Consider the following 72,089-nt stretch of genomic DNA (forward strand, 5'->3'; position numbering starts at 1 on the left):
TCACGTTAGTAGTGTTTCTAGAGAAAAAACTTCAATCGTAATTTCCCTAGTAAGAGTTTTTTTGTGTGTACCTTATTCCCAAGTCGTCATCCTATTTATCATCGTTTCCCTTATTCTCAATAAGGGAATTTCATCATCCTTATCCCATGGAACTTATCATTTGAAAATCTTATCCTTGATAAGATTTGTCATCATCCCCATGGAAATCTTATCCAGGGTAAGATTTGTCATCATTCTTATTCATAGAAATTGTTACCCCTAATGACAAAATATTATCGTTGATCACCGAATAGGTCTAGCGGCTGGTCAACATTTAGTTGTCTCTATCGTTAGGTCAAGGTAGGTTAGATTTATTTTTCCCTATCATAAAGTATGTAATTATGTGTTAAATGATATATGTTGTTGAAGCATGCCTATTTGAAGACAAACCTATGCTTGTTGTGCCTTTAGTGTTAAATCTTGTAATTTGAAAGCACGAGAAATACTTGGAAATTTTTATGGAACATGTGTGGTGTTGAATGTTGTTTTGAAAGACATGGAATCTTATTTTTGCACAACTTTGAAATACATGAGGCATCTTTGCATGACATTAGATAATGAAATGGGGAAATTTGATTGAAATGAAAAGTAAAAGGTTTTAAGAAAAAGTTTTGAAACAAAGGTTTGCAAAAACCCAGTCGCCTAGGAGTTGCCTAGGGTCCGTGGTGTTAGTGCGACCTAGAGGGGACTAGGGAGACTGCCCTAGTGTGGTTGAGTTACCTTGCCCCAAATGACGTTATGGAGTTGCCATGGGTCAGGGATAGTTAGCCAATCCTCCTCTCGTGCCGCCATAAAGTTGCCATGGGATGGGTTTCACTAATGGTTTAGAAATGATGATGGAAATATTTTGGAAATGGAGAGCGACATTGTATGACATTGCATCCCATTACATGGCATGGTCCATTACGATTTTGATTCGTAGTTGTTGATTTTATAGCTAAGTTTTTCCCCAGCATGGCATGATCCTATTTTCCCTTATTCATATTCATTGTTTAGATTCACGGGGTCACAAGAGGTGTGTCTTAGGCACCACCTATTGAGCAAATTGCTTACCTCTTTATTATTTACATTTTTCAGGAAACGGAAAGGAAGTGGCGGACGACAATCCACCACAAGTTTAGCCGGGTAAACGGACTTAGACTCTTTTGTGCTCGATGTGTATATTACCCCCTTTTGTTGTAAATAGAATTAGGGGTCATTTTGTATCTATTACATGGTTGGAAATGGTCTTGAGACAATCCACTTGTAATTTGTGATCTTATTATGATTTCAATATCCATGTAAAGTCTTAAGGCCATATTTTGATGTACGACGGACGTATTTAACCATAAATGGTGTAATGGACTCATGTATGGCTTTAATTGAATGTAACATTACCCAATTGTATTAATTTTACCATCAAATGAAAGATTTGGGATAGGTTTAGACATTGAGTAAGGTCACCAAGGGACCAAAGAAGTGCCTAGGTGCACAAGTTCATAATTTTACGCTTTCTGGGGCATTTTCAGGATTCCTTGAACCGGTTTAGCCCCATTGAACCGTTTAGCCTAATTTAACCTGTTCAAGGGGGGAATTTGGTTCACAAATGAGAACATTACCCATCTTAAACCAGTTCAGCCCCTTTGAACCGGTTCAAGTCTCCCAGTGCACCCTTTTGGCTTCCTCAGTTTGACAGCTAGGATTGCTGACTTCGGGCAATCATAACTTCTTCATTAGGAATCTAAATAGGGTCATTCTTAAGTCCATTTTAAGGGATTTTGAGTTAGCTTTCCAATGAGACCAACCTCATCCTAAAACTCCATTCATGTTGAGAGTTATAGTTGTTCTAGTGGAACGGTGTCAGAATTTCCCTTGAACCGAGTAAGGGTACTTTTGGGAATTCATAACCGATGACCGTAGAACGTCTTTGTTCATCATGGAATGACTAGAATGATTGTTTTAAACTTCATTTGACTAGTTTAAGGTCTCATTATCCTCTTATATTGTAAAATGACCATTTCACCTCTAGTGTGTCATCGAGTTTAGTTAAGGACCCAATTAGCGATTCGGACCCCCAGTTCGGGTAGTTACAAATTTGGTATCAGAGCGATGGTTAGAAAACCATTAAGAAGACGGGTAGAGGCCTACCTAGGGTTGCGTGGAAAGTCACTTGCATTGTCTATATGGTTATTTGCTAAAGTGTGTTATTATTTGACGAAGCATGCTTAATTGTTTACTTGCTTACATGTTTATATGCTTATGTTAATATATTTATTGCATAGTCGTGTGTGCTAAGTGTTAGTATAGTATCATTTTATGTTGAGTTGTTCTCGGTTGGACCTTAGTGCCATTGTTGTTGAACAGTTTTCTTGTTTTATAGCACGATGCCACCGCGAAAGGAACCAAGGGGAGTTGGCCTTAGGCCGACAAGGGGTGATGTTGGTGAAAGCTCTAGCTCCAATCCCGCAGAGCCAGTTGAAGAGTCTCCACTAGAAGTGTCTCTACTAGAGGTTAGGGACTTGATTCCCCCGAGAGGTGTCTCCACTAGAAGGGGCGATGTTGAGATGTCCATTGAAAAGGGCAAAGGTTCGGCTGAACTGACACTAAATTGCTTGTTACAAAGTACCTTGAGGGTTACGATTGCTTCTCTTCCGCAACTGGTAGTTCAAACAGAGGAGACGGAAGCGCAGAAACGTCTCAAGTTGATTTCAATGTTTGTGAAGCTTATACCAATAATGTTTGAGGGTGGTGCAGATCCATTGATAGCAGATGATTATTTCGACCAAGTGGAAAACCACTTGACTTCCATAAATGTATCGGATGATTGTTTGAAAATCACTTTGGTCACTTATAGATTTTCCAAGGACGCTAAGCTTTGGTGGAAGTCAGTCACTAACCAGCATAAGATAGAGGACATAAGTTAGGATATGTTTAAGGAGTTGTTCTATGAAAAGTATTTTTTGATTACCAGGAGGTGGGAGTTAAAGAAACAGTTTGATGATCTCATACAAGGTAGTATGACGATGACCGAGTATGAAAACAAGTTCACCTCTCTTTCTTGCTTTGCTCTTGAGTTAGTGAGAAATAAGGCTGAAAAAACTCAGAAGTTTGTCTCTGGCTTTCATTACCAAATGAGGCCATTGATAACGGCTCAGTACTTCAAAGTTTATATAGAGACAGTGGAAAGAGCATTAATGCTAGAAGTAGAAGCTAATGATAGAAATGCAGAAAGGGAACGGTGGAAGCAAAAGAGGAATGCAGGATCATCATCAGAGGGGCAATCATGGAAGACGAACAAGGGTGGTTCATCTTAGTTTTAGGGGTAGCAGTCTGCACCATCCGCTCCTACTACCCCTATGCTAGCAGGATCTGTTAGGAGTGGTGTCGTCTGTTATTGCTGTAATTAGCCGGGTCACTATAAGGCAGAGTGTCCATATACATCGGTTAATTCTGGGGTATGCTTCGGTTGTGGCCAACAGGGCTATAGGGTTAAGGATTGTCCGAATTGGGGAGCAGGCACTGGTAGTGGCAGAGGGTCACAGTAGAGGCTGTCACAGTTAGCTACAACTCAGTCATGTTTCAGACCACCGCCACCACCACAACCTGCCATGTCTTCTTAGAGTTCATAACCAGCTAAGAGAGATACTCCTACTATGTCAGCACAGCAGTCAGGTGTTCAAGTTGGCAGTTCACAGGCACAGGCACCACAGGGACGTGTCTATGTAGTTGTTTAGGCCGACACTTCTTCTGGTCCATCAGTTCTCTGAGGTATATTCCTAGTGTTTGGCTCTTGGGCCAGTGTTTTATTTGACTTTGGTGCATCTTATTCTTTCATATCATCATCATTAGCACTTGCATCAGGGTTAGAGGTCAGTTGCATATGTGTCGATATGCCAGTTGGGGTTTCAGTGTCCTTGAGTAAAGTTGTGAGAGATTGTTCCATCGTGATTGCTGGACGGACTTTTGTGTTTGACCTTATCCTCATTGAATGACTAGCTTTGATGTCATTCTCGGGATGGATTGGTTAGCTTCATTTTGTGTTACGATTGATTGTTTCAGAGGAAGAGTCACAGTTTGTACTCCCGAGGGAGATTACTTCTTTTTTGTGGGAGATCAGAGTGATTCCCATTCTCTATTGTTTTATGGGGTTCGGGGACGAGGTCGTGGTGACTACTTCTTGGCTGGTTTATTAGCTGAAGAAGATGATGTTTTGGAAAAGGATTATCCGGTAGTTGTTCGTGACTTTTTGAATGTTTTTCTGAATGACTTGACATAGTTGCCTCCACATTGAGAGGTGGAGTATACTACTGATTTGATGCCCGGTACTGCGCCAATTTCTAGGTACTACGCCAATTTCTTTGGCACCGTATCGTATGGCACCGGTGGAGTTGAAAGAATTAAAGAAACAGCTTAATGATTTAAAGACGAAGGGTTTTATCTAACCAAGTGTGTCACCGGGGGGCGCACCGGTCTTGTTTGCAAAGAAAAAATATGGTTCTTTGAGGTTGTGCATTGATTATCGGAAGTTGAATCATGCCACCATCAAGAATAAGTATCCTTTACCAAGGATAGACGATTTATTTGACCAGTTGAGGGGAGCTTACTGTTTTTTAAAGATAGACTTGAGGTCAAGTTACTATCAATTGTGAGTTAAGGATGGGGATATCCCAAAAACAGCATTTTGTACTCGGTATGGACATTACGAGTTCCATGTCATGCCTTTTGGTTTGACTAATGTGCCAGCGGCATTGATGGATTTAATGAACCGTGTCTTCCACGATTATCTGGACCAATTTGTGGTAGTGTTCGTGGATGACAATCTTGTATATTCACGATATCGAGAGGAGCACGAGATCTATTTAAGCACAGTGTTGCGAATTTTACGAGAGCACCGCTTATATGCCAAAAATAAGAAGTCTAAATTCTGGCTACAAGAGGTGAAGTTTTGGGGGTACATTGTCTCGGAAGGTGGAATGTCAGTGGATCTATCAAAGATTAAAGCGGTTTTGAATTGGGAGAAACCCAAGAATGTTTTTAAGATCTAAAATTTCCTTGGCCTAGCGGGTTATTACTGTAGATTTGTGAAGGATTTTTCCCGTTTAGCAGTTCCTATGACTAGATTGACTCGAAAGGGAATCAAGTTTGTGTGGAATGAGGCCTGTGAGTCTTCTTTTCAGGAGTTGAAGACAAGGTTGACTACGGCTCCAGTGTTGGTGATACTTGAACGTGGCTTAGGTTATGTGATTTATTGTGATGCTTCAAGTGATAGTTTGGGTTGTGTGCTGATGTAGAATGGTAGAGCAGTGGCTTATGGGTTTCGACAGTTGAAGACACACAAGTACAACTACCCTACTCATGACTTGGAGTTGGCGGCAGTTGTATTTGCCTTGAAATGTTGGAGACACTATTTGTATGGTGAGAGATTTGAGGTGTTCTCAGATCACAAGAGTCTCAAGTACCTTTTTTCCAAAAGGACTTGAACAACAGACAGAGTTGATGGGTTAAGTTTTTAGAAGATTATAATTTTGATTTGTAGTATCATTCGGGCAAGGCAAATGTTGTAGCTGATGCCTTAAGCCAAAAATCTCATAGGACTTTAGCTGGATTAGCCATCCAGAAGTGGAAGATGCTTGAGCATTTAGCAGAAATGCGATTGTATTGCTTTGACGACGATGTTTGTAGTGAGCCGGTATTCTTGTTTAGTTTTGTGGCTCAGCCTACTCTTATCGGACGAGTAATTGAGTCATAGAGACAGGATCCGAATTTGGATGCCATTTACACTTTAATCTTTAGTGGTGAGACAATGAAGGATTGGACCTTATATGCAGATGGAGATCTTCGGTTCAAGGGTTTGTTGGTTGTTCCCACAGTTTGTCATGAGGACATTTTATAGGAGTTTCACCCTTCCCGCTTTGCATTTCATCCAAGTGGTAGTAAGATGTATCACAACTTGAAACGTCAGTATTGGTGGAATGGGATGAAGAATGATGTTGCATAATTTGTGACTAGGTGCCTTACCTGTCAGCAGGTGAAGGCCGAGCACCAGAGACATGCTAGTTTGTTACAGCCATTGCCTGTAGTGTATTGGAAATGGGAACATATTATTATGAATTTTGTGATAGGTCTTCCTAGGTCACGGAGAAAAAATAAGGCCGTATGGGTCATCATTGATAGATTGACCAAGACAGATCACTTCTTGCCTATTAAGATAACGGATGACGCGGAAACACTTGGTGTGCTGTTTGTGAAAGAGATTATGAGGTTGTACGGAGTTCCAGTGTCTATTGTTTCAAATAGGGATGCCGAGTTCACTTTGAAGTTCTGGGAAGGACTTCAAGCAGCGATTGGTTCATTGTTGCACTTTAATACGACATTCCATTCACAGACAAACGGCCAGTCAGAGTGTACCATCCAGATATTGGAGGATATGCTTCGGGCATGTGTACTTAATTTGGGAGGTAGTTGGGAGGATCACCTTCCACTTATTGAGTTTGCTTACAACAACAGTTATCAGGCGAACATTGATATGGCTCCATTTGAGGCGTTGTATGGTAGACCTTGTTGGTCTCCAGTCTGTTGGACTGAGGTATGCGAGACAGCCTCTTTGGGACCTGACATTGTACTCGAGACCACTGAGAAGATTAAGTTGATTAGACAGAGGTTGCTCACAGCTCAGAGCCGACGGAAGAGTTATACAGATAGGTGGAGATGACCGTTATCCTTTGAGGTGGGAGACCACGTCTTTCTACAGGTTTCTCCATGGAAGGGTTTGATGAGGTTCGGGAAGAGTGGCAAGTTGTTGCCACGATTCATTGGACCATTTGAAATGTTGCCTACAGACTTGCATTGCCACCACAGATAGACAGAGTCCACAATATTTTCCATGTGTAGATGCTACAGAAGTATGAATCGGATCTGTCCCACATTTTGAGCTGGGTTGATGTAGATATTGATGAGGATGTCTCCTATGAAGAGGGACCAGTCGAGATCCTTGACACATAACAGAAAGTGTTGAGGGACAAGACGATACTGCTAGTGAAGGTTCTTTGGAGGCATCACGGAGTTGAGGAGGCTACTTGAGAGCTTGAACAGGAGGTTCGCTCTAAGTACCTGGCGTTGTTTTCTCCTTTAGGTATGGCTTGATTTTAGGAATGAAATCCTTTTAAGTTGGCGAGATTGTAATATTTCTGTTTTCCACCATTTTTCATTTTTCAGAATTTTCTTTTTTTGCGAGGGTATTTTTAACTTTTCTCGTTTTACGTACCGAACATCGCGGGGTGTGCTGGGTGTGTCCGAGAGTTGGTTGGGGCATTTCTTTGAGTTCAGGACTCTTGGAAATGCAATGGTTGCCATTTCGGCATTTTTTTGTTTTTCGGGCCGAACAGTCCCAGGTGGACGCGCTACCGGAATTGTTATGTACGGGAGTTGCGTCATGGGTCCATTGCATACCATGCTTAATTATTTAGTGCATATTTATATGGTTGTGTGTTATTTTATGTAATTTTGATTTAATTGGAATAAACATATATATATGTCTATTTTTCAAAAAAAAAGTTAGAATTTTTTTAGTGGTGGGACCCACCACTTCAACCTTTAGTGGCCACGTCTCTCTCCCCGGCACTCTTTTTCTCTCCCTCTTTATTTTCCTTTTTCTTTTTCTTTTTAATCAAATTTTAATCCTTAATTACTCTTCAACAGTTAGGAGTTTGTTGGTGTCGTTTGCGGCAAGTCGGAAAGCTCATTGAGATTTTCGTTTTGATAGAAGTAATTCACCATTTTAGCCAACTTTGGGAATTTTGAATTAGGGCTTGGATTTAGGCATTTTTAGGGCTTTTCATCTAGCTTTGAGGTAAGGGTCTCTAATCCACAATCTCTTGGGTTTTTGTGAGTCAATTCCTTTAAATTTTTGATTTACCATGCTCAATTTGTGAATACTTCATGCACGATTACTTATGTGTTATATGGTATATGTTGTTGAAGCATGCCTATTTGAAGACAAACCTACGCTTGTTGTGCCTTTAGTGTTAAATCTTGTAATTTGAAGGCATAAGAGATACTTGGAAATTTTTTTGGAACATGTGTGGTGTTGAATGTTGTTTTGAAAGGCATGGAATCTTATTTTTGCACAACATTGAAATACATGAGGCATCTTTGCATGACATTGGGCAATGAAATAGGGAAATTTGATTGAAATGAAAAATAAAAGGTTTTGGGAAAAAGTTTTGGATCAAAGGTTTGCGAAAACCCGGTCACCTAGGAGTTGCCTAGGGTTCGTGGCGTTAATACGACCTAGAGGAGACTAGGGAGAATGCCTTAGCGTGGTTGAGTTACCTGGGCCCCAAATGACACAATGTAGTTGTGATGGGTCAAAGACAGTTAACCAATCCTCCTCTCGTGCCACCATGGAGTTGACATGGGACGGGTTTCACTAACGGTTTAGAAATGATGATGAAAATATTTTAGAAATGGGGAGCGACATTACATGACATTGTATCCCATTGCATGGCATGGTCCATTACGATTTTGATTTGTGGTTGTTGATTTCATTGCTAAGTTTTTCCCCAGCATAGCATGATTCCATTTTCCCTTATTCTTATTCATTGTTTGGATTCACGGGGTCACAAGAGGTGTGTCTTAGGCACCACCTACTGAGGAAATTGCTCACCCCTTTATTATTAACATTTTTCAGGATACGGAAAGGAAGTGGTAGACGACAATCCATTACAAGTTTAGCCAAGTTGACAGAGTTAGACTCTTTTGTGCTCGATGTGTATATTACCCCCTTTGTTGTAAATAGAATTATGGGTCATTTTGTATCTATTACATGGTTGGAAATGGTCTTGAGACCATCCTCTTGTATTTTGTGGTCTCATTATGATTTCAATGTCCATGTAAGGCCTGAAGGCCATATTTTGATGTATGACGGACGTATGGTTTTAATTGAATGTAATATTACCCAATTGTATTAATTTTACCATCAAATAAAAGATTAGGGATAGGTTTGGACATTGAGTAAGGTCACCAAGGGACCAAAGAAGTGCCTAGGTGCACAAGTTCATAATTTTAAGCTTTCTGGGGCATTTTCAGGATTCTGGGCATCTTGAACCGGTTCACCCCCATTGAACCGGTTCAAGTCCCCCAGTGCACCCTTTTGGTTTCCTCAGTTTGATAGCTTGGATTGCTTGACTTCGGACTGTTATAACTTCTTCAATCCCAACCCAAATAGTCATTCTTGAGTCCATTACCAAGCCACTACCTTTGAGTCGCCGGTTCATTCTTCAACAGGCACGCGGTCAGAGCCCCGAGCTCCTCCCACTGCTTGGGAGCTTAGCTTCCAATGAGACCAACCTCATTCTCAAACGCCATTCATGTTGAGAGTTATGGTTGTTTTAGTGGAACAATGTCAGAATTTTCCTTAAACCGAGTAAGGGTACTTTTGGGAATTCATAACCGATGACCGTAGAACTTCTTCGATTATCATGGAACGACTAGAATGACTGTTTTAAACTTTATTTGACTAGTTTAAGGTCTTATTATCCTCTTATATTGTAAAATGATCATTTTGCCCCTAGTGTGTCCTCGGGTTTGGTTAAGGACTCGGTTAGCAATTCGGATCTCAGGTTTGGGTCGTTACAGTCTCCTCTAGTGGCAGAGTCCATCTTCCAAGATTGACATGACGCTCATCTTCAATGATCATGTTGTGAAGGATGATGCACTTTTTCATTATAAGGCACAAGTCCCTTTTATCCCAAAAATGCACTGGTCGTTGCGTTATTGCCCACTTACTCTGCAAGACCCCAAAAGCTCGTTCCATATCTTTCCTACAGGCCTCTTGTCTCTGAGCAAAAAGTTTTTTTTTTTTTTTTTTTTTTACTATAGTTGGGTGCGGGATGGTCTACATCAAAGTTGCCCACTTAGGGTATATACCATCAGATAGGTAATACCCCATTGTATGGTAATGGCCATTCACAACGAAATTAACTGGAGGAATTTGGCTAGTAACGATACTGTCGAATACTAGAGAATGTTCTAGCACATTAATATCAGTGTGTAAACCCGGCATTCCAAAGAATGCATGCTAGACCCATAAATCTTTTGAGGCAACCGCCTCCAATATGAGCATAAGCATATGAGAGTATCCTTTGTGCGTGCCATGCCACGCCATCGGATAATTCTTCCACTCCCAGTGCATATAGTTGATAGAACCAAGCATTCCTGGGAATCCTTTCTCCTCCTCTTCTTGAAGTAGTCATGCTATGTCAGCTTTGTTGGGTGGGCGTATGTACTCTTCCGTATACACACCAATAACAGCCTTACAAAATGTCATTAGGGTTTCAATGGCAGTGCTCTCGCCGATTTTAATATACTCGTCACAATGATCGGCTGCACAACCATATGCTAGTATACGTATTGCAGTTGTCATCTTTTGTATAGAAGACAACCCCAAACGACCTGTTGTATCCCTTTTTTGGATGAAGTAGTTGTCATAAGCGTTAACATCATTCAGGATATGAAGAAATAGTTCTCGTCGCATCCTGAATCGTCTGTGAAAGTACTCCGGTGGATATGTGCAATTCTCATCAAAGTAGTCTTTCATTAATTGAGGGTGGCTTCGCTCTCGATCACGATGAATGTACCGCCTCTTAAGCGGTTTAAAAACTTGCTCTACTATCTTTGGGTTCATTGAATTCAAAATCTCACGAAAGGCATCTTGATTACGTTTAATTATCGAGTCAATAACGTTATCTGATGAAGAGGATGATGAAGAAGATGATGAATTAGAGCCTGACAAAGGAAAAAATCGTGATGAGAAAGCCATTGGAATTTTTAGATTGAAAGAGATGTGAATTGATATTTTGCTAGAATAAGTTGAGATGAATGTAATAATGACGAGATGAACAAATGGTTGTTTATATAATATGAAAAATATAGCCGTTAGGAAAAAGTTAAAAAATAAATTTTGTTTTAAATTTTAAAAATATTAAAATATTAATATTTTTGGAGAGCGAAAATGCACCATTGGAGTACATGTGATAATTAGAATTTGGAGACTCTAAAATGTTGACGTGGTTATGAGAAATGCTGACGTGGCTATTAAAAAATGCTAATGTAGCAAATTCGGAGAGCCTAATTTTAGAGAGTCTATTGGAGATTGTAATACCCCTAATTTTAAAAAGGATATTCCTGGTATTTAATGGTATTTAATTTATTATTTAAGTGCATTTTATTTGATTATGTGTCATTATTTTTTTATTATGTGCTTAATTGTTTTCTTTTGTGGTGATTTAATTTATTTAAATGATATTTATTGGTTTAGTTATTTGATTGGAATTACTTGTTAGTGTTTTAATTATTTAATTGGCATTAATGGTTTAAGTGTAATTGGTTTAATTATTCTATGTGTGTCTTATTTTATGTGTGTCTTATTTGGTTTAATTGGGTTTACTAATTATTATTTTGTTCAATTAGATTATTTGTTAAGTATTTAATGGTGAATAGGGTAATTAGGTAAATACATCTAACTAGGGTTTTAATTACAGTATAAATTAGGGTTTTATATTATAGCCGTCGTAGGTTTTTACGTTAATTAGATGGGCCGGTTAGGATTGTGAGTTGGACTTAAATGAACCTAGGGTTTAGAAAAACTCTATAAGTATAAGGTAGACGTCTGTGTAGGGTTTTTTTTTAAACAAAGCACACGTTTTGTGGAAGTGGAGAAGGAAAAACGCAGTTTTTCACATTCTGCCAAGGTTTGATCAAAGCTTCGATCCCGCTTCGTCCGTGGTCCGATCGAGCTGAATTTTGGAGGAGAGGTTCACGACTCAGTGATGCACAATCTGAACGGTGGAGATCAGAGTTTGACCTCGGGAACAGTGATTTGTACTCATGAACAGTAACTGGGTCGCACAGGTTTTTTTCCATTCTGCCTAGATTTCATCAAACATCCGATTCTGCTTCGTCCGTGGTCCGATCGAGCTGAATTTTGGAGGAGAGGTTCACGACTCAATGATGCACAATCTGAACGGTGAAGATCAGAGTTTGACCTCAGGAACAGTGATTCGTACTCGTGAACAGTAACTGGGTTTTGGAACTCGCCGGGATTTTTTAAAAAGACGACGTTGAAACTTTGAACAAAAGTTTCTAAGGCAAGATTCTATCCTTACTCTTTCCCTTAGGCTTCATACTCTTTGCACTCTTAAATGATTCCAGGATTAATGAAGATTAAACCAAACTAAAATGATATCTGTTTTGCTATGAAACTGGTAGTTACAGTAGTGTTGTATGCTTGTTCAACCTAGACTAAACATGTTTGTGGATGCATTGTGGTTCTGTGGTGCACGTTGTTCCTTACCACTGCTAGTATAAATTATTGGAAGGATGGGTCTAGATGATAGCTATCTTAACTTCTGTAATAGCAACTGTTGGAACTTAAATACTAGGAGGATTTGAGTTTAACACTAGATCGGTTTTGTGGAACACTATAATTTGAGCATGTCTACATACATACTGTGAATATTGTTTTGATGCTTACATTATCACAGTTAGTATCAACTGTGGAGGTTAGGATTTTGTGATACATACCCTACATATCTGTATGTCATTTGTAAGGTGTTAAATGGAAGTTTTAATTAATTTTGTCTTTATATCAGACTAAAGGGAACAACTTAAATTGGGCATGTATATGTTGTTGTTGTGACCCTGTTTATCAATGCTTATTTTATCACTGCTAACATTGAATGTTGGATGTTGAAATTTAGTTGATATATACTTGATTTATTGGTATTATTGACTACTGAAGGATTGGAAAGTAGGCACCGGTATGGGACGGTGGCATACTAAGGATGGGTTTGGTTTTTAAATCAATACCATTACCCACCTACTTGGAATAAGGATGGGATTAACTAAAGGTTAAGTCCCGTGGATTTGTATTGTCATGGCAACTACTTGTTGAGCGGCAATACCAGGGATTTTGGATGGATTTTATATATGTACTGTTATGGTGCCTCGGTATGAGCTTGAGCCTCAGGACTGATGGCTAGGGAGCGTATATGCATCGGGATGTGTAGCTGGCTACGATGGTTGGAGGTGTACCCTGTTTAGGTATAGGTACATATGCCCACTTCGTGTGCGTTTTAGCATGTTACCTCTATTCAGGTTAAGACCGGCCTGTAGTCCAGTGAGAGTCCTTTAGTGTGACTATATATATATTTACGGACTATTAACTATTGTTGAATTGTTTAGGATGTACATGCGTATCGGGCCTCTGTTTGGATTGTAGTAGTATAGAACTTGCGCGTGGGCCTGACCCACTTCTATTTTTCAGGTACACGACAGTTCCAGGCTTAGACGTATTCGTGCTGAGCAGAGGTCTCTATTCACTCTTCCGACGATGTAGGGCTCTCTCTATAGTTTTATTTCTGGACGTTTATTACATTTGTTCTATCTTCCGTTTGGATGTTTAATAGGGGGTCCACTAGAGATGGATTCCCAAGTTGTAAACTGATGGTGTTTTGGAGTTTGGGTTTGATGGATTTTAATAATTATAATATTTTGCGGATTTTATTTTGTATTCCTTCCAGCTTTAATTTCATTTCTTAATTTATTTTGTATTCCGTGTTCATTATAAAATATTAATTGTTTGATATTCCCTCGGGTTTGGGCCTGGGCCTGATCAACCCGTGTCTCGGATCTGAGGGGCATCTCAGTTGGTATTAGAGCACTCCAGGTTCAAGTGTCTCTAGGATATTTCGTATTAAGTCTTCCGCGTAGCATTTTCTCTTGAATAGAGCTTAAGTTAGGATTCATTGTATTCCTTATGGTTTGTATAGAAAGGGTACTGACGTCTGTCTTTTCGTGTTAACAGATGGTTAACGCTAGAAATGGACAGAACATGCAAGGAACTAGGAAGGAAAGGAAAACGGCACGTAGGCAACAATATCTCCTACGGCGTCAGCAAATGGAGGAAGAGCAGCAAAGGCTTGGGTTTTAAGATGACATGGATCAGTTTCAGGAGGAACAGGAGAATGTTCAACAGACTCTGGACCAGGTCAGAGATCCAGAGATTCCTCCTCACCTCAATGACCTCGTTGCTCAGGCTATAGAGGCTGGGGTAACAGCTGCACTTTGGAATCAGCCTCAGGTACAGCCGGCACCTGTACCAGCACCAGTGGTTCAGACGGATTCTTGGAGAAAGGCTAGGAGCTCTTTCACAAAGGGGAGTCCACCTGTGTTCTCAGGCTCAACCGATGCGAGACCAGCTCACCAGTGGAAACAGGACATTGAGCATCATCTTCGTTTGGTTCAGTGCACGGAGGTTCAGAAGCAGATGCTTGCTACTTTCAAGCTAGTTGGGGATGCACTACAGTGGTGGGAGTCAGTTACCACCTCAGAGGAGAGGATGACATTGTCTTATGATGAGTTCAGTGCTTGCTTTGATGAGAAATATTTTCCCTATGCAGTCAGGGCAGCTATGAAGACCGAGTTTCTAAGTCTGCAGCAGGGAAACATGACAGTGGCAGAGTATGAGCAGCAGTTCGCACGCTTGTCTCTCTTTGCACCGGAGGAGGTGGATACAGAGGAGAAGAAGCGCAACAGTTTTGTCAAGGGACTGATGTGGTCTATCAAGAGAGCTATTACAGGTAGTCCAGCCTATACTACCTATGCTCAAATGGTAGACGCCGCTCTACAACAGTATCAGTTGACTGTGGACATCAGACAGGCTCGTGGTGAGAAGCGGGGAGATAAAGACTCTACTAATCAGTCAGCTGAAAAGGGGAATGGCAATGGTCACCGGCAGAATGACAAAGGCAAGTTCCAAGGACAACATCCTTGGAAGAAGTACAAAGGTGGTTCAGATGCTCACCGGAATGGGGCACCTATTCAGAGGCAACAGAATGGGGGACCACAGGCAGGACAGGGTCAGCCACAGGCTAACCGACAGAGGAGGCCATTTGGTACTTTCCAGGGTAGTTGTTACACTTGTGGAGAGTATGGTCATACCACCTGGCAGTGTCCTAAAGCAGGACAAGGACAGGGACAGAGACAGTATGTGCAGCAGGGATAGAGGGCGCCAGTGCCTCTACCAGCTCCACAGGTTCCACGGATTCAGGGACAGACACATCTGGCTTTACCTGCACCGCCGCAGACTCAGGGACAGGCACCACATTAGTTGCACTATGGCAGGGTGTATAACCCCATGCCACAGGATGTTCAGGCACCTCAGACTATTGAGGGTAAGTTTCTTATCCATGGTTTGCATGGACGTGTTTTATTTGATACGGGTGCTACACACTCATTTGTAGCTAGGACTTTTGTTGCTTTGTCTGGGATGAGGACGAGGGTATGCACTAGACCTCAGGGTATTTCTATACCATTGGGTGATACAGCTATTATACATGAGAGTGATGGGCCTGTGACACTAGATATTGGCAGACTCAGATTTCTAGCCAATCTGTTGGTCCTGGACATGCACACTTATGATGTGATACTTGGGATGGATTGGTTGTCTCACTACCATGCCCAAGTTGTTTGTTTTGATAGATCTATTATTTTTACCATACCTGGTCAGGATATGTATGTAGTAGCTATGCCATGTTCTAAAGGGGGCGGTAGCACCTATTTGTTCCATGTGGAGGAAGAAAATGAGGAGGGGATTACTGTGTCATTGGATAACATACTGATTGTACAGGATTTCCCGAATGTATTTCAGGAGATTCCAGGATTGCCACCTAGTCGCGAGATCGATTTTGTGGTAGACTTAGCTCTAGGCACTGCGCCTATTGCTAGGGCACCCTATAGGATGGCACCGGTAGAGATGAGAGAGCTGAGGGATCAGATTCAGCAGTTACTCAGCCAGGGTTTTATTCGTAGGAGTACATCACCTTGGGGAGCATCGGTTCTGTTTGTAAAGAAGAAGGATGGTTCGCTTCGTCTGTGTATAGATTACAGGGAGTTGAACAAGGTTACGATTCGTAACAAGTATCCTTTGCCCAGGATTAATGACTTATTTGATCAGTTAAGGGGAGCCACATATTTCTCCAAGATTGATCTGCGTTCTGGGTATCATCAGCTGAGGGTCAGGGAGCAGGATGTTCCTAAGACAGCATTTCTCACGCGATATGGTTCTTATGAGTTTCGAGTTATGCCGTTTGGGACAACTAATGTACCTACAGTATTCATGGACTTAATGAATAGAGTCTTCCGGGCTTATTTGGATCAGTTTGTTATTGTCTTTATTGATGACATCTTGATCTATTCTCGGTCGGAGGATGATCATGCTAGACATCTTCGCATAATCTTGTAGACGCTTCGTGAGCACCAGTTATATGCCAAGTTCGAGAAGTGTGAATTTTGGCAGCGGGAAGTGAAATTTCTGGGTCACGTGGTGTCAGAAAAGGGGATAGCAGTGGATCCGGCCAAGGTTTCAGCGGTGGTTGAGTGGGGACAGCCTACATCACCTACTGAGATTCGGAGTTTTCTCGGTCTGGCAGGATATTACAGGAGATTCATCCAGGGGTTCTCCAAGATAGCAGGACCACTCACTCATCTGACCAAGAAGGGTGTACAGTTCGTGTGGGATGAACACTGTCAGCGAGCTTTTGATGAGCTGAAAAGGAAGCTGACTTCTGCACCGGTTCTGGCTACTCCGCAGAGCGGGATAGAGTATCTTGTTTACACGGATGCTTCGTTGCAGGGTCTTGGATGTGTATTGATGCAGGAGGAGCAACCGATTTCTTATGGATCTTGGAAACTTAAGCCTCATGAGCTTAATTATCTAACACATGATTTGAAGTTGCTAGCAGTGGTCTTTGCCTTGCGTATTTGGAGGCATTATCTGTTGGGTGAGTCCTTCAGATTATTCAGTGATCACAAGAGTCTGCAGTACTTGTTCACTCAGCGGGAGCTAAATATGAGACAGCGCAGGTGGTTGGAGTTTGTAAAAGACTATCATTTTTCTATACAGTACCATCCAGGGAAAGCGAATGTAGTGGCGGATGCATTCAGTCGCCGACCTGTTAGTAGTCTTTCTGCTCTATTCACTACTGAGTGGAATGCTTTAAAGAGTGTGGATGAGTTATCGGATGCTTTTATGGCTTGCATGGTGGTTACACCTTCCATCATTCGCAAGGTTTTACAAGCACAACTCACCGATCAGCAGTGTGTCGACAAGGTCGCAGAGATAGCTTCCGGAGAGGTTCTATTCTACTGTGTTGGGGCTGATGGAGGTTTAAGGTACAAGGGACGGTTAGTGGTACCTTCTGCTGATAATTTGAGGAAGGATGTGATGACTGAGACTCATCACTCTGAGTTCTTTGTTCATCCAGGAGGCGATAAGATGTATCAAGATATGAAGCGGCAGTTTTGGTGGGCAGGTATGAAGAGGGACATTGATCTTTTTGTTTCTCAATATAGTACTTGTCAGATGGTTAAGATTGATCATCAGAGGCCGCCAGGAGCTCTACAGCCACTACCAATTTCGGAGTGGAAATGGGAGAGCATATCTATGGATTTTGTGGAAGGGTTGCCAAATTCTTTCAAGGGGCATAATTCCATATGGGTCATTGTGGATAGGTTGACCAAGTCAGCTCATTTCTTGCCTATTTGCACTGACTACACTTCGGAGCAGTTGGCGAGGCTTTACATTTCACAGATTGTGAAGCTACATGGCATTCCATTGTCTATTATATCGGACAGGGATTCGAGCTTTGTATCTGGATTTTGGAAGAGTTTTCAGCAGGCTTTAGGTACGGAGTTACACCTTAGTACTGCTTATCATCCTCAGACTGACGGACAGACTGAGAGGGTGAATCAGATAATGGAAGATATGCTTCGGTCGTGTGTTCTGGATTTCAAGGGCCACTGGGAGGAATATTTGCCACTTGTGGAGTTTGCTTATAACAATAGTTTCCAGAAGACTATTGGTATGGCACCATTTGAGGCATTGTACGGTCGACCGTGTCGGTCACCTGTTTGTTGGATGGAGGTTGGAGAGAATCGATTCTTAGGTCCTGAGTTCATCAAGGATACCTCTGAAAAGATTGCTCTTATTCGAGATCGCATGCATACTGCCCAAAGTAGGTAGAAGAGCTATGCTGATCGTCGTACTCGGGCTTTGGAGTTTCAGGTTGGGGATCAGGTTTTACTCAAAGTGTCTCCTATGAAGGGTGTTATGCGCTTTGGGAAGAAAGGGAAGTTGTCACCGCAATTTGTTGGTCCATTCATGATTACGGATCGCATTGGAGCTGTTGCTTATCGGTTGGCACTTCCGGATACTTTGGATCGCGTCCACAACGTGTTTCATGTTTCCATGTTGCGGAAATTTCTTCGAGATGAGGATTGATATCAGCATATCGATGTTGGGGAGATTGCGTTGCAGCCGGATGCAACTTATTTAGAGCCACCGTGTCGTATTGTTGACCAACGAGATCAGATTCTTCGTAATAAGGTTATTCCTTTAGTTCGTGTTCAGTGGAGTCATTACAATGAATCTGAGTCCACTTGGGAATGAGAGAATGTCATTCGCTCACGGTTTCCTAAAATATTGGAAGAAGGTAAGAGTGAATTCCGAGGACGGAATTCCTTTTGTTAGGGGGGAAGAATGTAATACCCCTAATTTTAAAAAGGATATTCCTGGTATTTAATGGTATTTAATTTATTATTTAAGTGCATTTTATTTGATTATGTGTCATTATTTTTTTATTAGGTGCTTAATTGTTTTCTTTTGTGGTGATTTAATTTATTTAAATGATATTTATTGGTTTAGTTATTTGATTGGAATTACTTGTTAGTGTTTTAATTATTTAATTGGCATTAATGGTTTAAGTGTAATTGGTTTAATTATTCTATGTGTGTCTTATTTTATGTGTGTCTTATTTGGTTTAATTGGGTTTACTAATTATTATTTTGTTCAATTAGATTATTTGTTAAGTATTTAATGGTGAATAGGGTAATTAGGTAAATACATCTAACTAGGGTTTTAATTACAGTATAAATTAGGGTTTTATATTATAGCCGTCGTAGGTTTCTACGTTAATTGGATGGGTCGGTTAGAATTGTGAGTTGGACTTAAATGAACCTAGGGTTTAGAAAAACTCTATAAGTATAAGGTAGATGTCTGTGTAGGATTTTTTTAAACAAAGCCCACGTTTTGTGGAAGTGGAGAAGGAAAAACGCAGTTTTTCACATTCTACCAAGGTTTGATCAAAGCTCCGATCCCACTTCGTCCGTGGTCCGATCGAGCTGAATTTTGGAGGAGAGGTTCACGACTCAGTGACGCACAATCTGAACGGTGGAGATCAGAGTTTGACCTTGGGAACAGTATATCGTACTCGTGAACAGTAACTGGGTCGCACAAGTCTTTTTCCATTCTGCCCAGATTTCATCAAACATCCGATTCTGCTTCGTCCGTGGTCCGATCGAGCTGAATTTTGGAGGAGAGGTTCACGACTCAGTGATCCACAATCTGAACGGTTGAGATCAGAGTTTGACCTCGGGAACAGTGATTTGTACTCGTGAACAGTAACTGGGTCGCACAAGTTTTTTTCCATTCTGCCCAAATTTCATCAAACTTCCGATCCCGCTTCGTCCGTGGTCCGATCGAGCTGAAATTTGGAGGATAAGTTCATGACTCAGTGTCGCACAATCTGAACGGTGAAGATCAGATTTTGAGTTCGAGAATAATGTTTCGTACCCGTGAATAGTAACCGGGTTTTGGAACTCGCCGGGATTTTTTAAGAAGACGACGTTGAAACTTTGAACAAAAGTTTTTGAGGCAGGATTCTATCCTTACTCTTTCCCTTAGGCTTCATACTCTTTGCACTCTTAAATGATTCCAGGATTAATGAAGATTAAACCAAACTAAAATGATATCTGTTTTGCTATGAAACTGGTAGTTACAGTAGTGTTGTATGCTTGTTCAATCTAGACTAAGCATGTTTGTGGATTCATTGTGGTTCTGTGGTGCACGTTGTTCCTTACCACTGCTAGTATAAATTATTGGAAGGATGGGTCTAGATGATAGGTATCTTAACTTCTGTAATAGCAACTATTGGAACTTAAATATTAGGAGGATTTGAGTTTAACACTAGATCGGTTTTGTGGAACACTATAATTTGAGCACGTCTACATACATACTGTGAATATTGTTTTGATGCTTACATTATCATAGTTAGTATCAACTGTGGAGGTTAGGATTTTGTGATACATACCCTACATATCTGTATGTCATTTGTAAGGTGTTAAATGGAAGTTTTAATTAATTCTGTCCTTATATCAGACTAAAGGGAACAACTTAAATTGGGCATGTATATGTTGTTGTTGTGACCCTGTTTATCATAGCTTATTTTATCACTACTAACATTGAATGTTGGATGTTGGAATTTAGTTGATATATACTTGATTTATTGGTATTATTGACTACTGAAGGATTGGAAAGTAGGCACCGGTATGGGACGGTGACATACTAAGAATGGGTTTGGTTTTTAAATCAATACCATTACCCACCTACTTGGAATAAGGATGGGATTAACTAAAGGTTAAGTCCCGTGGATTTGTATTGTCATGGCAACTACTTGTTGAGCGGCAATACCAGGGATTTTGGATGGATTTTATATATGTACTGTTATGGTGCCTCGGTATGAGCTTGAGCCTCAAGACCGATGGCTAGGGAGCGTATATGCATCGGGATGTGTAGCTGGCTACGATGGTTGGAGGTGTACCCTGTTTAGGTATAGGTACATATGCCCACTTCGTGTGCGTTTTAGCATGTTACCTCTATTCAGGTTGAGACCGGCCTGTAGTCCAGTGAGAGTCCTTTAGTGTGACTATATATATATTTACGGACTATTAGCTATTGTTGAATTGTTTAGGATGTACATGCGTATCGGGCCTCTGTTTGGATTGTAGTAGTATAGAACTTGCGCGTGGGCCTGACCCACTTCTATTTTTCAGGTACACGACAGTTACAGGCTTAGACGTGTTCGTGCTGAGCAGAGGTCTCTATTCACTCTTCCGACGATGTAGGGCTCTCTCTATAGTTTTATTTCTGGACGTTTATTACATTTGTTCTATCTTCCGTTTGGATGTTTAATAGGGGTCCACTAGAGATGGATTCCCAAGTTGTAAACTGATGGAGTTTTGGAGTTTGGGTTTGATGGATTTTAATAATTATAATATTTTGCGGATTTTATTTTTTATTCCTTCCAGCTTTAATTTCATTTCTTAATTTATTTTGTATTCTGTGTTCATTATAAAATATTAATTGGTTGATATTCCCTCGGGTTTGGGCCTGAGCCTGATCAACCCGTGTCTTAGATCTGAGGGGTATCTCAGAGATGTTCTAAACAATTGGACAAAAATTCCTACAAGGCCATCTGCACCAGCCTCTCCGGATTTTGGCTCTCCAAAAATGCCACTTCAATTTTTACAAGAGCCACATCAGCAGGTTTTGCTCTGCAAAAACATGCACTCCATCAGGCTCTCCGAATTTTCGACCTCCAAAAAAAAAAAAAAAAAATTAATTTAAATTTAAAAAATAATAATAAAAAAATTTCCGTGATTGAGGAATGATTTGATGAAAAATTTGTAGAACTGCTATGGTGATGAAGATATTTAATTTATGTTGCATTTTGTTTGCTTTTAAGATGTTATAACATTTTGTGTATTATAATTTTTATTATGTAATGGTTTTTTAAGGTTAAAAATAATGAATTGGAATAAGAAAATGAGAATTACAAAATCTTATGGGATTAAGAAAATGAATTTTTAATTTAAATTTTTTTATTAAAAAGTTTTACAAAATTAAATTTTTTAAACTTTTTTTTAAAAAAATTATAGTCATTAAGGCACTTTTTGTGTCAGCCAAACAGTGCTTTAACAGTCAAATGCTTTGTTTGTGACAGAAATTTAAAATTTAAAGCCAAAAAAATAAAAATTAAAAAACAAATTTGAAGGAAAAAAAAGGTTTTTTATTTTAATTTTGGCCCAAATAAATTTTTTCCTGTACAAACAGTGCCTAAACAATATATTTTTTATTTAATAAATTTTATTATTATTTTTTAAAAAAAAAAAAAATGAGCTCAAAATAACCTATTTTGGAGTTTTTCCAAAAAAAACCATTATGCCAAACAGTGCCTTAACCGTTTAGGCATTGTTCCTAACCGTTTAAAAAAAAAAAAAAACCTTCACGCAAAATGTTACCGTTTTCTTAAAGGAAAAAACAATAAAAAAAATTTTCCAATCGGGCTTGGGCTCGCGTAATTTTCATGAACCAACCCGCGAACTAATGTGAGCCCTGCTCATTTCCGCTAGTCCGCTGCACTTCATTTTGAACTCCAAATCGTCAAAAATGGGCTTTGGCTAGCTGCGGTGCAGATGCTGCAAGCCATGTGCTTAATAAGTGGGTGATTAAACTGGGATTCTCATTCATAAAATGATGAAATGGTTTAATTTTTGACCATTTCAACACCAATTTTCTAATTTCAAAAAATGTGAATAATAATTACAAACTAGTTTCTTATTTCATTTTTTTTTTTTTTTTTTTTTTTTTTTCTCTCTCTCTAGTTCAACGCGTAAGTTGCTAGCCACTAACTACTTGTTTATTCAAAAAATGTGAATCAATTAACTTGCCACTTGTTATATACATGGTACAGCCCACAGGGCTTGAGCCCCATTCCTGAATCATGACACTTTGACACGTGTATATATCGACTATATAAATTAGATATAATATATATATCTATATCTATATTATATATATATACACATATAATTAGAGAAGAAAATATATAAAATTAAAAATTTTATTTAATAATATAATAGTAAAAATTACTGATAATAATAATAATAATAATAATAATAATAATAATAATAATAATAATAATAATAATAGTAGTAGTAGTAGAAAATCTAATTGGAGAAGAAAATATATAATATTTTAAAACTAAATTACTTAAATTCAATAGAAGAAAATCTAATTAGAGAAGTAAATATATAATATTTCAAAAATAATTTATTTAATTCAATAAAAGAAAATCTAATTAAAGGATAAATACTAATAATAATTATATAGTAGTTGGAAAAACTAAAATTCAATAAAAAAAATTTTATTAGAAAAGAAAATTTATAATTTATTTTAATAAATACATAACAACAATTCTATATGAAAATAAACCAATAATATCCTAAATTAAGAATTCTATATAAAAAATATTTTTATATTTAATTTTATAAGTTATTTTAAATTTTTATAAATTTATTTCAATAAATAATATATTTTTATAATATTATTTATATATAATAAATAATATTGCAAAATTTTTCTTATATATATTTTTGATCTTTTCCAATTCTTTTACTTTACATTTAAAAATATTTTTACCTTACAATTTTTATACTTTATTACTGCACGTGTGTTTTACTCTAAGTCACACAATCTTTCTCAACGGGTGTCACTCTGAGCGCGCTTTGTCTCAAATTTTCACTATTTATGACTTAATTCTGCCACTTTCACGATCCCACTCTGGAATTCGTCCTCTCTCCCGCTTTATTTGACTTAGATTTTACTAGTATTATATATATCTATATCTATACTGTTATTAAATGTGCAAAGTGTTTCAGTATTTCAGTTTTTATTTATTTATATAAAAAAATATTTATTAATTGATATAAAAATAGTTTTTGTAGAAATAGTTTCTATAAAACTTTAAAAATTACCTAAGAAAATCAATCACATTCTATATAAAACTCTTATTTTTAGTTATTTTTTATTGATAATTATAATTTCTATAAAACTCTAAAAATTACCTAATAAAATCAATCACATTCTATATAAAACTCTTATTTTTAGTTATTTTTTTATAGATAATTATCACAATATAACCGGCCCGGCTCAATTATGATTATGTCATTATCAGAAAAGGACACATGTCATCAACCTAATTCCAGAATAAAATACATAAATTCTGCCAAAGAGTTTCAGTATTTATTTATTTATATAAAAAATATTTATTAATTGTGTTGAATTTCAGAGTAAAATACAAAAGCTCTGTTAAGAGTTTTCAGTACTTATTTATTTATACAAAAAAATATTTATTAATTGATATAAAAGAGTTTTTATCTATATTATTATTAGATGTGTTTAAAGAGTTTGTATAAAATTCTAACACAAATTACCAATTTATTAATTTATCATGAGTTTTTTTAATAAAAGGAAACCTAATTAGACAAGTATTATTAATATAAAAAATTATTTATTAAGGGATACAAACGGAGGTTTTTAAAGAGTTTTTAAAACACAAATTACCTATTTATTTATTTATTTAGAGTTTTTTTTTACTAAAAGTAAATCTAATTAGACAAGAATTATTAAAATAAAAAATATTTATTAATTGATATAAAAAGAGTTTATATTAAACTATAACACAAATTACCTATTTATTTATTTATTACAAGTTTTTCAATAAAAGAAAATCTAATTTACCTAAGAAAACTAATCACATTCTATATAAAACTCTTATTTTTAGTTTTTTTTTTTATGGATAATTATAATTTTTATAAAAATCTAAAAATTACCGAATAAAATCAATCATATTCTATATAAAACTCTTATTTTTAGTTTTTTTTTATGGATAATTATAATTTTTATAAAAATTTAAAAATTACCTAATAAAATCAATTATATTATATATAAAACTCTTATTTTTAGTTATTTTTTATAGATAATTATCACAATATAACCGGCCCGGCCCAGTTACGATTATGTCATTATCAGAAAATGACACATGTCATTATCCTATTCATCTAAGAAACTTATAAATAAAGGCATGGAGGAAGGATGAAGAGGTACAGAAATTGAGAATTCTAGAAATATAGATTTTTAGAATAAAATACAGAAGTTCTGCCAAAGAGTTTCAGTATTTATTTATTTATATAAAAAAATATTTATTAATTGATATAAAAATAGTTGAATTCCAGAGTAAAATACAGAAACTCTGTCAAAGAGTTTGAGTATTTCAATATTTATTTATTTATATAAAAAAATATTTATTAATTGATATAAAAAGAGTTTTTATCTATTTATTTATTTATGTAAAAAAATATTTCTTAAATAATAAGACAAAACACTAAAATCTACATAATAAAATTTAAATTAACCTATTTATCTATTTATTATTATCAATTTTTTAATAAAATAAATCTAATTAGACAAGAATTATTAATATAAATATATTAATTAATTAATATATAAAAGAAAATAATTTTTATATAACTCTACTATGAGTTTCTTAATAAAATTAAATCTAATTAGACAAGTATATATTTAAAGAAAATAAAATAATTTCTATAAAACTCTATTACTATTACCTATTTTATTTTCCATAAAACTCTATTAACAGAGTTTCTATAAAACTTTAACACAAATTACCTATTTATCTATTTATTATGAGTTTTTTAATAAAAAGAAACCTAATTAAATAAGTATTATTAATATAAAAAATTATTTATCAACTGATACAAAAAGAGGTTTTAAAAGAGTTTTTAAAAAACTCTAACACGAATGACCTATTTATCTATTTATTATTAGTTTTTTAATGAAACTAAATGTAATTAGACAACAATTATTAAAATAAAAAATATTTATTAATTGATATAAAAAGAGTTTCTAAAAGAGTTTATATTAAACTCTAACACAAATTACCTATTTATTTATTATAAGTTTTTTTAATAAAAGAAAACCTAAGTAGACAAGAATTATTAATATAAAAAATATTTTTAATTGATATAAAAAATAAAATAATTTTTCTAAAATTCTTCCACAAATTACCTTTTATTATGAATTTTTTTTTTATTTTTTATAATAAAAGCTAATTTAATTAGATAGGAATTATTAAAATATAAAAAAATTTATTAATTCATGTAAAAAGAGTTTTAAAATATTTTCTATCATACTCTAACACGTATTACAAATTAGAACTTTTTAATAAAAGAAAATCTAATTTTCAGAGTAAAGTACAGAAGTTCTACCAAACAGTTTCAGTATTTATTTAATTATATAAAAAAATATTTATTAATTCATATAAAAAAAGATTTTATCTATACTACTATTAAATGTGCAAAGAGTTTCAGTATTTAAGTATCTATTTATAAAAAAATATATTTATTAATTGATATGAAAAGTTTTTTTCTTTTTTTTTTTTTTTTTTTAGAAAAAAAAACTCTATCAAACTCCAAAATCTATCTGATAAAATTTAAATTAACATATTTATCTATTTATTATTATGAATTTTTTAATAAAAGAAAATTGAATATAAAAAATACTTATTAATTGATATATAAAATAAAATTATTTTTCTAAAATTCTACCACAAATTAACTTTTATTATGAGTTTCTTAATAAAATTAAATTTAATTAGACAAGGATATATTTGAAGAAAATAAAATATTAAATGTGTAAAGAGTTTCAGTATTTTAGTATTTATTTATTTATATAAAAATATTTATTAATTGATATGAAAAAAGTTTTTATAAAAATAAATAAATAAAAGAAAAAAAAAAACTCTATATAACTTAAAAATCTACCTAATAAAATTCAAATTAACTTATTTATCTATTTATTATTATGAATTTTTTAATAAAAGTAAATCTAAAGTTTCAGTATTTGTTTAAAAAATATTTATTAAATGTGGAAAGAGTTTCAGTATTTATTTATTTATATAAAAAAATATTTATTAATTGAAATGAAAAGAGTTTTTATAGAAAAAAAACTTCTATAAAACTCTAAAATATACTTAATAAAATTCAAATTAACCTATTTATTATTATGAATTTTTTAATAAAAGAAAACCTAATTTTCTGAGTAAAATACAGAAGTTGTGCCAGGGTGTTTAAGTATTTGTTTATTTATATAAAAAATATTTATTAATTAATATAAAAAAAGTTTTTATCAATAGTATTATTACATGTGCAAAGAGTTTCAGTATTTAACTATCTATTGTTATAAAAAAAATATTTATTAATTGATATGTAAAGAGTTTTTATTAAAAAAAAAAAAAATGTCAATCAAACTCTAAAATCTATCTAATAAAATTTAAGTCAATCTATTTATCTATTTATTATTATGAATTTTTTAATAAAAGAAAATCTAATTAGACTAAAATTATTAATATAAAAAATATTTATTAATTGATATATAATTGAAATAATTTTTCTAAAACTCTTCCACAAATTAACTTTTATTATGTGTTTCTTAATAAAATTAAATCTAATTAAACAAGGATATATTTAAAGAAAATAAAATAATTTTTATAAAACTCTATCATAAATCACAAATTTTATTTTCAATAAAACTCTATCACAGTAGACAAAGACATAATATTTAAAGAGTTTCTATCAAATTTTAACTCAAATTTTCTATTTATATATTTATTAAGTGTTTTTTTGATAAAGGAGATCTAATTAGACAAGAATTATTAATATAAATAATTATTTATTAATTGATCTAACAAGAGTTTTTAAAAGAGTTTCTATAAAACTATATCACAAATTACCTATTTAACTATTTATTATGAGTTTTTTTTTAATAAAAGAAAATCTAATTAGACAAGCATTATTAAGATAAAAAAATATTTATTAATTAATATAAAAAGAGTTTCTAGAAAACTCTAACACAAATTACCTATTTATCTATTTATTATGATTTTTTAATAAAAGAAAATCTAATTGGACAAGAATTATTAATAGAAAAAAATATTTATTAATTGATAGAAAAAATATTTTTTTAAAGAATTTCTATTAAACTGTAACACAAATTACCTATTTATTTATTATAAATAGATTTCCAAAAAATATAATAATTTCTATAAACTCTATAACAAATTATCCATTTTTTTTTTCTTTAAAACTCTATCACATATAACTTGTTTTTATCTATTTATTGTGAGTTTTTTGATGAAGGAAATCTAATTAGACAACGATATATTTAAAGAAAATAAAATATTTTTTTAAAAGAGTTTATATAAAATTCTAATAAAAATTACCTATTTATGTATTTATAATGAATTTTTTAATAAAATATAATATAACTAGACAAGAATTATTAATATAAAAAATATTTAATAATTGGTATAAAAAATAAAATAATTTTTATAAAACTCTACCACAAATTATCTTTTATTATGAGTTTTTTAATAAAAAAAATCTAATTAGACAATGATATATATATTTAAAGAAAATAAATAATTTATATAAATTTTTATCACAAATTATCTATTTTATTTGCAATAAAAATCTATCACATTAGATAAGGATATATTTAAATAGTTTTTATAAAACTCTAACACAAATTATCAAAACTTTACTACAAATTAAGTATTTTATTTTCTTTAAAATTCTATCACGTATAACCTGTATTTATCTATTTATTATGAGTTTTCTAATAAAATAAAATATAATTAAACAAGGATATATTTAAAAAAAATAAAACAATTTCTATAACTCTATCACATTAGACAATGATATATTTAAAGAAAATATATAATAATATAATAATAGATATAAATAAAATATAAATGTTAAAGAATTTGAACATTTCAGTATTTATTTTTTAATATAAAAAATATTTATTAATTAATACAAAAAGAGAACTCTATCACATATAAGTATATAACCCTTGTATTTATTTATTTTTTATGAGTTTTTTAATAAAAGAAAATCTAATTTTACAAAGATATATCTAAATAAAATAAAATAATTTCTATAAAATTCTACCACAAATTACATATTTAAAGAAAATAAAATATAACCTAGGGTCTTCCAAAAACCACAAACTCCATATAATAAATTTTTATATCAATTTCAATCTAATGTATAATTAGTATAATTGAATTTCTATTTTAAAATTTATTTAAAAATTAATATAATTGAATTTTTATTGTAAATTAAAAATTATACTAAATTTCAAATTATCTAATAAAATTCAAATTACCTAAAAAAATTTGTTACTTTGCAAAACTTAAATATTTCACTATTAAAATAAAAAATTATTATTTAATAAAAAATAAAATATACATATTTCAGTATTAATATAAAAACATAAAAAATTTATTAATTTATGAAACTTAAACTCTGTCACCAATTTCAAAATATTTCAGTATTTATTTATTAATATAAAATAAATTTGAAGAAATTTTTTTTATAAGTTACAAAATATTCACCACGTGCATTGCACGTGCCTTTTCCTAGTATTCTTAAAAGTATAAAGTGTTTTTGTATTTCAATTGTTTCAGTAAATCAACATTAACATATAATATTAAAAAATATTATTTAATTTGTTCATCTAATCAAACCATACCATTGTAGTACTGTTCATGAATCATGATAAAGCAAGGAATTGCTCAATTTTATGTTTCAATTTTGTTATGACTTAATTATATTTAATAAAAGCGTGTATAAACCTAAGTAAAATTTGGAGAGATAAATATTGCAATAACAATTGAAACAAATTGATATTATTATTCAACGTGAAAATTCAATAAAGAATCAAAGAATCTGTTATACTCCTATGAATACATTTGTTACACACACACACACACACAGGTGTGAAACATTGTGATCTCAGACCAGAGTTGAGCACGACGAAGTTGAAGGGTCAATTAGCGCAGGAACCAAATACTTCCTCCCATTGACGCCGTGCGCATTGTAGCTAGCCCCAGTAGTGGGGTCCACCAACAGGTCCCCAGCATAGCCCGGGTAGGCCCCTTTAGCATAAACCCCAGGACAGGCTGACGCAGCCTCTAGTGGTGCACCCGCCGGGCCCTGATAGTAGCCATTTCCAAATGGGTTCGTAACCGTCCCAGCCAACAGGCTAGCCAGGTTCATGACCATACCGTCCAGACCCACATCGTTGTTGGGTGCAACCAAGGGCGGGCTCTGTGGTCCGTAGATGGGTTGGTGGAACGGCCAAGCGCATTGACCCGGGCACTGAGTCTCCGAGTTACCAACCCAGATGTAGGCAAACTTGTAATTCTTGCCCTCAACCTGGGCACTGCTCTTGGCAGACCCATGGGTCCCACACCTACTGGAGCAAAACCCATCAACGATCACATCAGACGAGGTCAACACAACGTTGATGGCGTTGTGCTGATCACCCTTCGCTGCCAGCCGTTTGATCTGCTGACCAGTGAGTGATTTACCCAATGAGTAATTCTCATCCAGGATTTGATTACCCATTGATAGGAGCGCCAGAGAAGAGTACTTCTTGGAGTTGATCTGATGGTAGTATTTCTCTGTGGCCTTCCACCACGTGGCGACAGATGGTTGGGCCATTGTGGGTTTTGAAGAAGAAGAAGAAGAGAGAGAGGTAATGAAATCTGAAATAATGGCACGTTGGGAAGGCTTGAAATTGCCGTACCAAATGAGATTGATGGAGATTTTGCCGCTAAGAAGGGGACCATTGTGGTACTGAAACAGAAGGTTTTCCTGATCCTGAGTTGACTCAGTGAGTCTCCTCGCTGCCGAGGTGAAATGGAGCAGAGACAATAAAAGAACAATTTTTGTAAATAAATGACTACAACCGAAAGAAGCCATTGTTGAACTTCAGAAGATATATAATGGGTAGTGAAGTAATGGTTTTTGTGGTACTAGTTTGAGTGAATAAGAAATGGGGGGGCATGGTATTTATAGAGAGAGAAAGGTAGAGAAAGAGAGAGAGAAGCTACTAGGAAGGAAGCAGGGTGAGTGAAATGCAGCTTGATATCTCAGAAAAAGAGAGATACAGCTTGATAACGCGTTGTTTTTTTTTAAATTAAATTGTGAGGGGACTTTAATTTCAAACGAATCTATCTACTACACAGCTGGGCTAAGACAATTGAGACACGACCCAGTGACTAGGAAAGGACAAATTTTGGTTATGTCTGGGTATTGAATATTTGAGGGAGGCCTAGAAAGAGACAACAGCTGATTCTCATTGTTTGTTGAATGCCTATAAGTTGCTAGCCACTAACTATTTGTTTAATTACCTAATTAAAACACTCACTCACTATTTTAGTTGGTTGCAAGCCTTTCTTTGACTTGTTGCACGTAGGGCATGTGTTACCAAGGATATCGTTTCAATTGTTTAAGGGCTTAATAATTCTCGCAATACACCATGGCAATACAAGGTTCTATATTATCTTACAAATTTTCTTATGTAGATGAGGTAGAACCAAAATATTCCTTTCCTCTCTCAACATCATATATTAAAGTTCGGATACACTTGTTAATCCTATGTTTTTTAATTTTATGAGAGTCAATTCAGGAATGTCGTTTTTGACCCTTTGAAACCCTTTTAATAACTGGGTCACTTGTGTGAGTTGTAATATATTAAAATTGATTATTGGATAAACTATTCTGACCTCATTTGAAATTTTAATAAATTATACAAATAAAATATTTAACATTTATTATTTTGACTTTCCCTTAAACATATAAATTTATTAGGGTTAATTCCACCTACACCCCCTGAGGTTTGCCAATATTCCATTTACACTCCCTCTACGTTTCATAATTCCACCTACCACCCCTGTCAGTGACGATCGTCCACTTTATTAACGAAAATGTGCAATGTTACAGTATTGGCCATGAATTATATATTAATATTTATATAAAGATATACCTGAGAGTAAAATTACCGAACTGACCTTAGTTGTGTGTTACTAAAGTGATCCAACACTTCGTTTTTTTTGTTCCATATACAGAAACCCAAATACGATAAAAAGAGAAAGGGCTACAATGAGAGAGAGAGATACAGCCCTATTTTGTGTGATTTCTTTGCTTCGAATCATGTAATCAAACCAAACGAAGAACGTAATCGGAGCGAAACATGGTTTGATTTGAAGAATGATCGCTATTAGGGTTTGGTGAGTGCGAATGATTGCGATTAGGGCTTTCTGAGCACGAGGTATGTATAAAACATTGTTTGCCTGTTTAGATTTTAGGGTTTGTTGTTATGATTTTGTATGTGAGGGTTTTTCTGTTTTGATTATATTAATTGCAAATTAGGTTTTCTGACTATGATGTTGACTTGCAATTAGGGTTTGTTGTTAAGTTTTTAAGCTTTACTATTATAAACCATCAATATATGACTTGCATTGCTTTCATAATTATTGTTATGAAATTTAGGTTTTTTTTTTTTCATTTTATTTTTTATAATTATTTGAATTTATATATTTTCCGTGCCTTTTTTTTTCTTTTTCCTGAGTTATGTTTTCTGTGCTTTCTTTTTCTTTTTCTTTTTCTTTCAATTTTTATTATTTTATTTTATTTTATTTTTCCCCTTATCTAATGCACAAACTTACACTACTTTCTCATTTTCTGTATGGTGGGTTTGCTTTCTAGTTTATCAATATTATTGTGTCAATGTTCGGATTGCCATATATGAATGACTTCTTTAGATTTTCTATATTTTAATGGCTGGGATTTATAAATTAAGAGAACTCGTCTCTATCATTGAATGATGTTTAAACTTATCATTTCGTTTCAGATAATTACTGTATTATAAAATCTGTAGAGTTTTCCAGAGCTATATTTAGGTTTTTTTTTTTTCATAATTATTTGAATTTATATGTTTTCTGTGCCTTCTTTTTTCTTTTTCCTGAGTTATGTTTTCTGTGCTTTCTTTTTTCTTTTTCTTTCAAAAATTGTTTTTTTTTTTTTGGTTAAAAGGTAAGCTTTTTTTTTTTTTTTTTTTTTTTTTTTTTTATTTTTTTTTTTTATCTAATGCACACACTTACACTACTTCCTCATTTTGTGTATGGTGGGTTTGCTTTCTAGTTTATCAATATTATTTTGTCAATATTCAGATTGCCATATATGAATGACTTATTTAAATTTTCTATATTTTAAGGACTGGATTTATAAATTAAGAGAAGTTGTGTCTATCATTGAATGATGTTTAAACTTATCATTTAGTTTCACTTAATTACTGTGTTATGAAATCTGTAGAGTTTTCTAGAGCTATATTTTGGGGTATTTGTAGTCGTTTCTCATGCTCTGGCACATCAATGAAGCAGTTGAGACATTTTGCTAGCTTATCACAGATATCCATCATCACAAATAATTTTTTATGCTAATGAATTTTTGCATAACTCCATTAAGACTTTGCTTTTGGATCTAAAGTGCTTACTCGATGTATTTTGCAAATGTTTTAGTTATATTATTTCAAAAATTGTTGGGAACTGGTTTCTTGCCTAAATTTTTGTGAAGACTCAACAGGGAATGTAATAGGAAATATAATATTCAAGCATATATGTATTGCATAAGTTGTTGTTGTTGTTTCTTTTTTTTTTTTTTTTTTTTTTTGGGAAAGAAGTAGCATTTCCACGCATAATATAGAGTAATACTTGTTGTTGTTGATTGTCTATAATTTTTTTTCCCAGTTCAGTTCATAAAATGTGCAATTGTTAAATAATTGTTGTTGTTGGTTTTTTTTTTTTAGTCCAGTAACTGTTATAAACTTGAGCCTTGCTTGAATTTCATATGCAAAATAAATTTTCTATTATGATGTATTATGATTATAAGTTTTTTATTTTTTGTTTTTATATTGCTTTATTTGTAAATGCAGGGCTTGTCTTTTTGTCGAAGTCATGGAGATACGTCATAAATTATTAGTCCATCATTTGGATAAAGTGTTTACATTATGAAATGTGGATGCTGATAGATACACTCTTATATGGAATTGCATGATGATTGTAATAAGTATTGCTGTTGTCCATTGTTTAGTGATGTGGCGGTTGAACTTAGAATTGAATACGAATTATATTATAGTAAACTCAGAATGTTGGTTGTTGATGACAATGATGTGCTGGAGATGTTTAGTTTTCACAATTGTAGGAGTGACATAAACATATTTGTCGATATAATTCCAGCTATCAATGTTGAGATTCCAAACAATGGACCATAACCTGTACCTGTATCAATTGAAACTTCTTCTGTCCATGTTAGTGCTTCATCATACTGTGGTGTGAATGAAGAGGTGGATTATAGTGGTGTGGGTCTTGACAGTGATCAGGTAAATGTTGAGTTTGACAATGAACAGGCATATGATGAAGAGGTTGGTCAAAATAATGAAAGGGAAAATGTTGAGGGTGTTCAAAACAATGAAGAAGAATCTGATGAGGATGGGGATGAGGATTATGTGTATGTTTTTAGCACTGAAGATGAAAATTGGAATGAAAATAAGAGTGATGATGGGTTAGTAGATGAAACAATATTGGGGAATAAGTATTGCAATAGAAGTGATGATGGTTTAAGTGACTACTCATCTAATGATGACTGTAGCTACTCATCAAGTGATTATGATGAAGATGGAGAGGGAGATAATGCAGAAGAACATGATGATGATGATGATGATGAAGGCTATTATGGTCAGATATGACCAAAAGGAAAAAGAAAGAGAAGGTCAAAGATGGTGATTGACTATAGCAAGTTTAGAAAAGTGTTTGAAAGAGTTGAATGGCAAAAAATTAAATTGGAAAGATATCATATCTTTCCAAATATAGAAGAATTTAGAGATACATTGAAGGATTATGCAATTCAGGAGGGATTTAAATTGAAAAGGGTAAAAAAATGAAAGGTTGAGAGTGGCTTGCAGGTGTGCAACATAAGGCTGTCCATGGGGGATACATACATCCCCTATCCGAGAAGAGGAGACATATTGTGTTAAGACATATAATGATAATCATGATTGTGTTAGGTTCTCCCACAATGGAGAAGCAGATTCTAGGTAGTTAGCTAAGAAGTTTGGTAAAATTTTTAAAGAAAATCCAGAATTGAGTGTAAAGGGGTTCAAAGGGGCTCTTGGACTTGAGCAAAAAAGGTCATAGTTGTACATGGCAAGGGGGAAGGCAATGGTTGAAATTGAGGGCAATCATGCTACCTTATATGAGTTATTGCCACAATATGCAAATGAAATCAGAAAATATAATCCAGGCAGTATAGTTAAGTTTGACCTTTGGAGACCTAATTATTCTTTGAACCCAATATTTAGAAGAGTATTCATTTCATTTGAAGCAATGAGAATTGGATTCAAGTTGAGATGTAGACCATTTCTGGGGTTGGATGGCTACCATTTGAAGGGACCATATGGTGGTGTGCTATTATCAGCCATTGCTTTGGATGCCAATAATGAGTTATTTCCTGTGGCATTTGGTGTAGTGGAGAGTGACAGGAAAGAAAGTTGGGCATTTTTTTTTTTTGCAGCATTTGAGCACTGTTATTGAGATAGATGTACTTGCTAAGCCTTGGACCTTCACGTCAGACATACAAAAGGTTAGCATTTTATTGTTTTTTTACATTTTAATATTTTTTTATTCACTTTACTGTTTTTTAAATTCATTTACTGTTTTTTTCTTCACCCTATAATAATTTTATTTTAATTCATGTACTATTTTTATATAATTTGTGATAGGGTCTTGACTAAGCATTAATTGAAACTATTCCTTAAGCTACTCATAGATTGTGTTGTAGGCATTTATATAATTCATTTAAGAGAAAATATTCTGGTCTACTGTTAAGACAAAAATTTTGGAAGGCTGTTAGGGCCTATAATGCAGTAGATTTTCAGAAGGCTATGGACTAAATACAGAACTTAAATAGAGCAGCCCATAACTGGCTCATGAATAATTTTGAGTTGTCATCATGGGCTAGGCATGCATTCAATCCAAATTTGAAGAATGATCATATGACAACAACATAAGTGAGAGCTTTAACAATTGGGTGGGTGATCTTAGGATGTTGCCTCTACTTTCATGCTTAGATGGGATTAGGGCAAAACTGATAGAAAGAATTCACAAAAGGTACTAACAAGGTTGCACTTGGCAAGGATTGGTTACACCAAACATAAAGAAGAAGTTAAACAAGGTTATTGATGAAGGAAGGGCATTTGCTGTGTTGGTTGCTGGTAGGGGAGAGTTTGAAGTCATAAATGACACAATTAGGCATATTGTTAATCTTAATACAAGAACATGTGACTGTATGGGTTGGCAAATCTCAGGCTTACCTTGTAAGCACGCAGCAGCTGCAATATGTTTCAACAAAGAAAAGATTGAGACTTTTTGTGATTCCTCTTACACTATTGACACATATATGAAGATACATGAAGGGATTATACATCCTATACCTGACAAACAATTGTGGGAGCCATATACTGGAATACTATTAGAGCCTCCTCCTCCTAGAAGATTACCTGGCAGGCCTAGGAAGAATAGAAAGAGAGATGCCAATGAACCCTGCAAAACTACTAGTGTGGTCAGAAGGACTTCCAAACTAAGGTGCATGCTTTGCCAAAGGACAGGGCACAACAAAAGGACTTGTCAAAGGGTTCCAACTAGAAGAGAACTGGTATTCAATTTACTTTATTTTTGTCGTGACCTAGATTTTTGTTCAACCCGGTGGGTTAGCATGAACCGAAGATTGACCCGATAACGGATCCAGATGCAGAAGCAAGAAACAAAACAATGGTCTCTTAAGGCATAACACACCTCTAAGACTCTAAAACGACCTTCCATGAGGTCATGGAATCCAAAGGAATAGAATGCAAAGGCAAGAGATTGGAAAAATGATAGTTAAGTCCCTAGGGGCAACGTAGTCATTTATGAAGATATGGATTCAAGTGCCACCAAGCACACCAATGGAAAGACAACGAAAAACAAATCATGATGGACTCAAGAATCGCATGATTCGGAATCCGAACGAAGGAAAAACGACGAGATGAAGGAAAACGAGCAAAACCCGTAAATCAAGGGCAAAATGGTCAATTCATAATGAAGAGGAGAAACTTGACTCAAAACAAGTCAAATAAGGTGAAAACAACTCAATCTAATCATTTCACAATATTCCAAGACGTTCCAAGAACATTGGACAAGAATCCCACAAAACGCCTCTTCCCAGTTTAAGCGAAAATTGACACCCTCTCACTAAAACATTGATAACTCTTACTGTGATTGGATTTTTAATGTATGGTTGGTGTAATTGGAAAGCTGACTTCAAGCTCATGAATTTAGGCTCAAGAATCACCCTATTTGGGTTAGAAACAAAGAAGTTATGGCCATTCGAAGTTGGAAGTTCAGTGCTGAAACTCAACAGAAGCTAGTCTCGGGATCTAGCTATTTTGGTCGACCGAAATGACCCATCAGATGACCGAAATGGACAAAATTTGTGCTGAAATCATGTTTTCAAGGCTTGGTTGTATCGGTAGACCAAAACGAACCATCGGTCGACCGAAATAAGCCATCGGTCGACCGAAATGGCCCTGAACTGTGAAAATGGCTACTGGACATGCATGTTTGGAAGTTCAATCAAAAACCAAAAGGCTTCGGTCGACCGAAATGCCATTTCGGTCAACTGAAATGACTCGAGAAAGTGCAAAAATTTCATGTTATGCACTCAAGGCTGAAAGTCTACTTGGAATCCCCCATGGCATGTTCAATTCACATAATATGCTAGTGTGTGATAATGTGAACATGAACGCAAGTGTAATATGGATATTTAAACATGTTACAATGGTCTATGTCCTCATTACACTCCATTTACAAGATTTTACATACCAAACCTCAAAGTTGGAAAGTTTACATTTCAAAGGCAAAACTTGGAATTTAAATACATATACTTGATTTTAAAGGTTTATGGCCCTTGGCCTCATGTCATACATGTCAAATACATTGAAAAGAGTGTACTTATGTACACTTTACATACATAGAATCAAGAATACAAGTTTTGTCATGTGAAGCCACAAATCATCCTAGTAATGAAATCTTCAAGTCTTGAGTCCTGAACCTGAAATATGCTCCAGTAACGTAGGGGTGAGCAACATAAAGCTACTCGTAGGAGATGAGCATGCATCGACCTAACATTTTACAATTTTATCACCTTAAGGTGAAACATGTCAAAGGGGCTCATGCCACCTAACGTCTATGTCACAATGAGACTCAGGGAGCATCCTAAGCTATCATGGAGCATAAGCAACAAGAATCATGTTACATATACACATATGAATGATTCAAGATTTGGGATAATCCAATGGACAGGACAAGAAAATGGTGGAATATAAGGATTATATTATTAATGCAATTTACATGATTGGAACATACCGATTTAACACGAAAAGAAGAATACACGAAGTCAAGGAAAATGCATAAAATCTATGCAATGCAGCAAGGTAGAGATATTCCATAAAGCACGACAAGAAGAATACTCAGATATAAATTAATGAGGATTGCATTATCGATGCAATTAACATGATTGGAATTAAACCAATTAACACGATGAGAATTATACACGGAATCAAGAACAAGGCATAATATCTATGCAAGTATACAAGGATGGAGCATTCCATATAACATGACAATAAGTATGCTCGGACATATGTTAACAAGAATTACATTATCGATGCAATTAACATGACAAGGAGTATACTTGAAATCACGAATGAGGCATAATATCTATGCAATGAAACAAGATTGGAGCATTTCACATAACACGACAAGTTTAAATCTTCAAGGAATAGCAACTTAAAATTTAAAGAGTGAAATCAACCAATGTGGAAACTCGGATATTGCCCGGATTGAAACCGTACTCTTGAGATTACTTTAGGGCTACTAACCCATGGGTACCTTTCCCCTAGTGCGCATTATAGTGTAGGAGGACATTCCCCCGTACTAGAACTACGTCCTAGACATGACAATTCTTGATTGATATCCCAAGTCCCAAAATCAACAAGTTGTGCAACCAAGATAGTATCAAAATACAAGAAATGTATTAACCACGTTTCATGCACAACCAAGATTTTGGAACATACAAGTCATGTCCTAAGTTTATCAACTATATTGGCATGTGAAATGTCAAGAAATCATAGTATGCATCTATATATATTATAACCAAGATATATATAGCATAAGAATTCCATTGAAGTAGATATACCATAAGTATAAGATACATGATTCAAGTAATTACTAAGCAATACATGAGTAATTAAAATCATTTTAAGACAACCATGCTAGTTCATTAAACACATTAATGAAGTCATGATACTAGGGGTCATGGTTAAACCGATGGAAGTATAAAAATGAAACTTAATCTACTCAAGGGATCAAGTTATCAAGATTACAAGGTAAGTCCAAGTGTTCTACAACAAGGCATGTCAAGGACAAGTCTAAGAGCAAGTTACTAGTTCATTTCATACAAGATTCAACTATGTGAATTAAGTTCCATACAAAGGAAATAATTAAGTATAAGTTTCAAAACTTATCCGATTATTCTTGAGTTGATACACGTGAAGGAATTTATCAAGAAAAACATGAGTACAAGGTTATAAACTTAACCTAGCTCATGTAACTATAGCATAGATTTTAATTAATCATTTTAATTAAAAACTCTAGATTTTGAAATTCATTCAAATGCTCTCAAATTAATGTATGTTATACAACATGTCAAGACTTGATTTAAGAGCATGCTAGAAGTGAATTACATGCAAGATATGGCCATGAGTATTAAACTTTAATACTAGAAAAATAATAAATGAAAAACTTCAAAACTTAATCAAATATTCTAGGTTTAATATATGTGAAACTATATGACATATACATCATGAATATCAAGTCGGAATTTCATTGGAGTGAGTAGTGCACTCGGAATACATTAATTAATCAATTAATTAAATTTTCTCTAGATTTTTTAAACAACTCCGATTACTCCTAATTTAATCTATGTTGATGAGTATGCTAGGGTCTAATATAATATGCTAACACATATTGATTTCAAGCTAGTTAAGGCCATGTGAATTAATCTTTCACCTAAGATAAATATTAAATAAAAGTTTTAATACTTATTTAAATACTCTAAATTTAATACATGCTACATGTTTAAACCAAGTCATGAGCAACTGGGAAAATCAGATCCCGTACAAGAAAAATAAATAATAAAATCTCTAGATTTTATATTTAATAATGCAAACAAGTTGTATAAGCATCACAAGCATGTTATATACCAAGAATTAAACATAGAACATCCCCTACCTCAATTTGAGATGAAAACCTCAAAAGCCCACCGAAAAAAAAGTGCTCCGAATCCGACGATACCAAAGGGTTTTGTCGGGGACAACACGATGAACAAGAATCCGCAAGAAGCCCCATGAAAATCTCAACTTGACCTTAAACCCAAACTCAAAAAATCATAATAAATGAGTTCTAATAATGGCATAAGGTAGAACATGTCAAGGGAAACAATAAACGTTAAGGTCGAAGGATTTCTACCAAGGAAAAGTGGACTAAAAGAAGAGAGAGAAGGTGGAAGCCATGGCTGCTATGGATTCTGGCTAGAAGAGAGGAGAGAGAGAGAGAAAAATCTAACTTTTTCTCTTAAGGCCTCTTATTGATAGAAAATCTCAAAAAGTGCCCCGAAAGGGCCTTGCCGGGTTTGGAAAAGTGGAATTTGAGAAGACGTGCTCAAAGACGTGCTCAAACGGCAAAACTCTGTGAACAAAAAAGATTCACAATGAGAAAATATGAACAACGGAAGAAATGGCGTCAAAAATTGAGTCCCGAGTAGAGAGATATGCCCCGAACAAGTTCGGCAACAACCGGGTTTAAAAACTTTGAAACTGGAGAAAAACGACTAGAACGGAATTCTATGAGTACACGACTTGAAGAAATGTGAAAATGAATCCCGTACGAGGATCCAAGCTCCAGACGAGGTATTTTGCAATAACTTTCGTTAATTGCACAATGACCCCTGCAAAAAGGGTTAACTGCAAAACTGCCCCAGAGTGAAAATATCTTCCAAAAGATATTTTCTTAGATACCCCTAAAATAAAATATCTTCAAAAGATATCTACGAAAAACACCCCAAGAAAAGTAAAAGATTCCTAAAATTTGTGCATCCATGCCCCTATGAACATCGGGAGCAACCAGAGTACTTACTTGCAAAAGTAAAGATACGTATTTCATGGAAACCACTCAGGACCGAGATATGTGAAGTCAAAAACTAACTTCGAACATGAAAAACGAGGTTGTGCCAAAAACTGACAAACGGGGATAAGACAGAATAGGAAAAAGGACGAAATAGTGCATAGTGTCCGAAAAATGAAAATGTGGAAATGACTCGGTCCTCAAAGGAAGTTGTCAATCCAAACAAAAGAGTCTCAGAAACCATTTCCGAGCACTCGAGATGACACTATGTGATGAGAAACTGAACTCAGAACAGAAAATTAAACGGAAAAAAATTATCCGTAGAATTTCAGGAAAAAGGAAAGGGAGTCAGATGACCGGGTCATTGCAATTTTTAAATTATTTTTTTATCTAATGAATCATTAATATACTTATATATTTTTCTGTTAGGAAGAAGAAGCTGCAAGAGAGAGTGGGAGCTCAGTGCTATCATAGAGTAGAAGAGGGTCAGCTCAATCAAGGTTAAGCACACAACAGAAAGGAAAAGGGATACAACAGATATTTGTAATGGTTTTGTTTTAATTGAAAACTAATTCATTTCTATGTTTTAACATATGCTTTTTGTTATGTGTGATAGTCACATAGAGGAAGTCGTTCTGTTGCTATCTTGTAATGGCTTTGTTTAATAAAACAACTAATGCAAAGAGGAAAAGGGACTGCAGGTCCAGTTGCTCCAAGTGTTGTGTGACAGTCAAGAAGAAGTGGTTCAGTTGTTATGTGTTTTTGATATGTGTGACAGTCAAGAAGAAGTGGTTCAGTTGCTCCAAGTATTGTACAGAGAGGAAAAGGGACTACAGGTCCAAGAAATGCACAAGTAAGAGGAATAGGAAGTCAAGGAGCAGCCCAATAAGAGCCAAACACACAACAGGTATCTTGTAATGGCTTTGTTTAATAAAAAAACTAATTTAGTTATATGTCTTAACATATGTGTTTTTGTTATGTGTGATAGTCAAGAAGAAGTGGTTCAATTGCTCCAAGTGTTGTATAGAGAGGAAAAGGGACTGCAGGTCCAACAAATACACAAACAATAGGAATAGGAAGTCAATGAGCAGTAGGCTAAACACACAACAGGTATCTTGTAATGGCTTTCTGTAATAGAAAACTAATTCATTTCTATGTCTTAATATATGTTTTTTGGTATGTGTAACAGTCAAAGAAAAGAAGTGGTTTTGCTGCTCCAAATGTAGAGAAAGGAAAAGGGATTGCAGGTCCATCAAATGCACAAGAAAGAGGACCCTCACTAGGACCACATAAAGGAACAGGGGCACAAATTAGTTTACCACAGAGAGGGAAATATATACCTGTATTTGCCCAATTGGGAGCCAGAGGAAGTGGGTTTGGAGGATCTCAGAATCCAAGAAGTACATAAAATGAAGACTTCATTTGGCAATATGTGTCATTATGGGACAATTGTAATGTTGAAAAATGATGTTTGTTAGTATTTTGCATTATGTTTTTGTTGGTTTGTTTTTGATACTTGAAAGAACAATATGTTTTGCAACTTGTGTTTATGGATTAGGTTGGTATGTTTTTGTAGCCATTATATGGCTTACTATACTGGCCTTTGTCTTGGATGGAATGAGATGAATTAATTGTTTTTTTGCATTAGGATTTCATCTAGTATTTGAGTTTCTTCAGCCATTAGATGAGTGTACCTTAGGTAGTATTTCATTCATTTATCTGATTCAATGTTATCTGATTCAATTGCAAAATCCTATTTTTTTTTTCATTGCAAAATTGAATTTGATGGATGAATGAAATACTACCTAACTATTTGCTTGTTTCCATTGCCTACAATATAATGTTAATTTTATCTCAAAAATGAGTCAAGTAGTATTTCATTGAGGGAGCCAAGTGTATGTCCATAAATTAATCTCAGACAATCTAAAACTCAAACAAACCAACTTCAAAACAGGAAATTGGTAAGCAGCCATCCCTTACAAACCTTCTTTTGTGAGCCTTGCTGGGAGGATCACTCTTTGACAACCATTACCAACCCTCCATTTCCAACCAAAAATAATAAACACTACTAATATATGCACACATATATACACTTGTCTAAGTGAAGGGCATTGTTGTATTTTAGAGTTAATAAGTCAATGGTAGTTTTGTAATTCTGTAATAGTTAATAAGGTTAAAAATATCATTTTAAGGATTGGAAGGGCAAAATTGACCTTCTATCCATTTTTCCTGCCGACATCAGCACAAACCGTCAGTTACTTAACGGCAGGGGGTAACTTGATACGTAAAGCCAAACTTCAAGGGAGGTAGGTGGAATTATGAAACATAGAGGGCGTGTAAATGGAATATTGGCAAACCTCAGGGAGTGTAGGTGGAACTAACCCAATTTATTATACCCTTATATAATTTAATAATAAAAAAATTGTCAAACCAAAAGACTATCCTTTTATTTTTTACCCATCTTGTAAACAATTACTGTATCTAACCTTTTTTTTTTTTTTGGGAAAAAAAGAAACTTAAAAAAACCCTAAAAAGATTAACAATTTTTTTTATTATTATAAAATTTAATAATATAATGTATAAAAATTGATACTTGCATTTTATGATTTTTATCATTTCATGTCAAAATATAATGTTATTGGTGCTTTTTAACACAATTTAGTCATTTTTAAAATTTTCATTGACGGTAGAGATTGTTGAGCACACGTTCCAAATTTGGGGTGGATAAACATTTCACATCTCAGGGAAGGATAAAATAATAAAGGTCAAACACTCTATTTGTGTATAATTTGTCTAAACCTAATGAATTTTGTGGCCCCCATATAATCTTATCTATGCTCTTGTTTACAGATAGAAAAATGTTTGGATAAGTTCTATCCATTGTGTATAATATTTTATTGGCTCACTGCTTCTGTCTCTTCACTCGGCATTAAGTATTTGTTTATCAAACGGCTCTTTTATGAAACGGCAATATTTGTTTACCAAACGGCTATTTTATTTATAAAACACACACACACACACACACACACACTCTATAAATACTAATTCAACTCTACTAATAATTCTCATCTTCAATAATTATTTGTCTCAATATTTCTTTTAACATTTATTTCCATGGATCCTCCACCTCCATTCTTTCACCCCCATCTCAACCAATCTTATAACTCCGAATTACCACCGCAATCCAATTATAATTTGGATTCTTCAAAAAAATTTCAATCCAAAAATCCATCTCAACCCCAATACTCTTATTTCTCATACCTACCACATCCCTAATTCCAACCTCATTTCCAATTCCAACCATCTTAATTCCAACCATCTCAATCCCAACTATCTTAATCCCAATCTTCTCAGTTCCAACCTTCTCAATCCCAACCTTCCAAATCCACATTAATTCAAGGCGTTCGAAACAAAATTGGCCCATTGAAGAAGATGAAGCATTATTCAAAGCATGGATTGACATTGGGAACGATCCAATAACGGATTCGGATCAACAGAAAATCACAAATTGGCAACGAATCCATGAAAACTTTATTCGGAAATCAGTGGGCACTACGTCCCGAAATGTATCGGGTTTGCAAAATTGTTTCTCACACATTAAAAAAACTATTAACTAATTTTCTGGATATTACAAACAGATCCAACATCAGACTCCTAGTGGTTGTAACGTTGAAGATGCAATAAGTTTTTTATTTTGTAAAATTTTAAAATTTTTTATTTATTTTAATTATTGTTTATTTTTTATAGCTCAATGAAGCAAGAAATGTATTTAATACGTCAGAAAATGAGCCATTTAAGTTGGATCACTGTTGGAGTATTTTAAAGAATTCGTCAAAATGGAAGTCCATTTTCAATAGCAATGATAAAGGGAAAAACAAAAGAGCAGTGGGATCAATATGAATGAGTCTAGAAATTGGACAAAAACTGTTCCACCTACTTCATCAACAGTCCTAACCAATCCATCTACTTCGTCAACACCTGGAGTATTAACACCAGGTTCAGTAAACCTTGGCGACGACGATTCGCCTGCAATTAGTGTTGAAAGTTCGCATGGCATTGTACGACCCCCTAGACGAAAAACATCTAAGAGGGGTCGCAAAAAAAGCAAAGATGAGGTACAATATAACTTATTTCTAGAACAATTTAAAGATTTTACCTATCAAAATGAGTTGATGAATGCCTTGGCAGTCGAATCTCAAAAAATGAAATTGAAAGCTACATTTGATTTAGGCTTGGAGTAAGAACATACAAAAAGAATGGACATTGAGGCGCAAAAAGAATTGAAAAGGTTGGAATTTGAGGCCCAAAAAGAAATGAAAATGTTAGAATTTGAGCAGAAGCAAATTGATTTCGAAAGAGAAATGATGCTCTAACAGCAGCAGCAAAAACATGGATCATTAATCAACAAAATAAAATTTATGCATGTTTCAGTAAAAGGGGTAGTTTATGAAGCTATGTAATGTAATTTTCTTTTTCTATCTGTGGGAAGTTAATGTAATGTCATTTTCTTTTTCTATCTGTGGGAAGCTAATGTAATTTTTATTTATATATGTAATGGATATTTCTTTAAATAATAATTTTTTTTAAAAAATTTCTTAACAAATATAATTGAAACAAATAATTTTTAAAATATTTTTTATCCATCAGCAATATGAAAATTACATTTTATTTATTCGATTACAACAAATTTATGCATCTTCATCATCAAATTGATTCCATAAATGTTCCATGAGATCTCTCCTAAGATCAGTATTATCTGATCTATTGCGAATCCTACTTAGGCTTGAGGAAATGTGTGCCGCCAACATTAATGGGTTTTTAATGTAATGTGGAAGGGAGATTGGGTCATTCATCGGAGGTGTCCATTGCAAAATGCGTTCACGCTCGTCTTCAATGATCATATTGTGTAATATGATGTACGTTTTTATTATCTTGTTTCGATCTTTTGTATTCCAATAAAGTACTGGTTGATGCGTTATAGCCCACCTCATCTGCAACACGCCAAACACTTATTCTATATCCTTCCTAACAACTTTTTGTTTATTAGCAAATAATTTCTCTTTGACAGTTGTTGGGTACGGGATTGAGTGCATCAAAGTTACCCATTTAGGATATATACCATCAGATAGGTAATACCCCATTGTACGCCGATGCACATTTACCACTTAATTACCCGGAGGCACTGTATCATTGATTATGCTCTTGAATATTGGGGAATGATTAAGAACATGCAAGTTATTGTGTGAACCATTCATACCAAAGAAAGCATGCCAGATCCACAGATTTTTCGATACAACGACCTCCAATATGAGGGTAGGTTTGTGGCTTTTTCCCGTGTGCGTGCCATGCCACGCTGTGGGGCAGTTCTTCCATTCCCAATGCATACAATCTATATAGCCAAGCATACTTGGAAATCCTTTCTCTTCCTCTTCTCGAAGCAGACGTGTAATGTCGTTTACATTTGGTGAGCGTTGGTACTGCTTCGCATATACAACAATTATAGCATTACAAAACCTCTTTAAGCTTTCGATCGCAATGCGCTCAGAAATCTTTAAATACTTGTCACAAAGATCAACTGAAATTTCATATGCGAGTATACGGATTGCAGCAGTCATCTTTTGTATAGGAGTGAACCCCACACTATCGAGGGCATCGGGTTTTTGGATGAACCATTCGTCATATGCTGTAACACCATTCAAAATGCGAAGAAACAATTCTCGTTGCATCTGAAATCTTTTACGAAATATGTTTGGTGGATAAATCAGATTTTCAGCAAAGTAATCTCGGAATAGCCATTGTGTTGCTTCCTATCAATCACGTTTAATATATTTTCTCTTACGAGGTTGAAAAAATGCCCGCACCCTATCAGGCGATTATAATCTCCTCACATTGTTCATCATTTTTCGATGGATTTCAAAATTATCTTCCCCATCTGAATCTAACCAATTTAATGGAGAAATAAACTCGGAGATGGGTATATCTCATGATGATGAAGCCATTGTTTTTTTGTATAAGAAAGTTGAAGATGCAAATAATAGAGAATGGACTTGAGAATGTAAAAAGGTGGGCTTGGTTCAGGTGAACATCAGTTTCGGTATGCTAGAGAAGGTTGTGGGCTTGGTCTACCATCGCTAGAGGTGAAGAGACTGCTCAGACCAACTTGCAGCAACGAACCAACATACCCAGAAAGCGTCATCATTGTGCTCCATCAAGCACCCAGCAGCGAGCTTCTAATGTTTAGGTCTGACGTGCTCCAGTTCAGGTGAACATCAATTTCGGTATGCTAGCGAAGGTTATGGGTCTGGTTCCACCGTCGCTAGAGGTAAAGGGACCCAACAGTTTCGGTAAAACCAAAATAGTGGTTTCGCCAAAGCTTCTGGTGAGCTTTAATTCCAGCGAGCTTCAGTGCTTCTCGCTAAAGAGTTTCAGAACAGAGATTAAATATGGTTGAAAGATGATGTTGACGAAGAAGCTACAAAGTCTAACTGTTCTAAAGATAGCTCAGAGTGAAGAGTTCCGGCCGATTTTGTTTGTGTGCAGAGGTTTTTCCGTTGGTTTATCTTGGCCGAAAACCTCTATTATTTTTCTTTGGTGTTCTACAATAGCCATTACAATGGCCTCATCACATATGGAGGACCTTGTAGTGCTACCTTGCCCCGTCCTTAATTTCTCAAGCATCGTTGAAGATCGTCATGGTCATTATCGCCATTCACAAGGGTTGTTGTCGAAGAAAGCTTGGTAGGTTCTAGCCATGTCGTCTGGTCACCGTTGGTCCAGCTACTATTGCTATCATAGAAACTCAGTCTGTGAAGAAATATGGAGGAGAAAAAGGGCATTCGGTTACATGTCTTTCCTTATCCTAAACCAGTTTTAGAACTTGTTCAAGATTTGGTATGGGCATTTTTGGAAGTGTTGAAGGGTAAAATGGGTATTATAGTACTAATTTATGTAAGATTTTTTATTTAGGGTTATTTTTACATAATGTGAAAAGAATAGGGGTGTTTTTTTGCACACTATTTCAAATAGGGGTTAAAAATGTTATACAAAGTATACTTTAGGGGTGTCTTTTGCACTTACCCCTTATTAAAACCTAAGTTGCACAATCATTGTCAACATGTGTCGCTCTTACGCTTCAGGTGTACTCCCACTCTCAGGCTCCGCGCGTTCTTGCTCCGCTGTTAGTATGACTTAAATTATGTCGCCTTCGCGTTTGCGCTCTCTAATTTGCTCCCGCTCCCACTCTACGTGACTTAAATTTTGTTGCTTTCACGCTCCGCTCTCTGTGACTTAGCTCAAAACTACAAATTGGCTTGGCCAAACTCGTTATGTACACTTAGTTCAATATCATGTTTTAAATTAAAGCACATCAAGATTATGCTAGGTGTTCTTTAGATGAGATCAACATAATGAATCATATACAACTTTATTCACCAATTTTGTGAAAAATGCACCCATGATTCAGTTGGTATTATCGATCCAAAGGAAGTCGTGTTTTACAAATTTGAATAACAAGTAAAATTGATATATATGAATTAGGTATTAATTTCACCTAATAACTTTTTGAATTGAATTGCAAATCACCCTAGCGGTTGTATAAGCCTTCTAGCCCACAGGGAAAACTTATGGAGGTGGGTGGAATTTATTAATGCTTAAAGATAGAGTGTTGTCTGAAATTAGAGCTTTGATTGACGTGTTAGGCTGGATTTCTACTTTAAGAGCAACTCCATTAGTGCTTTGTTTGGCGAAAATGGCCCAACATTTGGAGATTGCATGCTACAATGGAATATGGGAAAGTGGTCCCCAAATTTTGGCTCTCCATGGAGGTCGCCAGAAAGGGCGATTGGGCTCACTTTTTGTGGGCCCATTTTTGTTTTTATTTATTTTTTTAATTTTTTTTATTTTTAATTCATACCAGAACACTGTACCTAAGGGCATGTTTGACTGAAATAAAAGCTAAAATTTAGGTTTTTTGCTTACTTTGGTCTTTTTTTTTTTCTTTTTTTTTTTCCCTCAAAATAATTGAACCAAATAGCAGTGTCTTAAAGACTTTTTTTTGGCAAAAAGTTTTAAAAAATTGGAAAAAGTGATTTTTTTTTTTTTTTTTCATTTTCAAAATTTTCAATGTTCCTATTGACATTATAGCCGCTTTAGGTACTGTTTAGCTGATCCAAATAGTGCCTTAACGGTTATATTGGCTAACCAAACAAAATTTTTTTTTATTTGATTTCCCTAACAAATTGAAATTTATTTTAAAATATGGTTTTTTATTAAAAAGAATATGTCTTTGTTTTCACTATAAATTAATAAATCAAATGATATTGGATATTGTATTGTTTACAAGATTTCATATATATTGGCTAAATAATTTAATCAACAAATAATTTAATTATTTATTTCAAAATAAAACATTACACAATAAATATTCCATTACATAAACTTCATAACAATTTAAAAAGAAAATAATGCAACATAAATTAGAAACGTTCTTCACGAAAGCGGTTCCACAAATTTTCAATTAAATCTTTCCTCAATCGCGTATTTGTCTCTTTGTTGCGAATTTGGACTTGGCGAGAGTAGATGTGTGCCGCTAAGACCGATGGATTTTGAATTAAAGTGAGAATCCAGATTGTGTCTGTAATATTTCTATTTTTCACCATTTTTCATCTTTCGAACTTTTCTATTTTTGCGAAGGTATTTCGTCTTTTCTCGTTTTGCATACCGGACACCGTGGAGTGTGTCAGGTGTGTCCGAGAGTTGGTTGGGGCATTTCTTTGAGTTTAGGACTTTTGAAAATACAATGTTTGTCATTGAGGCATTTTTCTATTTTTCGGGCCGGACAGTCCCGGGTGGGACCCGCTACCGGAATTGTTATATATGGGAGTTGCGTCATGGGTCCATTGCATACCATGTATAATTATTTTGTACAAATTGATATGGTTGTGTGTTATTTTATGTGGTTGTGATTTAATTGGAATACACACACACACACACACACACACACACACACATATATATATATATGTCTATATTTCAAAAAAAAAGTTATATATATATTTTTTTAATGGTGGGACCAACCTCTTCAACCTTTAGTGGCCAAAAGGTCATTTTTGGCCTCACTTTTTCTTTCTCCTCGGCACTCTCTTTCTCCCCTTTTTTTTTTTTTTTTTTTTTTTTTTTTTTTTTTTTTAATCAAATTTCAACCCTTGATTACTCTTTAACCGTTGGGAGTTTGTTGGTGTTGTTTGCGGTGCTCATTGAGATCTTCATTTTGATAGAAGCAATTCACCATTTTGGCCAACTTTGGGAATTTCGAATTAGGGCTTGGATTTGGGAATTTTTGGGGCTTTTCATCTAGCTTTGAGGTAGAGGTCTCTAATCCACAATCGCTTGGGTTTTTGTGAATCAATTCCTTTAAATTTGTGATTTACCATGCTCAATTTGTGAATACTTCATGCAAGATTACTTATGTGTTATGCAAAGTCTGTAATTATGTGTTATATGGTATATGTTGTTGGAGCATGCCTATTTGAAGACAAACCTATGCTTGTTGTGCCTTTAGTGTTAAATCTTGTAATTTGAAAGCACGAGAAATACTTGGAAATTTTTATGGAACATGTGTGGTGTTGAATGTTGTTTTGGAAGGCATGTAATCTTATTTTTGCACAACATTAAAATACATGAGGCATCTTTGTGTGACATTGGACAATGAAATGGGGAAATTTGATTGAAATGAAAAGTAAAAGGTTTTAGGAAAAAGTTTTGAAACAAAGGTTTGCAAAAACCCAGTCACCTAGGAGTTGCCTAGGGTCCGTGGAGTTAGTGCAACCTAGAGGGACTAGGGAGACTACCCTAGCGTGGTTGAGTTACCTAGCCCCAAATGACGTTATGGAGTTGCCATGGGTTAGGGACAGTTAGCCAATCCTCCTCTCGTGCTGCCATGGAGTTGCCATGGGATGGGTTTCACTAATGGTTTGGAAATAATGATGGAAATGTTTTGGAAATGGGGAGCGACATTGTATGACATTGCATTCCATTGCATGGCATGGTCCATTACGATTTTGATTCGTAGTTGTTGATTTTATTGCTATGTTTTTCCCCAGCATGGCATGATCCCGTTTTCCCTTATTCCTATTCATTGTTTGGATTCACGGGGTCATAAGAGGTGTGTCTTAGGCACCACCTACTGAACAAATTGCTCACCTCTTTATTATTAAAAATTTTCAGAAAAAGGAAAGGAAGTGGCGAACGATAATCCACCACAAGTTTAGCCGGGTTGACGGACTTAGACTCTTTTGTGCTCGATGTGTATATTACCCCTTATTGTTATAAATAGAATTAGGGGTCATTTTGTATCTATTACATGGTTGGAAATGGTCTTGAGATCATCCTCTTGTATTTTTTTTGTATTTTGTAGTCTCATTATGATTTTAATATCCATGTAAGGCCTTAAGGCCATATTTTGATGTATAACGGACGTATTTAACCTTAAATGGTGTAATGGACTCATGTATGGTTTTAATTGAATGCAATATTACCCAATTGTATTAATTTTACCATCAAATGAAAGATTTGGGATAGGTTTGGACATTGAGTAAGGTCACCAAGGGACCAAAGAAGTGCCTAGGTGCATAAGTTCATAATTTTAAGCTTTCTGGAGCATTTTCAGGATTCTGGGCATCTTGAACCGGTTCAGCCCAATTTAACCGGTTTAAGGGGGGGCCTTTAGTTAACAAATAAGCACACTACCCATATTGAACTGGTTCAGCCCCATTGAACTGGTTCAAGTTCCCCAGTGCACCCTTTTGGCTTCCCTAGTTTGACAGCTAGGATCGCTTGACTTCGGGCAGTCATAACTTCTTCATTCCGAACAAAAATAGGGTCATTCTTAAGTCCATTTTTAAGAATTTTGAGTTAGCTTTCCAATGAGACCAACCTCATCCTAAAAGTCCATTCATGTTGAGAGTTATGGTTGTTTTAGTGGAGCAGTGTCGGAATTTCCCTTGAACCGAGTAAGGGTACTTTTGGGAATTCATAACCAATGACCGTAGAGCGTCTTCGATCATCATGGAATGACTAGAATGATTGTTTTAAACTTCATTTGACTAATTTAAGGTCTTATTATCCTCTAATATTGTAAAATGACTATTTTACCTCTAATGTGTCCTCAGGTTTGGTTAAGAACCCGGTTTGCGATTCGGACCCCTAGTTCGGGTCGTTACAAATTTGGTATCATGGTGATAATTGGAAAACCATTAAGATGATGAGTAGAGGCCTACCAAGGGTTGCGTGGAAAGTCACTTGCATTATCTATGTGGTTATTTGCTAAAGTATTTTATTATTTGACGAAGCATGCTTAACTTTTTACTTGCTTATGTGTTTATATGCTTATGTTGATATATTTATTGTATAGTCGTGTGTGTTAATTATTAGTATAGTATTGTTTTGTTTTGAGTCATTCTCGGTTGGACCTTAGTGTTATTGTTGTTGAACCATTTTCTCATTTTATAGCATGATGCCACCGCGAAAGGAACCAAGGGGAGTTGGCCTTAGGCCGACAAGGGGTGATGTTGGTGAAAGTTATAGCTCCAATCCCGTGGAGCCAGTTGAAGAGGATACACTTCTTAGGGACTTGATTCCCCTTAGAGATGTCTCCATTAGATGGGGCGCTGTTGAGACGCCCATTGAAAAGGGCGAAAGTGTGGCTGAACTGGCACTAAATCGCTTGTTACAAAGTGTTTTGAGGGTTACGATTGTTTCTCTTCCACAATTGGTACCACAACTGGTAGTTTAAATAGAGGAGACAGAAGCGCAGAAATGTCTTAAGTTGATTTCAGGGTTTGTGAAGCTTATACCAGTAATGTTTGAGGGTGGTGCAGATCCAATGATAACGGATGATAATTTTGACCAAGTGGAAAACCACTTGACTTCTATAAATGTATCAGATGATCATTTAAAAATAACTTTGGCCACTTACAGATTTTCCAAGGATGCCAAGCTTTGGTGGAAGTCAGTCACTAACTAGCACAAGGTAGAGGACATGAGTTAGGATATGTTTAAGGAGTTGTTCTATGAAAATTATTTTTCAATTACCAAGAGGTGGGAGTTAAGAAAATAGTTTGATGATTTCATACAAGGTAATATGACGGTCACCGAGTATGAAAACAAGTTCACCTCTCTTTCTCGCTTTGCTCCTGAGTTAGTGAGAAATAAGGCTGACAAAGCTCGGAAGTTTGTCTCTGGCTTTCATTACCACTTGAAGCCATTGATAATGGCTCAGTACTTCAAAGTTTATGGGGAGACAGTGGAAAGAACGCTAATGCTAGAGGCGGAAGCCAAGGATAGAAATACAGGAAGGGAACGGTGGAAGCAAAAGAGGAATGCAGGATCATCATCAGAGGGGCAGTAGTGGAAGAAGAACAAGGGTGGTTCGTCTCAGTTTCAGGAGCAGCAGTCTGCACAATCCGCTCCTACTACCCCTATGCTAGTAGGATCTGTTAGGAGTGGTGTCATCTGTTATCGCTGCAATCAACCAGGTCACTACAAAGTAGAGTGTCCACATATATCAGTTAATTCTGGGGTATGCTTCGGTTGTGGCCAACAGGACCATAGGGTTAAGGATTGTCCGAATTGGGGAGCAGGCACCGGTAGTGGCAAAGGGTTGCAGCAGAGGCCGTCACAGTTTGCTACAACTCAGTCAGGTTTCAGACCACCGCCACCATCACAACCTGCCATGTCTTCTTAGGGGTTCACGACCAGTTAGGAGAGATACTCTTACTATGTCAGCGCAGCAGTCAGGTGTTCAAGTTGGTAGTTCATAGGCACAGGCACCACAGGGACGTGTCTATATAGTTGTCTAGGCTGACATGTCTTCTGGTCCATCAGTTCTCTGAGGTATATTCCTAGTGTTTGGCTCTTGGCCCATGTTTTTTTTTTTTTTTTTTACTCTGGTGCATCTTATTCTTTAATATCATCATCATTCGCATTTACATCGGGGTTAGAGGTCAGTTGCATATGTGTTAATCCGCCAGTTGGGGTTTCAGTGTCCTTGAGTAGAGTGGTGAGAGATTGTTCCATCATGATTACCGGACGGATTTTTGCTTTTGACCTTATCCTCCTTGAGATGACTAGCTTTGATGTCATTCTCGGGATGGATTGGTTAGCTTCATTTCGTGCTACGATCGATTATTTAAGAGGAAGAGTCACAGTTTGTACTCCCTAGGGAGATTGCTTCTTTTTTGTGGGAGATCAGAGTGATTCCTATTCTCTATTATTTTACGGGGTTCGAGGATGAGGTCGTGGTAACTACTTCTTGGCTAGTTTATTAGCTGAAGAAGATGTGTTTTAGAAAAGGATGATCCGGTAGTTATTTGTGACTTTTTGGATGTTTTTCCGAAGGACTTGACAGAGTTGCCTCCACATTGAGAGGTAGAGTTTACTATTGATTTGATGCTCGGTACCGCGCCAATTTCTATGGCACCGTATCGTATGGCACCGGTGGAGTTGGAAGAATTGAAGAAACAACTTGATGATTTAAAGATAAAGGGTTTTATCTGACCAAGTGTGTCATCGGGGGGCGCACCGGTCTTGTTTGCTAAGAAGAAATATGGTTCTTTGAGGTTGTGCATTGATTACCGAAAGTTGAATCATGCCACCATCAAGAACAAGTATCCTTTGCCAAGGATAGATGATTTATTTGACCAGTTGAGGGGAGTTTACTGTTTTTCAAAGATAAACTTAAGGTCAAGCTACTATCAATTGCGGGTTAGAGATGAGGATATACCAAAGACAGTATTATGTACTCAGTATGGACACTACGAGTTCCTTGTCATGCCCTTTGGTTTGACTAATACGCTAGCGGCATTCATGGATTTAATGAACCGTGTCTTCCATGATTATCTAGACCAGTTTGTGGTAGTGTTCGTGGATGACATTCTTGTGTATTCATGATCTCAAGAGGAGTATGAGATCTATTTAAGCACAGTGTTGCGAATTTTGCGGGAGCACCGTTTGTATGCCAAAAATGAGAAGTCGGAATTCTGGCTACAAGAGATGAAGGTTTTGCGGCACATTGTCTCGGAAGGTGGAGTGTCAGTGGATCCATCAAAGATTGAAGTGGTTTTGAATTGGGTGCAACCCAAGAATGTTTTTGAGATTTGAAGTTTCCTTTGCCTAGCGGGTTATTACCGTAGATTTGTGAAGGATTTCTCCCGTCTAGCAGTTCCTATGACTAGATTGACCCGAAAGGGAATCAAGTTTGTGTGGAATAAGGCTTGTGAGTCTTCCTTTCAAGAGTTGAAGATAAGGTTAACTACGGCTCCAGTGTTGGTGATACCTGAACGTGACTTGGGTTATGTGATTTATTGTGATGCTTCAAGTGATAGTTTGGGTCTTGTGTTTATGTAGGATGGTAGAGCAGTGGCTTATAGGTCTCGACAGTTGAAGACTCACGAGTACAACTACCCTACTCATGACTTGGAGTTGGCGGCAGTTGTATTTGCCTTGAAGTGTTGGAGACACTATTTGTATGGTGAGAGATTCGAGGTGTTCTCAGATGACATGAGTCTCAAGTACCTTTTTTTTCTAAAAAGACTTAAACAACAGACAGAGGCAATGGGTTGAGTTTTTAGAAAATTATAATTTTGATTTGTAGTATCATTCGGGCAAGGCAAATGTTGTAGCTGATGCCTTAAGCTGAAAATCTCATGGGACTTTGGCTGGATTAGCCATCCAGAAGTGGAAGATGCTTGAGGATTTAGCAGAAATGAGATTGTATTGCTTTGACGACGATGTTTGTAGTGAGTCAGGATTCTTGTTTAAGCTTGTGGCTCAGCCTACTCTTATTAGACAAGTGATTGAGTCATATACACAGGATTCGGATTTGGATTCCATGTACACTTTGATCTCTAGTGGTAAGACAATAAAAGATTAGACCTTATATGTAGATGGAGGTCTTCCTGTTCAAGGGTTTGTTGGTTGTTCCCATAGTTTGTCATGAGGACGTTTTACGGGAGTTTCACCCTTCCCGCTTTGCAGTTCATCCAGTGGTACTAAAATGTATCACAACTTGAAACGTCAGTATTGGTGGAGTGGGATGAAGAAAGATGTTGCACAGTTTGTGACTAGGTGTTTTACCTGTCAGCAGGTGAAGGCCAAGCACCTGAGACATGCTAGTTTGTTATAGCCATTGCCTGTAGCGCAGTAGAAATGGGAACAGATTGTTATGAATTTTGTGACAGGTCTTCCTAGGTCACGAAGGGAAAATAAGGACGTATGGGTCATCATTGATAGATTGACCAAGACGGCTCACTTCTTGCCTATTAAGATAACGGATGATGCAGAAACACTTAGTGTGCTATATGTGAAAGAGATTGTGAGGTTGCATGGAGTTCCAGTGTCTATTGTTTCAGATAGGGATGGCAAGTTCACTTCGAAGTTCTGGGAAGGACTTCAAGTAGCGTTTGGTTCATCATTGCACCTTAATACGACATTTCATGCACATATGGACGGCCAGTCAGAGCGTACCATCCAGATATTGGAGGATATGCTTCGGGCATGTGTACTTGATTTGGGAGGTAGTTGGGAAGATCACCTTCCACTTATTGAGTTTACTTATAACAACAGTTATCAGGTGAACATTGAGATGGCTCCATTTAAGGCGTTGTATGGTAGACCTTGTAGGTCTCCAGTCTATTGGATTGAGGTAGGTGAGACAGCCTCCTTGGGACCCGACATTGTACTCGAGACCACTAAGAAGATTAAGTTGATCAAACAAAGGTTGCTCACAGTTCAGAGCCGACAGAAGAGTTATGCGGATAGGAGGAGACGACTACTATCCTTTAAGGTGGGAGACCACGTCTTTCTACAGGTTTATCCACGGAAGGGTTTGATGACGTTCGGGAAAAGTGGCAAGTTGTTGCCACGATTCATTGGACCATTTGAAATCTTCGATCGTGTAGGAGAGGTTGCCCACAGACTTACATTGCCACCACAGATGGACATAGTCCACAATATTTTCCATATGTCGATGCTATAGAAGTATGAATTGGATCTGTTCCACATTTTGAGTTGGGTTGATGTAGATATTGATGAGGATGTCTCCTATGAAGAGGGACCCGTCCAGATCCTTGACACATGAAAGAAAATGTTGAGGGACAAAACGATACTGCTAGTGAAGGTTCTTTGGAGGCATCACGGAGTTGAGGAGGCTACTTGGGAGCTTGAACAGAAGGTTCGCTCCAAGTACCCGGCGTTGTTTTCTCCCTTAGGTATGGCTTGATTTCAGGGATGAAATCCTTTTAAGTTGGGGAGATTGTAATATTTCTGTTTTCCATCATTTTTCACTTTTCAGAATTTTCTATTTTTGCGAGGGTGTGCCGAGTGTGTCTCAGAGTTGGTTGGAGCATTTCTTTGAGTTTAGGACTTTTGAAAATGCAATGGTTGCCATTTTTGCATTTTTCTATTTTTCGGGCTCGACAGTCCCGAGTGGGACCCGCTACCGGAATTGTTGTGTATTGGAGTTGCGTCATGGGTCCATTGCATACCATGCATAATTATTTTGTGCATATTTATATGATTGTGTGTTATTTTATGTGATTGTGATTTTATATATATATATATATATATATATATATATATATATATATATATATAAAATCACAATCACATAAAATAACACAATTACATAAAAAAAAGTTAGAATTTTTTTTTAGTGGTGGGACCCACAACTTCAACCTTTAGTGGCCACGAGGCCATTTTTTGCCTCACTTTTTCTCTCTCCCCGGTATTCTTTCTCTCCCTCTTTATTTTCCTTTTTCTTTTTCTTTTTAATCAAATTTCAATCCTTAATTATTCTTTAACTGTTGGGAGTTTGTTGGTGTCGTTTGCGGCAAGTCGGAGAGCTCATTGAGATCTTCATTTTGATTGAAGTAATTCACCATTTTGGCCAACTTTGGGAACTTCAAATTAGGGCTTGGATTTGGGCATTTTTAGGGCTTTTCGTCTAACTTTGAAGTAAGGGTCTCTAATCCACAATTTCTTGGGTTTTTGTGAGTTAATTCCTTTAAATTTGTGATTTACCATGCTCAATTTGTGAATACTTCATGCAAGATTACTTATGTGTTATGCAAAGTATGTAATTATGTGTGATATGGTATATGTTGTTGAAGCATGCCTATTTGAAGACAAACCTATGCTTGTTGTGCCTTTAGTGTTAAATCTTGTAATTTGAAAGCATAAGAAATACTTGGAAATTTTTATGGAACATGTGTAGTGTTGAATGTTGTTTTGAAATGCATGAAATCTTATTTTTGCACCACATTGAAATACATGAGGCATCTTTACATGACATGGGCAATGAAATGGGGAAATTTGATTGAAATGAAAAGTAAAAGGTTTTGGAAAAAACTTTTCGAACAAAGGTTTGCGAAAACCCGGTCGGGTTTAAAAAATTGAAACCAATCTTCCTCTCATGCCGCCATGGAGTTGCCATAGGACGGGGTTAAAAAATTGAAATGATGACAGAAATGTTTTGAAAATGGGGAACGACATTGCATGACATTGTATCCCATTGCATGGCATGGTCCATTACGATTTTGATTCGTGGTTGTTGATTTTATTGCTAAGTTTTTTCCCAGCATGGCATGATCCCGTGTTCCCTTATTCCTTTTCATTATTTGGATTCACGGGGTCACAAGAGGTGTGTCTTAGGTACCACCTATTGAGGAAATTGCTCAACCCTTTATTATTAACATTTTTTAGGACACGGAAATGAAGTGGCAGACGACAATCCATCACAAGTTTAGCCGGGTTGACGGAGTTAGACTCTTTTATGCTCGATGTGTATATTACCCCTTTTTGTTGTAAATAGAATTATGGGTCATTTTGTATCTATTATATGGTTGGAAATGGTCTTGAGACCATTCTCTTGTATTTTGTGGTCTCATTATGATTTCAATGTCCATGTAAGGCCTGAAGGCCATATTTTGATGTATGACGGATGTATTTAACCTTAAATGGTGTAATGGACTCATGTATAGTTTTAATTGAAAGTAATAATATTTCCCAATTGTATTAATTTTACCATCAAATGAAATATCAGGGACAGGTTTGAACATTGGGTAAGGTCACCAAGGGACCAAAGAAGTGCCTAGGTGCACAAGTTCATAATTTTAAGCTTTTTGGGGGCATTTTTAGGATTTTGGGCATCTTGAACCGGTTCAGCCCCATTGAACCGGTTTAAGTCCCCCAGTGCACCCTTTTGGCTTCCTTAGTTTGGCAGCTCGGATCGCTTGACTTCGGGCTGTCATAACTTCTTCATTCCGAACCCAAATAGTCATTCTTGAGTTCATTTTCAAGGATTTTGAGTTAGCTTCCAATGAGACCAACCTCATTCTCAAACTCCATTTATGTTGAGAGTTATGGTTGTTTGAGTGGAACAGTGTCAGAATTTCCCTTGAACCGAGTAAGGGTACTTTTGGGAATTCATAACTTATGACCGTAGAACCTCTTCGATCATTATGAAATGACTAGAATGACTGTTTTAAACTTCATTTGACTAGTTTAAGGTCTTATTATCCTCTTATATTGTAAAATAACCATTTTACCCCTAGTGTGTCATCGGGTTTGGTTAAGGACTCGGTTAGCTATTCAGATCCCAGGTTCGGGTCATTACCGTCTCCTTTGGTGGTAGAGTTCATCTTCCAACATTGGCATGGCGCTCATCTTCAATGATCATGTTGTGAAGGATGATGCACTTTTTCATTATAAGGCACAAGTCCCTTTTATCCCAAAAACGCACTGGTCCTAGCGGTATTGCCCACTTACTCTGTAAGACTCCAAAAGCTCGTTCCACATCATTCCTACAGGGCTCTTGTCTCTTAGTAAAAAGTTGGTTTCTTATTTTTTTTTATTTTATTTATTTATTTATTTTTTTTGCTGGAGTTGGGTGTGGGTTACTAGGATGGTCTGCGTCAAAGTTGTCCACTTAGGGAATATACCATCAGATAGGTAATACCTCATTGTATAGTAATGGCCATTCACAACGAAATTAACTGGAGGAATTTGGCTAGTAACGATACTGTCGAATACCGGAGAATGATCCAACACATTAATATCAGTGTGTGAACTCGGCATTCCAAAGAATGCATTCTAGATCCACATATCTTTTGAGACAACAGCCTCTAATATGAGCGTAAGCGTATAAGAGTGTCCTTTGTGCATGCCATGCCACGCAACCGGATAATTCTTCCACTCCCAGTGCATACAGTCGGTAGAACCAAGCATACCTGGCAATCCTCTCTCCTCCCCTTCTTGAAGTAGTCATGTTATGTCGGCTTCGTTGGGTGGGCGCATGTACTCTTCCGTATACACACTAATAACAGTCTTACAAAACGTCATCAAGGTTTCAATGGCAGTACTCTCGCCGATTTTAATATACTCGTCACAATGATCGGCTGCACAACCATATGCGAGTATACGTATTGCAGTTGTCATCTTTTGTATAGAAGACAACCCCAAACGACTTGTTGCATCCCTTTTTTGGATGAAGTAGTTGTCATAAGCTTTAACATCATTCAGGATGCGAAGAAATAGTTCTCGTCCCATCCTGAATCATCTGTGAAAGTGCTCCGGTGGATATGTGCAATTCTCGTCAAAGTAGTCTTTCATTAGTTGACGATGGCTTCCCTCTCGATCATGATGAATGTACTGCCTTTTACGCGGTTTAAAAACTTGTTCTACTATCTCTGGGTTTACTGAATTCAAAATCTCACGAAAGACGTGTAATACCCCCACATTTCCACGTGTAGGCTGGCCAGGCCCACGCCCGAAAACATAGGAATATCAAAACAATATAGTACTTAAACGAACACAGAATATAAAAAATGATTAAATCGCTGAATGAAATTCTATTAATAAAATTAAATCTCTTTTACAAAAAATATTTCCATGAGTTTCAAATTCTGAAAATATTATACAACTCGGGAATCCCATAAGTTAAGGACCCCTCAACCAAAATTTTATAAACCACCAGTTTATACAAAACATTTAACAATAATTAACTATACTAATTAAAGGTAAACAAGATGAGTAGATGAATGACAGTCTCCCAGCTGCGGATCCTCAACCTCGAGACTGGAACTTCTAAGAACCTGAAAAATAAATCGTGGGTTAGACCCACGAGCAAGTTCCCTCTACCAAGCCTCTGAAAACCAATAAATAAAGCATCTCTAACCAAAATCATCCTAATTAAAATTTTAACCTTTAATATAAGATGATACAAATTTATATAAATAATTATATATAAATACAATAATCCTACCCATTAATAGGTTCACTAAATTTGTTGAAACCAATCACCAACGATTAATTATCAATCATACCTAGACCAAATCCATCATTTATATTTATTTTCCAAAACCAATAATGATTATAAGTATTTACATCACACCGTTAGGCTTTGACAAATCATCCATGTCACCACTAGTATTATTTTGTTAATATGTATAAAGTAATACACTATCCTGAAAGTATTAGACTATTCTAATTTAAGAATATCTAATTAATCCTAATCCAACCTATACATGCAATACTTATAGATGATATACTTTAATCATCTAACACATAACAATAATACACTTTGGCAAATCAACCATGCCCTTATAAATATATTTATTTATATACTGGCAACTCAACCATGCCTCCTTTAAGTATATTCATGTATAACTTTGGCAAATCAACCATGCCCCTCTAAGTATATTTATTTATACCTTTGACAATTAAACCATGTCTAATTCATACATAAACATCTCCTGCACATTATAAGCATATTACCATTTAATAATCAGTCTATCCAAATATATAAGAATAACTAATATTAATTATCTTAAATAATATATACCTATACACATATATTATATAATATATATGTATAATACCTTCCATTTATATATATATATATATATATATATATATATATATATAAATACTCTCTTCCATACTAATCATAATTAAATCAAAACTCCATGTGTACACATATATACATATATATAAATATATATACACATATATACACCACCCTCCATAACAATATAATATATTATTATATTTACTCCAAACAATTACTACTAATCCTCGTAGTAACACTCTATGGTTCTTAGAATACCAAGAACACCTCCTCAAGTGGTTATTTTCAACCCTCACAGGCTTAAAATCAATTCTAAAAATTCACCGGACCCCACAGGACCTTTCCGGGACTCCGAACACCTCCTCACGCGCCCCCACGCGCCGCCAAACGCGCCTAAAACTCTGGAACGCGCCTCCACAAGAAGCCACGTGGCTTCACGCGCCCCCACGCGCTCTCACGCGCCGCCCATGCACCTGATTCTTCCTCTGGCTGACGTGGCGCTCTCTCATTTGCTGGATGTAAACTGGTCCTTATGCGCGTGTCACATAGGATCAGTTCACCGCATCTCTATACACCTCCATGCACTAGCACCACATCACATCAACTCTCCTTTCAATCAGCCACATCTAAGGTTCAAATTTATGGTACATTGAACCTCCATGCACCCGCATTACACTGAATCAATCTAGTTAACTTTAAATAATCCAATGGCCAAGATCAGCTTGTGTACCAAATTCCTATGCACCGTATCACACCAGAACCTTCGCTGGTCATCAGGACCATCCCATGGTCTTGATTTGAGGCGCACTGTAGTGTAATGTACCTGACCGCACCGAATCAGAATCGTTTTTATGCACAGAGACCTCTAATTCGTGTACCCAGTATGCATATATATTATTTTTTTTTATACACATAAATAATTCTAGAAATATCATAAAAATATAAAACAAATCCAGAAAAATATAGAAAAATTCTGAAAATTCTAGAAAAATTCCAGAAAAATAATTAACCCTTTTGGGTTACAAATTTACCTATACATTGATTTTAAAAACATATATACCACACCTATATACATAATTAAAATCCAATGAATACACAAATTAAATATAATAATTTATATATATATATATATTTTTTCGATCTAACATGATTTAATTAATGATTTTAAACTAAATTTTGGCACCCAAGGTGATAAATTTATGGGTCCTAAGAGGAGAGTTAGAGACAACTTGCCTGAAGATTTCGAAACGAAATCGAAGCTTTAACCTTTGATTGTCTCTTCCAATTTCGGTATCCGCTTTCTCAGATCCAGCCTATTCCTTGTCCGTTCTCTCTTCTTCTTCCCTCTTTGTCTCTTTTATTTTTCTAACGTGAAAACTTCTTAACCCTAAACCTTATGTGTATATTTATACACATTAAACCATAAATCCTATTCCTAGTAGGATTACAAAATAAAATAATAAACTAATATTATTTAAATAATATAATATATATATATAAACATATATTATATTACTTATGCATATATATATCTCCCATAATTAACCATCGGTTAATTAAATCCTAAATCCTATATATATATATATCCATAAACCTATATCCTTCTGTAACCCTTATCAATTAATTATATTTATATATAATTAAATCAATAAAAATGATTATTTAAATAATCAAATACCCATTGGCCTTTATTAATTAACCCATCAAGGCTTCATCCAAGTCCAAGACCATATCCTTTGGTCCAACATTCCTTAAGCCCAAACCAATTAATCTAAATAAATAAAATAATTAAATAAATACTTAAACTAAAATACTAATTACATAAAACACATAAACAAATAAGAATTTACAACTAAGTCACATCATCTCAATACGCCACAATTCAATCAATAATTAAATACACACACATCAATCATCATATCAATTCAATAAATGTATAATCACAAAATAAAATCTAACTAAAATGAGACAGTTAATCTAAACATTCAATTAAATAAAATAAATCATTTAAAAATAAAATAAAATTCATTAATCCCAATTAATAAATCCTTTAAATTATCGGGGTATTACAAGACGTCTTGATTACATTGAATTATCAAGTCAATAATGTTATCTGATGAAGAAGATGATGAAAATCGCGATGAGAAAGCCATTGGAATTTTTAGATCGAAAGAGATGTGAATTGATATTTTGCTAGAATAAGTTGAGATGAATGTAATAATGATGAGATGAACAAATGGTTGTTTATATAGTATGAAAAAAATAGCCGTTAGGAAAAAGTTAAAAAATAAATTTTATTTTAAATTTTAAATTTTAAATTTTAAAAATATTAAAATATTAATATTTTTGGAGAGCGAAAATGCACCATTGGAGTACATGCGATAACTAGAATTTGGTGACTCTAAAATGCTGACATGGCTATTGGAATATTGACGTTGCTATTGAAAAATGCTAATGTAGTAAATTTGGAGAACCTAATTTTAGAGAGTCTATTGGAAATGTTTTAAACAATCAGACAAAAACTCCTACAAGGCCATTTGCACTAGCCTCTCCGGATTTTGGCTCTCCAAAAATACCACTTCAGCTTTTACAAGAGTCACGTCAAGAATTCCAAGAGCTACATCAGCAGCTTTCGCTCCACAGAAATATGCACTCCGTCAGGCTCTCCGAATTTTCGACCTCCAAAAAAAAAAAAAATTAAAATTAAAATTAAAAAAAATAATCATAAAAAAATTTCCGCGGTTGAGGAATGATTTGATGAAAAATTTGTGGAACCGCTATGGTGATGAAGATGTTTAATTTATGTTACATTTTTTTTGCTTTTAAAATGTTATAACATTTTGTGTACTATAATTTTTATTATGTAATGGTTTTTTAAGATTAAAAATAATGAATTGGAATAAGAAAATGAGGATTACAAAATCCTATGGGAATAAGAAAATGAATTTTTAAATTTAAATTTTTTTATTAAAAAGTTTTTCAAAATTGAATTTTTTAAACTTTTTTTTAGAAAAATTATAGTCATTAAGGCACTTTTTGTGTCAGCCAAACAGTGCTTTAATGGTCTAATGCATTGTTTATGGCAGAAATTTAAAAATTAAAGCAAAAAAATATGAAACAAATTTGAAGGAAAAAAAAAAGGTTTTTTATTTTATTTTTGGCCCAAATAATTTTTTTTCTGGACAAACAGTGCCTAAACAATATATTTTTTATTTAATAAATTTTATTATTGTTATTTTTTTAAAAAAATGAGTTCAAAATAACCTATTTTGGGGTTTTTCCAAAAAAAAAAATCATGCCAAACAGGGCCTTAACCGTTAAGGCATTGTTCCTAACCGTCAAAAAAAAGAAAAAGAAAAAAGAAAACCTTCACGCAAAATGTTACCATTTTGCTAAAGGTAAAAACAAAAAAAAATTCCCCAATCGGGCTTGGGCTCGCGGAATTTCCGTGAACTAGCTCGTGAGCTGATGTAGGCCATGCTCATTTCCGCTATTCCGCTGCACTTCATTTTGGACTCAAAATCGTCAAAAATGAGCTTTGGCTAGCTGTGGTGCAGATGCTGCAAGCCATGTGCTTAATAAGTGGGTGATTAAACTGGGATTCACATTCATAAAATGATGAGATGGTTTAATTTTTGACCATTTCAACACCAATTTTCTAATTTCAAAAAATGTGAATCATAATTACAAACTGGTTTCTTATTTCATTTTTATTTATTTATTTTTTTGTCTCTAGTTGAACACGTAAGTTGCTAGCCACTAACTATTTGTTTATTCAAAAAATGTGAATCAATTAACTTGCCAATTGTTATATACATGGTACAGCCCACAGGGCTTGAGCCCCTTCCTGAATCATGACGCTTTGACACGTGTATATATAGACTATATAAATTAGATATAATATATATCTATATCGATATTTTATATATATATATATATATAAAATTAGAGAAGAAAATATATAAAATTAAAAAATTTATTTAATAATATAATAGTAAAAATTACTGATAATAATAATAATAATAATAATAATAATAATAATAGTAGAAAATCTAATTGGAAAAGAAAATATATAATATTTTAAAATTAAATTACCTAAATTTAATAGAAGAAAATCTAATTAGAGAAGTAAATATATAATATTTTAAAAATAATTTATTTAATTCAATAAAAGAAAATCTAATTAAAGGATAAATACTACTAATAATTATATAGTAGTTGGAAAAACTAAAATTCAATAAAAAAAATTTATTAGAAAAGAAAATTTATAATTTATTTTAATAAATACATAACAACGATTCTATATCAAAATAAACCAATAATATCCTAAACTAAGAATTCTATATAAAAAATATTTTTATATATAATTTTATAATTTATTTTAATTTTTTATAAATTTATTTCAATAAATAATATATTTTTATAATATTATTTATATATAATAAATAATATTGCAAAATTTTTCTTATATATTTTTTTGATCTTTTCCAATTCTTTTACTTTACATTTAAAATTATTTTTACCTTACAATTTTATTTTATTTTATTACTGTACGTGTGTTTTACTCTAAATTACACAATCCTTCTTAACGGGTGTCATCCCGAGATCGCTCTGGCTTTCACGCTCTGCGCACGCTTTGACTCAAATATAAAGTGTTTTTGTATTTCGATTGTTTTAGTAAATCAACATTAATATATAATATTAAAAAATATTATTTAATTTCTTTATCTAATCAAACCATACCGTTGTAGTACTGTTCATGAATCATGATAAAGCAAGGAATTGCTCAATTTTATGTTTGAATTTTGTTATGACTTAATTATATTTAATAAAAGCGTATATAAACCTAGGTAAAAATGAGTTCAAAACACGAGTTAGTATATGTATATTTGGAGAGATAAATATTGCGATAACAATTGAAATAAATTGATATTATTATTCAACGTGAAAATTCAATAAAGAATCAAAGAATCTGTTATACTCCTATGAATACATTTGTTACACACACACACACACAGGTGTGAAACATTGTGATCTCAGACCAGAGTTGAGCACGACGAAGTTGAAGGGTCAATTAGCGCAGGAACCAAATACTTCCTCCCATTGACGCCGTGCGCATTGTAGCTAGCCCCAGTAGTGGGGTCCACCAACAGGTCCCCAGCATAGCCCGGGTAGGCCCCTTTAGCATAAACACCAGGACAAGCTGACGCAGCCTCTAGGGGTGCACCCGCCGGGCCCTGATAGTAGCCATTTCCAAATGGGTTCGTAACCGTCCCAGCCAACAGGCTAGCCAGGTTCATGACCATACCGTCCAGACCCACATCGTTGTTGGGTGCAACCAAGGGCGGGCTCTGTGGTCCGTAGATGGGTTGGTGGAACGGCCAAGCGCATTGACCCGGGCACTGAGTCTCCGAGTTACCAACCCAGATGTAGGCAAACTTGTAATTCTTGCCCTCAACCTGGGCACTGCTCTTGGCAGACCCATGGGTCCCACACCTACTGGAGCAAAACCCATCAACGATCACATCAGACGAGGTCAACACAACGTTGATGGCGTTGTGCTGATCACCCTTCGCTGCCAGCCGTTTGATCTGCTGACCAGTGAGTGATTTACCCAATGAGTAATTCTCATCCAGGATGTGATTACCCATTGATAGGAGCGCCAGAGAAGAGTACTTCTTGGAGTTGATCTGATGGTAGTATTTCTCTGTGGCCTTCCACCACGTGGCGACAGATGGTTGGGCCATTGTGGGTTTTGAAGAAGAAGAAGAAGAGAGAGAGGTAATGAAATCTGAAATAATGGCACGTTGGGAAGGCTTGAAATTGCCGTACCAAATGAGATTGATGGAGATTTTGCCGCTAAGAAGGGGGCCATTGTGGTACTGAAACAGAAGGTTTTCCTGATCCTGAGTTGACTCAGTGAGTCTCCTAGCTGCCGAGGTGAAATGGAACAGAGACAATAAAAGAACAATTTTTGTAAATAAATGACTACAACCGAAAGAAGCCATTGTTGAACTTCAGAAGATATATAATGGGTAGTGAAGTAATGGTTTTTTTGGTACTAGTTTGAGTGAATAAGAAATGGGGGGGCATGGTATTTATAGAGAGAGAAAGGTAGAGAAAGAGAGAGAAAGAAGCTACTAGGAAGGAAGCAGGGTGAGTGAAATGCAGCTTGATATCTCAGAAAAAGAGAGATACAGCTTGATAACGCGTTGTTTTTTTTTAAAATTAAATTGTGAGGGGACTTTAATTTCAACCGAATCTATCTACTACACAGCTGGGCTAAGACAATTGAGACACAACCCAGTGACTAGGGAAGGACAAATTTTGGTTTTGTCTGGGTATTGAATATTTGGTTGCAAGCTCTCCTTTGACTTGTTGCACGTAGGGCATGTTACTACCGATATGGTTTCAATTGTTTAAGGCTATAATTCTCGCATTACACCATGACAATACAAGGTTCTATATTATCCTACAAATTTTCTTTTGTAGATTAGGTAGAATCAAAATATTCCATTCCTCACTTCAAATCATATATTAAAGTTCGGATATACTCGTAAATCATATTTATTATTTAAATTTGTGTTTTTGAATTTTATGAGAGTCAACTCAGGAATGTAGAGTTTTTGGTTTCTTTGAAACCTTTTTAATCAGCGGGTCACTCGTGTCGTGTAAGTTGTAATATATTAAAATTATTTACCGGATAAATTACATTGACCTCCTCTATTATTTGAATAAATTACACTCAAATAAAATATTTGATTTTTATTACTTTAACTTCCCCTAAAGTATGAAGAATTTCTTATACTCTAATATAATTTAATAGAAACAAATTTTGTCAAACCAAAAGACTATCCTTTTATTTTCCCCCTTTTTGTAGACACTATATTACCCTAACTAACTTCTTCTTCTTCTTCTTCCTTTTTTTATTTTTTTTATTTATATTTTTTTATTAATGATATTTGCACCTCTCACGTAGAAAAAATAATCCTAAAGTATGATATTTGTGTAAATAGGTCCTACTTTCACATCTATGATAAAAATTAAACTAAAATGTCCTTAACAAAATATTTTATAATATATATAAAAAAATAAAATTTTGAAAAATAACTAAAAAGGATTTGACCCTTGTTCTTCTTCAAATATGTGGTTTGGCCCTTCTTCGTCTTGGTGGCTACCGCCGCAAAGAGGGAGGGGAAGACTGGAGAACTTCAGTGTCTCGTCATATCCGGCGAGTTATAGACCCAACTATGAATAAGAACTCCAAGTTGTTAGACCCATTCCGATAATGGTGTACCGAGTTCAACTGGCTATTAAAACCGGCGAGTTTGGTCTGTCCAATGCACTCCTCTCCGACGAAGTTTCATGAAACGAGCAGACCTATTTCGCTGAGATATAGTTTGATGAGCTACGAGAATTGTTAGCTCTCGTTCAGCTCCATACAATAGCTTGGTCACTATCGTTAGGTAGTTGATGCTCAGTCTCTGAATAATAGCTTCCATTAGTTCTGACGATGGCGAGCTTCATCTCCGGTGAGCTTTCCTTCTGTTAAGACCAACTTGCAGCGACGAACTAAGAGACTGAGTAAGCGTCATCATTGTGCTCCATCAAGCACCCAACAACGAGCTTCTAATGTATAGGTCGGTGTGCTCCAGTTCTGGTGAACATCCGTTTCGGTATGCCAGGAAGGTTATGGGTTTGGTTCTACTATCGCCGGCGGTGAAGAAACTACTGTAGGTGTCCAAAATATATTAGCCCACACGGCCCACATAGCTTAGTCAAACAGTCAAAGAACTACGCCACATTATCAACAATGACCACATAGCTTGGTCAAATAGTCAACAGACTACGCTATATCAACAACGATGACCCATAAATCAAACGGTTAACGGTCAAAGATACGTGCCATTTACCACGTTATCACTATACTTCGAACAGAAGAGCGAAGACTTAAAGACCTGAGTTGGGAGCAGGACTCAGGATTACCTGGGATCCGAGAGGTACTTGGTTTGGTGGCTGAAGTCCAGGGCTTGTCGAGTTAACCCTCGACCTGACTTGCAGAGAGAGAAATACCATTTTGACTCCCGAAATTAAACCTCATTTAATATAGCTTTATAATTATTTGAGATATTTTCTCTTTTAATTATTATATTAATTAATTCATATGTGATGTCATCCAATGACATCATCCAATCTCTCACCTGGCCTATATAAGGAAGTGTTCCAAGGCCAAAAGGGGTAGAGTAAACAAGGGAGGAAAACACCTCATAGACATTGAGAGCTCTAAGCCTCTCTCTCATTGGTTGTCTTCACAACCCTTAAACATTTACCAAGGGAGTTAATGGTGTTTAGTATACTGCCATCCTCTTTCTCTTTCTCTCTCTCAAGTTTGCTTGGGCTTCCACCTCTCTCAGTCCACCTCGGATTCTATTATGTTGTCTGGATCACTCAAATTTGTGTATGATATCACCATTTATATGTATTTTATTGTGTTACGAAAACGAGCCCCCACAATTTGGCGACTTCATTAGAGATTTCAACACAAAGTCGATGGACTTAGGCGACTAGCCGATGCGGTGAGAACGTCTTCTATATGTGCTCACAACTTAACTTACCACCCCCACACTGGTGATATTGCTCTAAAACTCATGCTTTTATTTCTTCGCTTTTTGTTTATACTGATGCACATATTTGTGACACGATTTTGCATTAGCCTAATAATGTCGAGCTACATACTGCTCATGCCCATGTCTCACATCAACATTTCTCAAACAGCCAACACACCTTTGGCATAGTACATCATTACTTTCATTCATGAAGCCAAATCTAGCAATTGCATGGGTGACTAAACATAAATTTAAACATCTCCGGCTGCTTTGGCCCCATTGAGCCAGCTTGTGTGTCTATTTCTTCTTTGTCGTTTACATTGCCCCACTGCTCATCTATACATACATGTATTTTTGACCACTCACTTTAATATTTTGTTCTACCCATATATTTGTCTTTTGTGCACATATAAATAAGCCCTTATGTGTATGGCCCAAATATATGTACCTCATTTTAGGAGCAACAATTTCTATCAATGTAGTAATGGTTTGAGATGACTTTGCATACAATCTTGCAGTGAATCTACTACTACCACGCTTAAAGTATATATTATATTTTCATCATTATCTCAATATTGATTGATTGAAAAGCTTACACAATGCTTTGGTGAAAAGTTTAAGGCTTCCTCTCTACAACTACACGTTAAAAGGACATGATGTTGCCAATAGATCAATCAAGAATTTATTTATTAGTATTTCACTATACCTTCGTGGCTTCAAGTCATTTCTTTATTGTCATCCTCCTCTTTTTTGCAAAGTTGCTTAATTACATCTGATATAATCATAGCTCTGTGCCTAAGTCTACCACCTATGAGCACACGGCTCAAGACGGCTAAGACAAGTAGTCTACACAATAAACTCAACTTATCTTACCTAAGTCTACCACCTGTGAGCACACGACTCAAGATAGCTAAGACAGGTAGTCTACACAATAGACTCAACTTATCTTACCTAAGTCTACCACCTATGAGCACACGGCTCAACACAGCTAAGACAAGTAGTTTACACAATAGACTCAACTTATCTTACCTAAGTTTCCCACATGCGAGCACACCGCTCTTGCTAGCATCTCACACTCGCTCTTGCTAGCATCTCACTTGCTAGCATCTCACGTTCGCTCTTGTTAGCATCTCACGCTCGCTCTTGCTAGCATCTCGTACTCGCACTCGCTAGCATCTCACACTCGCGCTCGCTAGCATCTCCTACTCGCTCTCGCTAGTATCTCGCACTCGCAAGCATCTCACTTGCTAGCATCTCACTTACTAGCATCTCATACTCGCTCTCGCTATCATCTCACACTCGCTGGCTAGCATCTCATATTCGCTCTCGTTAGCATCTCATGCTCGCTCTTGCTAGCATCTCACACTCGCTCGCTAGCATCTTGCCCTCACTTGCTAGCATCTCGGACTCGCTAGCATCTCACGCACTCACTCACTAGCATCTCGCACTCGCTCGCTAGCATCTCGCACTCGCACTTGTTAGCATCTCACGCTCACTCTTGATAGCATCTCACACTCGCTCTCGCTAGCATCTCACGCTCAGCATCTCACACTTGCTCTTGCTAGCATCTCACACTCGCTCTCGCTAGCATTTCGCACTCGTTCGCTAGCATCTCGCACTCGCAAGCAT

The 72,089-nt window shown here is 35.5% G+C and overlaps 3 protein-coding genes across 3 annotated transcripts; all 3 read right to left on the reverse strand.

The window, feature by feature from the left end:
• Positions 1–10,267: 10,267 nt before the first annotated feature.
• On the reverse strand, positions 10,268–10,837 carry LOC132277701 (uncharacterized). Its single transcript, XM_059779548.1, has one exon. It carries the CDS (start codon positions 10,835–10,837, stop codon positions 10,268–10,270), a length of 570 nt encoding a protein of 189 aa, XP_059635531.1.
• Positions 10,838–29,594: 18,757 nt separating this feature from the next.
• LOC132279649 (protein PHOSPHATE-INDUCED 1-like) lies at positions 29,595–30,715 on the reverse strand. The gene has a single exon (XM_059781676.1). The coding sequence runs from the start codon at positions 30,598–30,600 to the stop codon at positions 29,629–29,631; it is 972 nt and encodes a 323-aa protein (XP_059637659.1). The 5' UTR covers positions 30,601–30,715; the 3' UTR covers positions 29,595–29,628.
• Positions 30,716–66,856: 36,141 nt separating this feature from the next.
• On the reverse strand, positions 66,857–68,013 carry LOC132279664 (protein PHOSPHATE-INDUCED 1-like). Its single transcript, XM_059781700.1, has one exon. The coding sequence runs from the start codon at positions 67,860–67,862 to the stop codon at positions 66,891–66,893; it is 972 nt and encodes a 323-aa protein (XP_059637683.1). The 5' UTR covers positions 67,863–68,013; the 3' UTR covers positions 66,857–66,890.
• Positions 68,014–72,089: the final 4,076 nt, after the last annotated feature.

This window comes from Cornus florida, unplaced genomic scaffold (genome assembly GCF_030987335.1).
Source record: "Cornus florida cultivar Cherokee Brave unplaced genomic scaffold, ASM3098733v1 CherokeeBrave_3.0.0_Hap2_Chr10, whole genome shotgun sequence".
NCBI lineage: Eukaryota > Viridiplantae > Streptophyta > Magnoliopsida > Cornales > Cornaceae > Cornus > Cornus florida.

Bases quoted from the DNA above. Each gene is read 5' to 3' on its own strand.
- LOC132279664 (XM_059781700.1), bottom strand. From the start codon at position 67,862: ATGGCTTCTTTCGGTTGTAGTCATTTATTTACAAAAATTGTTCTTTTA.
- LOC132277701 (XM_059779548.1), bottom strand. From the start codon at position 10,837: ATGGCTTTCTCATCACGATTTTTTCCTTTGTCAGGCTCTAATTCATCA.
- LOC132279649 (XM_059781676.1), bottom strand. From the start codon at position 30,600: ATGGCTTCTTTCGGTTGTAGTCATTTATTTACAAAAATTGTTCTTTTA.